The following is a 60948-nucleotide window of genomic DNA, read 5'->3' as shown; positions in this document are numbered from 1 at the left end:
CGTGAGGTGCCTGGAAGGCTCAGGCAGCTCTCCAGGGCTTCCAAACACGGGGTATGGCGGGCCTACAGCCCTGAGGGAATAAAACGGGGACGGGGGGAGGGCCGGGAGCCCGGGGCCCCGGTACCGGGGGCCCCGGGCTCCCGGCCCTCCCCCCGTCCCCACAGAGTAACGGCCGCCGCGCCCGCCCTCCCTCCTTATAAAGCCTAAGCCCCGCCCCTCCCCTAAGCCCCGCCCCCTCGGAGCGTTTCTCCCCCCGCCCCCTCTTTTCCGCGTTTCTGCCGCCGTTTCCCTTTTCTGTCCCCGCTCGGCCGCCGTCGTTCCCCGCCCCGCGTCTCTGGGCGGGCCGGGGGTGAGGCGACCCGGGGGGGGGGGGGGTGGGAAGATGGCGGAGGCTTCACCGCAACCGGGACGGTTCTTCTGCCACTGCTGCTCGGCGGAGATCGCCCCGCGACTGCCCGTGAGCGGGGACGGGGGTCAGGCGGTGGGGTTGGAGGGGGGCTGCGGGCGGCCCGGACGTGGGGGTGAGGCCTGAAGCGGGGACCGGGCCCTCAGGGCCGGGAGGAGCGGGGAGGGGGAGCGGGGTGCGGCGGTGAGGGCCCCGGGGGGGGGGGGGCGGTTCCGCGGGTGGCGGTTGGGGTTCGGGGGGGCTCCGAGTGAGGACGTGGGGCCTGGGGCGGGGAACGGGGCGGCCCCGGCCGAGGGGAAGCAGCCGGTGGAGCCAGCGCCGGGTGTGGCGGGGGCGGCGCGGCGGGAGGGGGCCCGGGGCCCTCGGCCCGGTGCGGGGGCGGCCCGGCCCGGCTGTCTGCGGGGCCGCGGTGGTTCGTGCGCCGGTGAGGAGGGGGCAGCCCCGCCTCGGAGCGGGTTTGAGGGCGGTGGTCCCGGTCCCGGCCTGCGGCAGCCCCTCCCCGGCCCAGCCCCGGGCTTTCCGCACCCCCGGCTGGGCATCCCCCCGGGCTCGGGCACCGGCACCCCGCTTCTTCGTCCGGAGCCAACTGGGATAACGAGGCCGTTTCTTTTTTGTCTCTTTCAGTAGGATTTAAATGAGCACGAGAAAAGCTTCACGGGTGATAATATCTAAGACGTAGACAAGTGCATAGATGATACGTACGCGCCGTTTCCACTCACTAATGCAGAAGTGCTTTGTAGGCTAGGTGTGGTGCGTGAGCAGATATGCTTTAATCACTGAGTAAAAGCCCTGCTCGTAAGGAGTCCTATTTTTCTGGTGTGGGTAGAAAAGGAGCGTTGGCTGTTGGAAAGGAACTGGCTAAAACATCGTGGTGGACCACAGCTAGGTTTGCTGTTGATCGCCTGCCAAACGTTGCGAGATGTTAAATGCGATTCGGAGGATCCTGCTGGTCTCTATTTGTCCTGAAACTTCTCAGAGCCTCTTGTCAGAATAAGGCATTGCTTTTTGTTAACGTTTATTGAATTTTAACAGTCACCTGATGGCGAGCATAGGTGTTTCTCTGCCACAGTTGATTACACTTCGCTGTCAGTTTGGTTTTGTGACGCGCTGTTTGTCCTTTCGCCCTCTCCGTCGGTCTTACTGGTCAGGCGAGGGTAGGCCTTGCTGGTAAATCTCACAGCTTGTATTTCAGCGTGAGGACAAAACTCTTGATAAAGCTCCTGCTAAGTACATAGACGGGCTGGAGAAAGTGGCTCGGGAGCTGGAGGTTGTAACCTAGAAATATCGGTCGTTTATTTTTGTTTAAACACCCGGTGCTGGGCTTGTGCCAGCAGAGCACATCTGGCAGTGAACGCACTGAACTGTGGTAGGGAGTGGACAGCTGCGTTTGTTGATTCAGGTCTAGTTAATTGCTAGCTAATGAACTTGTTTTGGGGGTCCAAGTTCATTCGGTTTCACTTACTGTTTGCAGACCACGCTACTGGAGGTGCTGTAGCATATGCTGCAAAAGGAGTGATTCAAACAGCTTGAGAAACAGCAAACTTTGACATTTGTGCTGTTCCAGCTGCAGAGGAATTTGCTGATCCCTGTGTTCAGAGTTGTCTGTAAGCACACAGAAAAAAAAGCCTCCCTTAACTAAGAGTTGAGAGGAGTAAGTTTCTCGCCGCTTGAGCGTGGCTACCGTAATAATTTACCCCAGTGGCGTACTGGTGGAAAGTAGAACAGTAAGGGGATATTTCCAAGGCAGAGGCAATTGATCTGATTTCCTGCGTTCAACACAGGAGTTCCCGTGTGCTGGTAACCAACTCTGCAGAGAATTTGGATGGTGTAGGAATGTTTTTGAAATCAAACGTTGTGTAAATTGCGTAGACCCAGTTATTTCACAATTGCAAATCTAGAGAGTCCTGTGCAGAAGAGGGAGCAGCAACTTCTCTGAGTCTGTTTCTAGGTCTTGGGGTTTGCTGCTTCCTTATCTTGCTGGGCAGGCAGGGGCAGCGTTTAGTGGATCGCTGGCGTTGCCGCCTCCTGCTTGGGCCTTATCAAGTTTTTCTGCAGCGGCTGGAGGAGCGATCCCAGATGTCTTATCAGAGCAGTCCCGCGTGGCTGGCATCCTCTCCTCTTTTGGGGAATCCATTGACTTTGCTTAAGGGCCTGTGCCAATTCGAACGTAGCAGTAGTAAAGGGAAGTAGCATTATTTTTAGAAGCTTTTAAATTTCTTCCATGCTGAGCCTGGCTTTGCCAGCGCGGGGTTTTGAGCGGTTGTGTTTGCCCGCGGCGGCTGTTCCGCCTCGGCCACGGTTGGGGTTCGGTACGGGGTCTGTCGCTTCCTCTTCTGACTCGGCAGCACTGCGTGGTGCTACTTCTTCTGAAGCGCTGAAAAGTGAAGTAATTTCCTTTCAGGACCTCAAGCGTTCTGGGCTGCTGCTCGCTAGGACAGTATGGTTGTGGAGCATAAGTTCTTCACTAACACCAGGAATTGTGAGGAAAAGTGACTGTCACGAACTCCTGAGGAATCCTGCTTCTGCACACACGGGCTGTTTATTCCAGCATACGCAGTCTTCAGTGTTAAAGGCTACAAGGGCGGCAGTAGCTTTCTGTAATGAGCGTTGAGCGTGGGAGTGTAAAATTCTGGTATTGTGTGTTGCAGAATGACCCTCTTGTGTCTCCTTGACCTCTGTGTGGTGTGAACCCCAGACTACGTTAGTAACAGCTTTCCATTCAGCCCTTCCTAAGCGACAGTGGCACTGCGATTAGCCCGGGCTGCCGTTCCCTCCTTGTTTCTTTCATTAGGACAGTTTGGGCCCTTCAGGGGGGCGGGGGAAGGCCCCCACAACACGCAGCTATTTAAAAGCTAGTGTTTGAGTGCTGCTGTTCTGGGAAGGCCGGTGGTTTTGCTTTCACTTCACCCAGAACTGCATCCGATGTTATCTAATGCTTTGTCTATACTGGGGATTAATTAGTGTTATCCAAGTCTTTGCTAAAGCCAAGTTCCAGGCAGACTCAAGCTTAACAGTTTGCCTCACTAGTCTGGTGAAGGCAAACATCAGTGGTTTGGGGTCTTTTTGGCTCTGTAATTGTGGTGTGCGTTTGGGACAATGGGCTGCGGGACTCTTCCACCCCATCGCACTGAAGGCACTCTGCAGCTTTTATGTACCACTTTCTTTTCTCATTCAGTATTTCTTCTCCCGTAGGACTATATTTGCCCACGGTGTGAATCTGGTTTTATTGAAGAACTTCCTGAAGAGCCAAGGTAATGTGCTGCCCCAAAGCTTGTTGCTGGAATGAACTCACTCTGCTTTGCTCTTTTCCTTTTTCTAGTTAAAAGGCAATGCTGGATGCTAAATACACCGTTTTTACTACTTCTGCCCAATATTTGGCTTATCTTTCCTCACTATGGGTAGAGCATGCTTAATTTGCATAGTTTGCATCTACAGGTAAATCAGCCATGGGAATGCTGAGTGTCACACATTGCTGGTAAAGGGCGGGGGAGGAATGGATTGATTTAAAACACACAAACAAAAAAAAGCGGCAGAGAGGCTTTCCCCATGGCATGTGGTAGCTCTGAACTAGTTTGAGTCATCAGGGTAGAGATAACCCTGTCAGAGAGGAGTCTGCGGAATGTAAAGTGTCTGTATGCTTCAGTGCATCATTTAATAACTTAGAGCAGCAACGGCAAAACATTTTGACTGAGACTTTGGACTCTGCACTGGAGCAGCCGAGATCTGCGTTCACGTGCTTTACTGCTGACTCAGTGGTGGGACTGCTCTCTGGCAGTGTCAGAACAGGCAAGAGTAGGAGAAATGTCTTAAAACGTTTCAGACACGTTTGCCGGACCTTGGCTGTGACAGGTTTCGGGGCAGGCAGCGTGTGGGCAGGCGTTCAGTGCAAGGGCACGCTGAGCTGCCTGGGGGGTGTGTGCCAGCCGCGTGTTGCTGCCTACCGAGAGAGGTGGTCTTCACAGACTGAGGTTTCTGTACTGACAAGGTGACGTTTGGTCTGACTGCACCAACCTTAGAGGCTGAAAATCCATCCTGGCTAATCCTAACTGTACTGGTGATTTCCTGTGACCTTGGGATAGTCACGTAATCGCTGAACCTTAGCTTTTTATTACCGTGAATGTCAAAGCGTAGACCTGGATACTGAGCGGTACATGTTCCTGCAACTCTCTAAAAGCAGAAGCCTAACAGTATTAAGAGTTTTCTTAATAATCTGCCCCATTTGGTCACATGCTTCTGCAACAGAGAAGTTCCTTTGATTCAAGATTAGGCTTAAGCACGTTTGGGTCATAGCGATCAGGGTTTGTACCTTAAGTCTTCTCTTCCCGGTGCTCCAGAGGATTAGCTGATTTGTTTGAGGTGGATTGTGCAGGGAATCCTTGCTTGACATCGTGGTTCAGTCACTTCTCTGTAGCTTCATGAAATCAGAATCTAAAAAGGTGGGGAAAGATGGACGAAGATGTGGGAAAATGAAGGTTGCGGGGAGGGGAAAATGAAAATTGATATGAACAATTAGAAAAACAGCAGCTGAGGGCGGACTGGTTTCTGTATGGAGCTGACCCTGCCCCGGGGCAGAAGGGAAGGTGCGCAGACCTCTGAGGTCCCGTCGAGCTCGGCACAGAAACGAACGGGTCACTTCCTGCGTGCTGTGACGTGCAGCTGCGGTGTCTGCTTTTCCTGTCAGGCTCATGTCCCTTGCTCCCCTCTGCTGGGAACATCTCTTTGTAGCACCTTTCTGAGGCTTACCAGTGCTCCTCATTCTTCACAGGAATGCTGACAATGAGACCAGCTCCTCTACGTCAACCAGCGATCAGAGCAGGCATCCGTTTGAGGTGAGAGTGTCCTCTCTCTCTCTTCCAGCACTTTCTGCTTCGCCATTGAATTGAAGTATTTTTCCATTAGTACGTTGTTTAAATGTTCCCCCGATCATGACAAAATTTAGGAAGGGAGGTATTAATATTATCCACATGCTGCTCCTGAAATCTCTGCATGTCGTATTTTTACTGTGTGTTTTTAATAGGACCATCACTTGTAGCTTATTCTTGTTGTGAGGGGGCTAAGCTGGGATTTAGTGAGCTGTCTGGGTGTGTTGCTATGCAGTAGCCTCAGCTTAAAAGGCAGCAGTTACATGCAGCAGCTAAAGAGAAACCAGGGAAGTTGTAGTTATTTCTTACCTTCGTATGTGGTTTCAGTCTGTGTCTGTTCCTCTCTAAGCTGCCTCTGCGAGTGCTCTGATCCACCCGTGTCAGCCAAGGCTTGAGTGGCTGGGGATCTGAAGAGACTAGTTTTTGTTGGAAGGCTGGTGAAATACCAGGCATGAAAGCTGAGAGCTGTTTCTCTCCTCGTTCCAATCTGTTCCCTGATTTCTCTCCCTCCCAGAATGTGGATCAGCACTTATTCACCTTGCCACAGGGCTATGGCCAATTCGCCTTTGGGATCTTTGATGACAGCTTTGAGTTTCCGTTCGGGTCCAATGTGCAGTCGGAAGACAACAGGGACTCTGAGAACCGGAGGGAGCGAGAGCATCAGTCTCGGCATCGATACGGTGCAAGGCAGCCCCGAGCCCGTCTCGCCACACGCCGTGCCGCTGGCAGGCACGAGGGAGTTCCCACGCTAGAAGGGTGAGAACAACTGCCAGGTTCTTGTGGAGGAAGCCCCGTTATTTTTCACTGATGAGAGTTTGCTAGAAATCAGCCCGTCCCTTGTTCTCATCTGAGCACAGCTGTCCAGGGCGACTCTTTGGTAGGCGCCCAGCTTTGCCCCTGTGAGCTCACGCTGCTGGATGGTCCGGATTCAGCTGGGCCTGCAGCTGTTGGCTAGCTCTTGCCTTGAATTTATAGGGGCCATTTCTGAGCACAGTGGCGTGGACAACAGCGCGGCTGGGAGTTTTGACTGTTAAACCTGCAATGAGAAAGCATTCCCTGGTCATTACCTGGTATTACGAAAATGTTGTACTCGGTGTGAGGGGAAACGAGAGAAAACACTGGACAACAAGACTAATGCTTCTTTAACTGCATCCTGGAGAGCCACTTGCCGTCTTTGCCAGAAATTATCCCCTTACGAGTAAAATATTGAAACTGCTCTTTATCAATGAATAATCAGTTCATAAGACGCAATTGCTACAGGCTATTTTTCCTTTTCCCTCTGATGATGCGACAGTGTTTAGCCAGTCCTTTCATGTCATGTTTCTGCGCGTTAGCAGGCACGAATTCTTACGTGATCCTGGTTTTCTTGTCTTTCAGAATTATCCAGCAGCTGGTCAATGGAATTATTGCACCTACAACAATACCAAACCTAGGACTGGGTCCTTGGTGAGTTGGAAGATGTACTGCTCTTTCTGACAGTGTTCTTGCTGGTACTCCCAGCCAGATTTAATTGTTGTCCTTATTCTTAAAGGGGAGTCTTGCATTCAAATCCAATGGACTACGCCTGGGGTGCCAACGGCTTGGATGCAATTATTACACAGGTAAAATTGGCATTATAATGGCGTCTCCTGTCCTCTTGCGCAGTGCCAAAAAATGGCCAGCAGCTGTTGTGATGCAGGGGGCAAACCACTGAAGGTGCAGAAATGGGAGACAAGGTGCACAGTGCAGGCGCTGCAGGGTTCCAGTGACCTGGTTCAATAAATGAACAGATTCTGTGTGCTGCTGAGCTCACGGCTTCTTTCTGCCTTCTGCGGCCTATTGTTTTTTCAGTTACTAAATCAGTTTGAAAACACTGGACCGCCGCCAGCAGACAAAGAAAAGATCCAGGCCCTCCCCACCATACAGATCACACAGGAACACGTAGGTATGTATATCTCATCCAGGGAATCGTTCAGAGAACTCTGTGAAAGTTCTGTTTAACGTTTTCTTGGGATCTTAATTTTGTTTGCTAGTACCTTCAAGGCCTAAAACATTGCAAAGAGCGGAGAAAGCTGAAGTATTGTTCTGTTATATTCACAAAAAAAAAGAGCAGCGTAGACTGGTTGGATTTGCCCTGGGGAGGCAAACTGTTCTGTAAAGTTCAGCGTGGATAGAGATGAAAAAGCGGAAGGGAAGGGAACGATGAAGCAAACGCAGGGCAGTGATGGTGGTAGGAACTGCAGAGCGGCAAGCTTTCCTCTCTGCAGGGATGAAGCAGCAGTGGGGGGACGGGGAAGAGGTGATGGGATCCCGAGTTGGGTGCTTTGAGTGTCGTTCCCTCCTTTATTGCTTAGCCGTGTTTTGCTTTCTCCTTGTGACACAGATTCTGGGTTAGAGTGTCCTGTGTGTAAAGAAGACTATACGGTGGGTGAAAATGTCCGACAGTTACCCTGCAATCACCTATTCCACAACAGCTGTATCGTCCCTTGGCTGGAACAGGTTAGTGCCGCCTGAGCGGGTGACGGGGGCTTGGGGGCACTGGGGTGTTTTTTCTGGTGGTACTGTTCTCCTCTGTAAATATTTTCATACCTCCATGATGAGGCCTAAGCATGAGCAGCCTTTGATCAGAGGAAGGAGTGTCATCCTAGCCTTTTCCTTGAGTGCTGTTCCTGTATCGTGTTTCTAATCCCGTTTCCCATATTTCTTGTTTTGTTTTTGTCTGCTCTCCAAAGCATGACACGTGTCCTGTGTGCCGGAAAAGCTTAAGTGGACAAAACACTGCCACAAACCCCCCAGGACTCACGGGGATGAACTTCTCATCATCCTCCTCCTCCTCTTCCTCCAGCTCACCAAGTAACGAAAACTCATCGAACAACTCATGAATCTTAATCCAACCCTCTGTCCCCGGGGCCCTGTCCATTGTCCTTCCTCCCTCCCCAGCCAACGAAAGGGGCTTCCAGAGCAGAGCGAGGGGAGGGTGGCGAGGGGGAAGCAGTGCCCCCAGAATTCCCTTTTGAGTTCGGAAGACACGGAGACTCTGGGTCCTTCAGAGATGAGAAGCCTCAAGTTCTGTGATGGGGGGAGAGAGCTCCGTCTATTAATAAAAACACCCATTTGCCGCGTGGACTTTTAACCGTTGCAGTGAAAGGCTGCTGCGCTCCACAGATGGGAAACCCGAGGTGCTGAGCTAGCGGTTGCAATTCTAAATGGAAAGGTTGTTTGTATGGTTTGAATTTGAGATTCCTTTCTTTATTTCTTTTGCTCCTCCTCCTCCCCTTGGATATTATTTCTTCTGCTTTGGAGATTGAAGTCTTTAAAAAGAAAGCGTAACGTTACTGCCTCCCCCCCAGGATCTCCAGCTGGGGAGGGCCAATAGTTGTCACTGAAAAAATGAACTCTTGAAATAGACCCCGTTATCCTTCCCTTCCCCCTCTCAAGTCCCATTTATTTTTCTTTACGACCTCGCCCTTCTGATACTCAACACTGAAAGGGTTTTTATAATTTTAAATTATTACTGCTGTTAAATAAATGGACGTTTCAGCTCAACGAGACGTTATGCATGATTTGAGGAAAACTTACAGGGTAAGCTCTCCGGAGACTGCTGTGCTGAGCCGTCCCGTTTCACCCCAGGGCAGGCTGGGCTTGTCCGAGCCCTCCCGTGCCGAGCGCAGGCATGCTGCGAGCTCCGGGCGCCAGGCTCCGATGTGACCAGCACCCGTACGTGCGTTGCCAGCCTGCGGATCGTTGAGCGGTTGGCTGCAGGATTGCAACTGAAAGCATCTTTGCCTGGTCTTTTGTATTTTTTACACCTTCTCCCTGTTGCAGTCCTGCCCTTCTCTCAGCCTGAGCAGACTTTCCACTGTGTCGACATCAGGACTGGGTGCGCATCAGAGGAAGGACCAGCCAAATATCATTGTGATCAAATAATACACAGGAAAAACAACATTTTGGAGAAAAATGTATTTCAAAGCTACTTAAAATACAGCTGATTAAAAAAGGAGAGAGAGAGACAAATATCCAGGTGTGTTTGTGACTCAGTTTCTGGGACAGAGCTGGAGGTTGGAGAATGAGAAGAATGTGACCGGAGCGGGCAGTGACCTACCCGCGGCCTGCGTCCGTGCTCAGCTGGGCCGGGAGGCGCGAGAGGGACAGAAACCCGGGGTCGCTTGGCGCTCTCGCCCAGGGCCTTCGCTTTTGGCCTGGTCGGGCCGAGTCCAGCGCAGCCCTGCCAGCTCCGGGAGCAGCCTGGGGCAGGGGCGCCGGGGGGAGACGCCCTCGGAGGCGTGCGCGTGGGGAGGGGGTGCGAGGAGCAAGGCGGTGGCGTGTGGCTCCGAAGCGCTGGCCCGGGTGGCGTGGGACAGCGTCAACTCGCGCCCCTTTCCGTTGCAGGGACTTCGGGCGGCCAGCGGGTCTCCCTGGGTGGCCAGCGGGTCTCCCTGGCCCGCCAGCCGGGTGTTTGTGATGGTGCCGTGCGCTCCGGCCGCCTGTCAGCACCTTGCTGTGGCAGACGCCGGAGCAGGAGATGGGGAGCCTGCCCCGGCTCTGCTGGGTGCGCTGGGCGGAGGCTTCAACGGCCTGGGAGGGTCCCCGCGTCTCCTCCGGCTCTCGGGGCCCTCCGAGCGCGCTGGGGGGCTGGGGAAGGCGCTGGCCTCCCTGGGCACTCGGGGTCCCGGCGCCAGCAGAGCTTTGGTGCCGCTTTCGAAGCAGCCTTTCCCGGGGACCGGGCCCTCCCTCCCGAGAGCTTCCTGGGAAGGGACGTGTGCCGCCCGCAGGAGGGGAAGGCAGGCGCTTGTTGGGGGTTTCTTCAGCCATTCTGGAGTAAGAGAAGCTTTGTTGGAGAAAACGTCCCAAACGCGGATGGCGAGCAGCCTTTGCCAAGCCTGCCGGGGCCACGCGGCCGGTGCTGAGCAACTCTGCTGGAATGTTTTTCCTCCTTGGCTTTGCCAGTGCAGCCAGGGCAGCCCAGCGGCGCCTTTCATCTCGGCGGGAGGATGCCTGCGGGACGAGGGTTTATCTCAGGACTGGTAGATCAGGGTTAATAGCTCATCCTCCGCCGGAGGTTGAGCCAGAAGCTTCTGCCACCGGGATCCGGGGCTTGGGAGGTGGGTGGCAGCAAGAAGGTCCCTGGCTGAGCCTGTGCGTGCCCATCGGCTGGGCCGACATGGAGGAAGGCTCTTCTGTTTAGTCACCAAAACGCAGCCCGGGAGACCTGGAAAACCTTCTCCTGCCGTATTTCAGCTGCTGGCTGCAGTGCGGGGTTCCCGCCTCCCCCGAAGCTCAGGGGGTGATTTCTCACGTGTGAGCCATGCTTGGTTTCAAGTGGGCGAAGCAAAGCCTGCGGTGGGGCCATGGCTGCTGCCGACCCGCCTGGCAGGGGCTCCCGGCCAGGGCCGGTGCCCACCGCGGTCACCACACAGTCGAGGTGGTGGCTGTTCCCTCTCGCAGACTCGTTTGGAGCTGGTTGGGTAAGAAATGGAACAAGTTTGGTGGTTTTCGCTGGGGCCATTGCTCACGTCTGACGTGACAGAGTGACCAGGCTGCGATGCCTCGCTGCGGAGGGCGGCGCAGGAACGTGCCCTGGCCGGGAGGCCGAGGCGCAGGTGCTATTTCTGGCCGTGCTCCCCTCCAGGCGAGGGGCCGGTCCTCGCCACCAGCCGCCTTCCCGGCTCCGTCTCTGCTGGGGACGATGGAGCAGAGCTGGGCTGAGGAGGGGCAGGACCAGCCTGGAGGCACTGGCTGCAGCCTGGGGAGTTGGGGCTGGCTGGGGGCCGGCTGCCCCGCTGCACCTCGGGTCTCGGTCCAGGGCGTGGGTTGGGCACCGTCCGCCCAAGCGGGGGCCTGTGGCCCAGGTGCTCCCGCTGGGGACGGGTCCCCAGCGCGGGTCTGCTCCCTTCTGCTCACGATGTCCTGGCTCGGGGTCTGCAGATGGGTGGGGAGCAGCGTCCCAGCTCCCTCCAGCCAGGGGTGGCCCCGGGGCTGGGGCTGCGTCTGCCCGAGGGTCTGGGCCGGTTCCTGCGCCGCTGCCCAGCACCTGGTCCTGCAGAGCCCGCTGCAATGCTGCAGCAGGACGTTTGGCTGCGACCGGGCTCTTGCTCCGGCACCGGGGAGCCTCTCGACCCCTTGCCCCCTGTGCCTAGTCCCTTTGGGTCTCCAGGGCCGTGTCCCTCGCACAGAGCCTGGCGCCTGCCGGGGGATGCTCCTCCCTGGAGCTGCGCCACTCTGGCTGCGGGTCACACGTGCGTGTGCTTTGCTCCGGCACTAGCGCAGGGTCTGGGCTCTCCCACGCTGGCAGCTGCTTTTTCTGCTCCCTCCTTTGTGCCACCGAACACCCACCGCTGTGTTTTCCTGCGCATTAGGTTTTGGGTTGGGTGCCTCTCTGCCCACTTGCGCGGGTGAGGGTGTGGGTCGATGAGGAGCTGGACGCGGTGGGGGACCAGCCGGGCTCCCCACTGGTGGCAGCAGGGATGACGCTGGTGGCTGCAGCCGCGACCCCGGGGGAGCCAACCCCACCCAGCCTGAGCCAAGCCCACCATCGAAGCTCCAAGACTCACTCCCCTTTCTGTACCATGAACACAGCTTTAATTGCCCCAGGCGCTTGGACACAAGACAAATACAACCCGCCGTTACGTCCCAGCCCCACAGCCTCTGTCCCAGCCCCTGCAGAGACGCCGTTAGCAGAGCGACGGCCGCCGGGTCCGGGCTGTGCGGGTGGGACACAATGTCCGCAGCCCCGGCACATGGTGGCCGTGCTCCCCGGGCTGCACCGCGCTGGCTCTGCCTCGGTGGGATGGTGGGGAGAGCCGTGTCTCTGTGCGGCCGCAGGCTGCGTCTGGAGCATCTGCCTTCCGCATCCATCCGCCGTGCATTTAAAAATAAAACAATAAATAGCAAAAAAATAGATATGTACATAAATAAAATAACCCTTTTTTCCATTTTTTTCCTACAGGACGGTCCGGAGCCGCCCGCGGGGCTCAGCTGACGAGCATGGGGAGGAAGTGGGTGGAGAGGTGCTGCCGGCGCGTCTTGCCCCCTCGCTGTGGCCTGCCCTTGCTATTGAGCGAGAGGAACATGGGGCGGCCCCGGTGCCGCCAGCGCAGCGACGCGTAGGTGTTGTAGCCGTTCTCCTCAATGCGCTCCGTGAACTTGCAGTTGGGGGTGAACTCCTTCTGGCAGGAGAGGGAAGGGGGTGAGGGGCGGCTGCGCTCAGCCAGAACCCGTCATCACCCTGCTCCAGCGGGGTCGGACCCCGAGAGCGGGGCAGGGCAGGACCCCGGCTCCTCCCCGGTCCCTGGAGGGCAGAGGGGCTCTGTGGGTGCAGTCCCCCGCTGGGGAGCAGGTCAGGGCGTGGGAAACCAGGAGCCCGCTCCTGGGCACTGGTCCCAGTGGATTTGGGACCCCCCGTTCCAGCTCTGCCCTGTGCCTCTGACCCCGGTCCGGTCCCTCCCGGGAGGCAGCGTCCGACCTACCGACCCGTAGAGCCTCCCCTGCTTGTTCATGGCCAGGTAGAAGCCAGTGTGCACCGCCCGGATGGCCACGACGCCGACACGCACCGACCGGATCTCGACGATGCCTGCAGGACAGGGAAGCGCGGTGGTGAGCCGAGGAAGGACGGGCGACCTCCCCGAGGGGCCCTGCCCCAACGCCAGGTCTGTGGCCGCAAAGTGCTGCCCCGGAGGGACGGGGCTGCTGCCCCTCGCCCAACACCGGAGCAGCCAGAGGGATGGCTGCAGGGCTGCAGCCTGAGCCAGGAGCAGGAGGGGGAATCTCTGGTCCGGGGAGGGGATTTGATCTTTACTCCTCTCCTCCCCAGGGCCCAGCCGCTTCCCAGGAGCTGGGCTGCGCAGGAGCAATGCCAAGCACAACCTCCACTTGTCTGGAACAACCTGTCAGCCTCTGCCCGGTGCCGAACCTGCCTTTATCCTACCCTCCTTGGCAGCTCTGCCCGTGCATCTGTCCTGAACCCGCCTGCGGTGCCCTGGGGACCCAACCCGCCTCTCGCGGTGCCCAGCCCCCTGCGCACTCGAGGCACCGAGGCCGGCGTGGCCCTGGAGGGGCAAAGTGTGCGCGGGGGTGGCAGCGACGGCGCACAGCTGCGTTACGGTGGACGGAGGCACCGGGGCAGAGGGCTGCAGGGGCAGGAATGCGGCCGGGACAGTGCTGCCCACGGATGCTGGTGCCGATCGCCCGGCTGGCACGAACATGGACATGCGGCCCTGCACCGGGGACTGCGACGGGAGGGACGTGGCGGTGCTGCAGGGCCTGGGGACGAGCCCAGGAGGCAGCTACAGCCGGGCTGTGAAGCCACAGCGGGGCCCAGCCGTGGCTGGGCTGGAGCGCCTGTGCCTGGCCGCCGAGCTCCCGGCACAGCCGCTAATGGGAAAGGCATGTGGTCAGACCAGCGGCTCTGACAGGGGAAACACCCAGAGCATCATCAGAGCCTCTGGATTCCTGCACTGCCTCATGCCTGCCAGCGCCCGACCAGCCCGGGGTGTCACTGCCAGTCCTGCCGCCCGCCGGGCCCGTGGTGCTGCGGGAAGGGGAGAGGGAATCTCCAGTGGGCAGAGATGCAGGCAGGGCAGCGGGCAGGGCGTGCGCCGCGGCAGGAGCTGCCCATGGGCACCGCTGCCCGGGGCTGCCCCAGCCGGACGGGGTGGGAGGATGCGCAGAGGCTTTGGCTGGCGGCGGCACGCGCAGGGCAGGGGGCTGCAGCCCCTGGGCGGGGGCTTTCGCCAGGCATCGACCCCCCCAGCTGAGCCGGCATTGCCTGGGCATCGCCCTTGCTGGGAGCAGACGGGGCGGACACAGCGCCGGGGCAGCACGAGGGCTCCTGAGCATTCGGCTCCTTGGGGGCAATGTGTAAGAGGGGATTTTCAGTCCAGCTGCCTCGGTGCTGCTGCCAGCCCCAGCACCCACTGGGACCCGCAGGGCCCGGCCCAGTGAAGCCACCGACGAGCAGCAGCCGTGGGGAAGGGCTGAGCGAATGCCTGCAAATCCATCCCACTTGATCATCGTCTGGAGCTGCTGCTATTTATAACAAAGGACTTCTGCTTTTCTAAAAATAACCCCCCGTTGCTGTTCCCAGCGCCCCGGCCATCTCTGCTGCACTTTGCTCGCAGGTGCCTGGCCAGTGCCTGGCTCTGCGCAGGGGGGACGGGTCCCTGCAGGCACGGGGCAGCAGCCCAGGGCCATGCAGCAGCTTGGAAGCAGCTCCCAGTGCTCCCAGTCTCGCACTGTCAGCCCCAGTGGGGTCCCAGGGAGGCTGGGGCAGATGCAGGGCTCGAGACGGGAGAAGCCCTGGGACAGCCCTGCCACCCTGCAGCCGCCGGCGGGGCTGGTCCCGCAGCTGCCGCAAGGGCTGAGGAGCAGAGCCCGAGCCTGGCTCAAGCGCAGGTTCTCTTCTGCGCCGATAACCAGAGCGAGCCCCATGCGACAGCCTGGAGCCGCTCCACCTGCCAGGCCCCATTGCCACACAGCCGAGGGAACGTGTTGGGGCGCTTTGTGCTGGCAGTGTGCCCCGTCGGGACTCTCGACAGCCTCTGACACCGCGAGAGGGTTCCCTGGGCTGGGCTGGGCTCCTTCAGCCGGGTGACATCCTCCTGTGCTGGCCAGGAGGGAGGGCAGCCCCCGCTGCCTCCGGGGCATGGGCCAGGGGATGCTGCTCCCATCCGCAGCATCCTTCCCACCCCAAACCCCGATGCCCTGCCAGGGCCCCCCAGGGATGCTCAGGCATCCCCCCTTCCCAAGGCCCCCAGCATCCCCACCCTGTGCAGCCGCTGCCCTGCCAGCCTGGTGCCCCCTCCCTGTCCCGGGGGCTGGGACCCAGCACCCAAAGCAGGCTGATACCACGGGTGCTGAAGCTGGGCTTGCAGCCCTGGCTCTTGCTGCAGCCGTACTGTGGGTGCCACGTCCCCTCAGGACCCACGGCGCTGTCACCTGGAGAGGGCCCGGGCGGGAGCAGGCGGCCGCGGAGCCGAGGCAGGATCCCGGTGCCGGGAGCAGCCTCTCCGCTGGCGCGGGGACCCTGGTGCGGGCCTCCGCAGCCGCCTCTTCCCACCGCCGCACGCGGCCGCTCCCGAGGGCTGCAGGGTGGAGCAGACGCAGCCCCAGCCCCAGGGGAAGGCCTAATCCTGCCTGCTCGTTCCCAAGCTCCAGATCACAGCACAGCCCGGGCAGCGCTGACATCCCGCAGCGTTTGCCCTCTCTGTCCGCCCCGGGGTGCGCTCCCCGGCCCCGTGAACCCCCGGGCCCCTCTGCGGGAGCAGCCCGCGGGGAGGCTGCAGCGAGTGCCCCCCTCCGCGTGCTGCGGCGGGGGCTGCCGGCCGTGCCCACCCGGGGCCCTGCGTGACGGGTTTCCCTGCGGTCCACACGTGCCCTCAGACTGTGCCGAGCCCCGACCCGCTCTGCGAATGCTCTGCAGCCCACCGGGGCTGCTCTGCTCTCCTGTGCCAGCCTCGCAGATGCTCGGTTCTGAGACCAGCATCACCCCGAACCTTCCTCCGTCCCTCCTCCTCCTCAGCCTTTATCCTCCCCAGTGTGTTTATGGGGAACAATCAGATCCCCCCCAGTCAGTGCTGGATGAAGGTACCCGAAACGCAGTGCAGGGGAGGCAGCCCCCCGACTGCGCCGGCAGGACGAGATGGGACGAGGGACCCCCCGGGTCACCCCCGGCGCTGGGCAGAGCTGGCAAAGCGACACCGGGTCCCCGGCCAGAGCACGCCGGTGCCTGCGCACCCCTCATCGCTCCCGCAGCGCGGCGGGCAGCAAACCCCGGGAAAGGGGCTCCCGGGGCCGAGGGCAGCAGGAGCCGTTCGTGCCCCGGCCAGCTGTCTGCGGGGCAGCGGGGACGGCGGAGCAGCGGGGCAGCGGGGACGGCGGGGACAGCGGCTCCCGCCCGGCCGGAGGAGAGGCTTTGCCGAGGTTTTTGCTGGGCGGGAGGAGCCGCGGGCGCTCCCGGGGCCGGGCACGGCGGGGTCCCGCCGCCGTCCCGGGGCGCCTCGGTCCAGCCCTCGCCCCCCGCCGTGCCCTCTGCCCCGCGCCCGGCCCCGGCGGCGCCCGCCTCTGCCGCAGCCCCGGCGCCCCGGCGGCCTTGGGCTCTCGCCCCCGTGGGTGGGAGAGCGGCGGGACCCCGGGCGGCCGCGGGGGGCGGCCCCAGGCGCCGGCTCCCCCCGGCCCCGGCCCCGGCCCCGGCCCCACTCACTGCCCGGCCGCTCCCTCCAGCGCGTCCCCTCCACGCCGCCGCCGCCGTCGATGCGCAGGAAGAAGCGGGTGGCGGAGAAGAGCCGCCGCCAGCGCACGTCGCCTTCCAGGTGGCCGTAGCTGCGGGGGGGCCGCCGGCCGCCCCAGGCGGCGCTGCCCGCCCCCGGCCCCGGCCCCGGCCCCGGCCCCGGCCCCGCCAGCACGGCGAGCGCCCCGGCGAGGCAGGCGGCGAGGGCGGCGGGGCCCCCGCGCCTCATGGCGGCGGGCGGCGGGCGGGCGGCGGGGCGCGGCGGGGCGGCGGGCGACGGGCCATGGCCGCGGCGGCGGCGACCGGCCCCGACGGCGCGGGCGGCCCGGGCGCGGGGCGAGCCGGCGGGGCGGGGCGGGGGCCGCGGCGGCCAATGGGCGGGGCGGGGCGGGGCCGCGGGGCGGGGCCTCCCATTCATAAATCGGTGCCCCGACGGCTGTCCCAGCCGCTCCCGGCCTCCGGCCGTTCACCTGCGCTCGCAGGGCGCCCGGTTGGGGGCCCGCACGCCCCGGCTCCCACGGCGGGTGGGCCGGGCCCCTCGGGGAGAGGCGGGGCCGCCGTGGCCCCCGGCCCGGTGGTGGTGGTGGTGGTGGTGGTGTCTGGCTGCGGTCCAGCCCCGGGGCACGCCGGGCTCGGGGCCGGGAGGGGCGCGGGGCAGCGCCGGCTCCCCCTCCGCCGGTCCCCCCCCGGTTCCCCCCCCCCCTCCCCGGTCCCGTCCCGTCCCGTCCCGTCGGGGCCGCCGCGGCCGCCAGGGGGCGCGGGGTGCGGCGTGCGGCCGCGCTGCATCATGGGAGCTGTAGTCCGGCGCGGCGGGCCGCCCCCTCCCGGCGCGCATCGCGCGGCGCCTGCGCAGTGCGGCGGCGCGGCGCGGCATGGCGGCGTAGCGCGGGGCCATGGCGCTGCTGCGGCTGCGGGCGGCGCTGCTGGGCCCGGCCCGGCTGCGGGGCGCCGGTGAGGGGCCGGGGGCGGGGGGCCCGGGGCCGGGGAGGGGGCCTGAGGCCGCGGGGTGCCGAGGGAGCGGAGCGGGGGCGGGCCCTGGGGTCCCGCCCCTCAGCCCCCGGGGACGGAGCTGGGGCTGGGGGGTCCCCGCGGTCCGGGGCATCGCCCCCAGGACAGAGCTGGGCGCTGGGGGGTCCCTGGTGTCCCGAACCCTCCCCTGGGAGAGAGCTGGGGGCTGTGAGGGTCGTTTAGCGTCCTGAGCCCGCCCTAGGGACAGAGGTGGCGGCTGCGGGTGCCCTGGGGCGTTGTCGTTCTCTAAGGACAGAAATGGGCGTCTCTGGGGTCCCGTCCCTGCTGCGGGCCGGGTCTGCCTGCTCTGGGGGTCGCTGGGGTCTCGTCGCCCCGTGCAGCAGAGCTGGGGTTTGTGGTGGCCCCGGGGCCGTGCTCCCTCCAAGAGGTCAGAGCCAGGGGTGAGGGGGCGTCCCTGCCACGGGGCCACGGAGCTGCCCCCCGCTGCTGCTGGGTCCTGCAGGCTGGGCTGGGGACCGCCGCTCGCCCTCTCCCCTCTGCGCCCTCCCCGCTGCCCAGCTGGGGCCCGGCCGTGGGGCAGTGAGCGCTGTAAGGGGTGAAGCCTCCTCTGACCTCCCTGTCCTGGTGTCTTTCCGCTGCAGGGATCCCATGGAGTGTTCTCAGGAGCTACTCCTCTGCCAGCACCAAGGAGAAGGCGAGGAGAAATGCCATCTGTGAGAGGACAGAGCTGCTGGAAGGTGAGTTGGGGAGAGCAGCAGGGGTTTCCCTTGTTCAGTGTCTGAGAGGTTTTCTAGGAGTCTTCTCATTCTGTGTAGCCATAAAGAAGATATTTGGGACTGGAAACACTTGTAGCCTGGACAAGGATGTGGGGCTTCCCGTGGACTTGCTGCCCTCCCTGAGCAAGTTCTGTCCTGTCCCAAGGACCTGGAGACTCACCCTGCCCACGGGGAGCGTTGAGTTGCTGTGAAATGCAAGGTGGTCCTAAGGGACAGTAGAAGAGTCCCACCAGGGTGTGCGAGGGCCCTGCAGACTGACCTGGAACATGCTCTGGCTGTGGGCTCTCTGCCCCGGTGAGCTGAGGACATGAGGTCCTTGGAGAGAGGCCCGGTGAAGTGACCAGGCAGCAGGTTAGGCAAGCACAAGCTGGTGCTTTTTCCCTTACAGTGACACTGTTGGGTTCCCCGGGATGCTGGGGTGGGCCACAGCACATGGGTGGATCCCAGAAAGACAGTGGTCAAAGCAGCTGATTGCTGGGAGGAGGGCTGGCCAGAGAGCGAAGAAGTCCTTGTGTGGACCCTCTTTTCCTGAGCATGTCCCTGGGCGCTCCCAGAGGCGAGGCCCTGGGGTAGGACACAACGTTCTGCCGTGCCTTGCATCCCTTCACCTCTCCCCGGCTGTGTGTTTCCTGGCAGTGCTGAAAGCTCGAGTGAAGCAGCTCCAAGCCAGTAATGTCCCGGAGGTGACGGTCAACAAAGCAGAGCTGGCCCCACCGGGGAATGACAAGTACCAGGACCCGCTGCGGAAAGTGGTGGTTCCCGGCCCCGCGGAGGAACAACCTGCTGCCAGGGGAAGGGATGAGAGCCCGGCCCGGCCCAGCAGCTGGGTCGAGAAGCTGAAGAAGGAGATGTACATCCGGCAGCTGAAGGTGGAGCGGAAGTTATCCATCGCCGCCTCCCAGCCGGCTCTGGAGGGCCAGGCCAAGGCCAAACCAAAGGGCAAGACCAAGACCAAGGCCAAGGCCAAAGCTAAAGCCAAGAAGAACCTGAAGAGCCCAAAGGCTAAAGTGGCTGCTGCCTGGAGCCAGAGCCACACTGGCCTCCACGGTGCCTACGCCCGCGGCAAGCCCAGGGCGGCAGTGGTGAAGGAGGGTACGAAGGCGCAGAGGCCTCAGAGGGTGCTGGAGGACAAGGACAGCAGCCAGTACAAGATCCTGCAGCAGACCATCCAGTCCAACCTCGAATGCTTCCTCTTCTTGCAGCAGCCAGAGGAGGCCGAGAGGTTCCTTCTCTTGTACCACAGCTCCCCTGCGAAGAGAAGGCTTTTGAATGTCAATGCGTACAACATTGTGATGCGTAGCTGGGCAAGAAAGGTACCGAGCCTGGGGGCCGCTGCCCTGGTCTGGCTGTCAGGTTTTCTGGGTGGGAGAGGGGGGCTGGCTCAGGAGGAAGAGCCTCACGCTTGTAGAACCAGTGGTCATGGTTTTATCTGTTTGTCACATCTGCCTTCAGCAAGTGTTTAAGGAAGTCTTGTCTTCTGCTGAGAGGGACGGAGCAGATAGGAGGCCCCTGAATCAGGCCACTGATCCTGTGAGGTGGCTTTGAGGGGAAGAAGGGGATGGGGCGGGATAGACGTGGCTAAATTTGAACAGGAGCAGAGGGGCGTGAGGCTGTGATCTGGGGCTGCTGGTGTCTGTGTCCACAGCCCCTTCCCTTCTCATCCGCAGGGCCACTTGCAGCACATCAACCGGCTGTTTTCCATGCTGGAGTCCGTCGGCCTCCGGCCCAACCTGGACTCCTACGCGGCGGCGCTGGAGTGCATGGGCCGGAACCAGTCGTCCGCCAAAGCCATCCGGAGGTAACACACTTCACCTGCCGCAGGGTGCCGCCGAGCCCTGGGCAGCATCTCCATAGCCTGCCGCTGTGCTGGGAGAACTGGGAGCTCGCTCTGGGGAGGAGATGCACTGGCCCGGGGTCAGGAAGACCTGCCCTTGCTGTGTGCACGTCTAGATGCTCTGACCTGCTTCTCGTGGCCAGATTTAGGGGCGGGCGGAGCTCCTGCAGTGGGCCCTCCTCGCCACCCCCAGCTGCTAGGGAGTTTCTCCGAGATCTTGCAGAGAAAGGAGATGTAGGAGGTGAGAACAACCTTGCTTCTGGCCAGAGCTGTGTCTGCTCCCCCAGAGCTCACAGAGCAGCTCCCTGGGCTGGGAGCAGCCTCTCTCCAGTCTCCCTGGTTCTGCACCCATCCCGGGCATCTCTCTCCCACTGGTCCCTCCATCACTGCCCAATAGGAATGGCTTCTCCGTTTGTTTTTACAGCACCTCCATGGAGTTTGCCCTTCCTGGCAGGCTCAGCCAACAGCTGGTTTTGCGGGGTGCCAGCTCTCTGGAGGAGCACGATCAGGAGATTGGGATGGATTTTGTGGAGCGTAATGGGCAAAATAAGTGTCAGACCCGAAGTGAGGAGCTGAAGGAGCCTTGTGAGATCCCAGCAGGTTGGGTCTAGGGGCAGCGCTTGGGTCTGGTAGCACAGCCAGCTGCCTTGCCAGAGGATGGAGAAGGCTTTCTTGTGATCTGCTATGGCTGCACCAACACCCTTGGGTGGTTCAGGGATTTATCACTGGCTAACAAGTTCTAGGTGCCTCTGAGTGAATGTCTTCCAGTCAGCTGATTTAGGAGTGACTGGCATTGACTTTGCTGCCTGGGTGTGTGGGTGTTGCGTCAGTACAGCAGTACACCTGTAGGGCTGTCTATAAGCAAATGTTTAGAGCACACCTGCACGGATTTGTCAACCCCAAGCCTCGCCAGGGCATGTGTGTGTTTCCCCACAACTGTTTCTGTTTGCTGGCGCTCTGTGTGGGTACGAGCTCTTGTTTCCCGTGCTCTCCCAGTTGGACATGGCAGCAGCTGGCCTGGAGCGCTGAGCCTGTGCTGGGAGCAGGCGAGATGGGGGTTGTTTCTCGCTCTGCTCCCAGACTGCAGGGTCCCTTTGAAGGTGTAAGGTGGGAGTTGCTTGTTTTAACTGGGCTGCTGTGGGGTAGTTTTTGGGGAGAGTGGCTCTGCAGAGATGTAGAGCTGTTCCTCACCAAAACCCCTGCCTGCTCCCAAACGTACCGAAACGCAGCTGGGGCACACGCAGCAGCAGGATTCACAGCGTGTTGCAGTTCTGGCTCAGGGCACTGTGTGTCACCTCTTGGGCTCTTAATGCTTTCCCAAAGCTGCCAGGGGCTCCCTCCTGCCCGTTTTGCTTTCTGTGACTGATGGGGGCCTGGGCTGGGGCCTGGCTGGTGCTGCTGTCACCCGGGTCTGCCTGTCCTCCCGCCCGTGTCACCCGGCGTGGGCCAGGCCAGTCGGCAGGTGGGGCTCTGGGCTCTGCTGCGCCCCAGATCCCAGCTCTGGCCCGGCAGAGCCAGGAGGATGCAGTCCTGCAGCCTCCTTGGTGAGGCTGGGGAGTGGGAGATCTTGGCAAGTGCAGGGGATTTTCGTCCCTGGCAGCAATGGGGGCTGCAGGGAAGAGAGCTTCCTCGCTGGCGCTGCAGCCGCTCCTGGTGCTCAGGCTGTTCCTGCTGCAGCCCTGCGAGCCGTGCTCCTGTGCCCTGGCTCCCAGGCTCAGTGCATGAACCGCAGCCCCCTGTCCCTTTGCCCAAGCTGTGACCAGCCCGTGGGTTCCCTTCTGCTGCCATGGGCTGGAGGGGAGAGCAGGGTTATTTGGGGGTGAAGGAACCCGCATCTTTTTGCTCGGTCTCACAAGGGCAGCGGAGCTCAGTTTCCCCACCCGAGTGTGAAGGTGAAAGCCGCCTGCTCAGCAGTGGTGCGGGCTGGAGGGGTGGATAATTGATTGCTGTAACCCGAGGCGGGTGACCTTGTCGGGACGGGCTGTGCTCCAGAGGCAGCTCCCACCCCAGCAGCTCCGGCAGCCCTGAGAGCTGTCTCCTGGCTGTGTGCGGAGGGCAGGGAGAGCTCCCGTGTTCCCGCAGGACAGCGTCCTGCTGCTAGCCTGCCTGGCAGTCACGCTCTTGGTGGACTGAGGCATCTGCCTCCTGTGGGTTTCCCAGTTATGCCCATTTCTGTGCCGTTCTTCCCCGTCTGGGGCTGGGCAGACATCAGCGCGGCCAGGCACAAGTTGCTGCAAGGCTTTCAGCGGTTGCTGCGTGCTCTGAGGAGGATGCATGAGAAAGGAAGAGGCATCCCAGGGCAAGTGCATGGGGCACATCCCGCTCCCCGGGGCTGTCAGAGCCTTTCCAAGGAGTGTGAGAGGTTGCACCCTTCCTGCAGCTGCCCTGGCATGAACGGTGGCACAGAGGAAAGCTGCTGGGAACCACCTGGCATGAGGAGGCCCCGCCAGCCCTCCTGGAACGGCCTGGAGCCGTGTATCAGTCTCCTGCCCTATGCTCACAGCTAGTTCTTGGTGGGTGCCAGCCCCCAAGCCCTGCTTTGGGAGAGGGTTTTGCTTCTGTGGCTGCCAGGGATTTGGGAGGGGCGGCTCTTTGTCCTGTGGTGTGTCTCGCGTGGGTCTGGGTGATGCTGTTGAGGGCACAAGTGAGGATGGAAAAGCCTGACACAGTCAAGGCTCTTGGATCCTCAAAAGGGGTCACCCCCATCTGACTCCTCCATGCTTAGTCTTCTGTTTAAAAACTTTGTTCCCTGCCTCATTATGTCCTGATTTCTGTCCAACACACACAGTCCCCTGTGAAAGATTAAGCCTATCTTATCTGCCCCTCTTCAGATGTGTGCAGCAGCTGAAGAGCGATGGCTTCCACGTGGATGAGCTCTTCCAAAAGTGCCTGTTTGAGGAAGATGAGAAGGAGAAGGTGCTGAGGGCCATCAGGATTGTCCAGCCCAACTACCGGCTGCCCCCTCCACCCAAGCCCCAGACCTGCAAGTCTTCTCTGCTCCAGGGCTTCTACTCCAAAGTAAGCCACAGAGCTCGGGGATGTCTCTGCAGCTCGGAGAGGTGTTGGAGCTGGCCAGATGGTGTTCACAGGTGTCCTCAGGTCCAGCCCAGGACTGTGATATGGGGAGAACTTTTTAGCCGAACTCTGTTCACTAGCCCACGCAAATCATCAGGCAGCTCCTTGTTCCGAGGAAGTGAATAGCCTTACCAACAGCCCTACAGAGGAACAGAGAAGCCGAGGGCTGGTGGGGGGGTGGAAATGACCTTCATGTGCTGGAGGGTGTGCCTGGGGGGGATGCTTGACCATGAGATGGGAACAGAGCAGCCTCTGGAGGGGCCTGTTATTCCAGACTCCCTGGGGTTTGCCAGGCAGAGACTTCAGACCTCAGATGTCCCAGAAAGGTGCCTTCAGCAGGGACTCGTACCACATGCCTCTTGCAGGGAAGCTGGGAGAACGAGCACGTCTTCTCTTCCTCTGGCTTTTGGCGCTTAATGTCTCTCTCTTCTTGCAGAAGAAGACGGTGTCATACCCCAAGCTGGATTTCTCTGTGCAGGAGCTGCAGGAGCGCTTTCAGCAGCAGCTGGAGATGGAGCTGGACAACACTGTAACCATCGAGTCGGTGGAGTCAACCAAACCTCTGACCCCGCAAGCCATTAAAGCGGTAAAGCTCAGGGAGTCTGGGGCTGCATGTCCGGAGGGAAGGGGGGCCGTTCAGCCCTCAGGACCTGGATGCAGGGGTCGGTGGCCTAAAGAGGGGAGCAGCTCCCTGGTGACACACTCTCACGACAGCATTACTGTCTTGCTTCCATTTCTGTGTAGCGCAAACTGCTGGCCACCCTTCGTTCCCACTGGCACGATTCCATCCTCCAGGCCCTGCAGAAGTCAAAGCACAACATGTCCAAGCCCAAGACAGCGTCGGGGTACAACATTCTCTACCCCTACCTGTGCCTGCTGCCGGATGAGGAGTACGTGGGGATCATGCTGCAGGTAGGACCCTGCCCTGCCCTCGCAGCGCCACAGGAACAGGACCGCCCGGACGGCCATAGGGCTGCCACAAAGCACCGATGTCCTGCTCGGGCCAGCAGAATCAGACCATGAGCTTCAAAGTTGGTGCAGGCTCTGTCTGCTCCCTGTGCTGAGCAGTCAGAGAAGCCCTGCTCTGTCCTGGCCATGTTTCCTTCCTCCTCATTTGCTCAGCATCACGGGAATCAGCGTCTTTCTATGCTCCCCACACAGGGGCTTTAACTCCCACTTTGTCTCTCTGTTCCGTCTTTCTGTTCCTCCCTCCTTAAGACCCTCTTTGCCTTCCCCTTTCTCAGATCCTCAACACCCTCTCTCCACAAGGAGAATCCCTGGCTGTCTTGGCCAGGGAGCTGGGCGCCAAAGTCTACAACAGATACATCACCCAGAGGAAGCTGCGCAGCCGCCAGCTGGAGAAGGTGCAGGAGATCTACGAGGACTATATCCACCTGCTGGCAAAGGACAGCCAGGTAGGTACACCTGAGAGAGGGCGGGCCTGGGGCCTGCGGGTTACAGAGCAGAGATGGGGCGAGGCAGTTTGTCCACCTCCTCGCAAGCACGAGGTCCAGGTTCTGGGAATCTGCTGCTGCAGAGGCCACCAGAACCAGTAGAGCCCCATCTAGTGCTCGGCAGGCCCCCTGCCCCATGGCAACAGACGGGTCGGTTCTGGCATAGCCATGGGTATTTCTGAGCCTGAAGGTTTTAAATCAGCAGAACTGATCCTTTGGAGCCAGGCATCCCATGCAGGAGAGCTCTGGGGCTTGAGGAGGGTGCGCTTTGCAGGGCAGGACAGGAGGGGAGAAAGGGGCCAAGGCCACCAATCTGGGCAGCTCGAGGGTGAGCAGGTTGTTCCCAGAGCTGTGTGCGCGTGGCGTGGCGGGGGAGGCAGATCTGCAGTCTGGGAAGGAGGGTCAGGATGGCGTGGGGAGAGGGTGTCAGCACAGGGATGTGGCGAGAGGAAGGGATTTGCAGTGCCGCTCTCCTGGCCTGCAGCAGAAGCAGGTTCTCGCTGTTGGGCTTGCCCCAGCCACATCAGCAGTCCTTCCCCCAACTACCCCTGTCAGGGAGGACCTCACAGGGACACAGAGACAGCAGGGTCCTTCTCAGAGCCGTGTTCCAGGTACATGGATCCCATCCAGCAAACTCCCTGGGAGCAGCGTGGCTGGCCCCTCCAGCTGACCCGATTTTTCTCCTTCCACCTCCCAGCCTGACGAGTACTTGCCACGCGAATATTGGGAGAAGCTGGTGGCAGAAGCAGGCTTTGGGCCTTCCCTGAACTTGAAGGACTGCAGCTGGCCGTACATGCTCCTCCTGCGCCTGGGCATGCACATGCTGGAACTCCTGGTGCAGGCTGTCAAGGTGCCCAGGAACATCCTCAATCCTCGCCTGGAGCCCAGGCTTATCCCTGTCCTCTACCACATCTACTCCTTCCGCAGCAGCTGGCAGGTGAGCCTTGTCCTGGGGGCTCTGGGGCTGTGCAGGTCACCTCTTCATCGGAACTGGGCCTTTGCAAGGCCCTTTTCCCTCCCTGCTACCTTTCCTGCTCGGGGACACTTGGAGGGGCCTCTGGTTCTGTGCAGACAGCGTCAGTACTTAGCATGATCATCATGTAGTGGCTGACTGACCACATGCTCTTCCAGGCTCCAGCCCTAATCCTCTACTGCTGACCTTCACCTCTCTGGTTCTCCTCTCCAGGTTGGGCTGATAAAGCCCCATCCCATCTTCTCCCAGATTGTGTCAGACGCTGCAGAGACCTTGCTGACCTTCAACTCCTCTGCCATACCTATGCTGTGCCCCCCGGTACCCTGGACTTCCCCCCACTTTGGTGCCTTTGTCCTGAATGACACCAAGTTGATGCGCTTTGTGGATGGGGTCATCCAGCACCAGCTGCTCCTGGAGCAGTGTCCTCCGGTGAACCTCCACCCCGTGCTGGATGCCCTGAACCAGCTGGGCAACTGTGCCTGGAAGATTAACCAGCCAGTGCTGGATATCATCATCTCCATCTTCAATGACAAAGGCAATGAGAAGCTGGACATCCCACCGCCCATCTCTGAGGCCCCCAGGCCTTCTGCTGCTCCCAGCAATTCCTCTGCCTGGAACAAGTCCCAGAAGCACGAGTTGCTGCTGTGCAAGAAGAAGGCAGCTGAAATGCACAGCTTGCGCATGGATGCGCTCTATAAGCTCTCCATCGCCAACTACGTCAGGGACAAGGTGTTCTGGTTTCCTCACAACATGGACTTCCGAGGCAGGACTTACCCTTGCCCACCTTATTTCAACCACCTCGGTAACGATGTCACCCGGGCCATCCTGCTGTTCGCAGAGGGAAGGCCACTGGGGCCCAAGGGCCTTGACTGGCTGAAGATCCACCTCATTAACCTCACGGGGCTGAAGAAGAAGAGCGCCTTGCAGGAGCGGCTGGAATATGCCAATGAAATCATGGAGGAGATCCTGGACTCGGCTGACCACCCGCTCACGGTAGGTGGGGAACGGCTGGCAGGGCTCTGCTCGCTCTTGGGGTGGAGTGGTGGGACCCTGAGCCACAGGGGCATGGCGTGGGCTCCGGGAGCCTGCAGCTAGCCCCAGGCGGGTTGGGAGGTTCCCCTGCAGTGACCGAACTGAAAGGCAAGGAAGTTCCTCTGTGTTGGAGTCCAAATAGGAATTGTCCAAATGAGCTAAGCGAAAAAGGGATTGGTGTTAATTTCAGAGGAGACTTAACCATTCCTCTTATTTAGCATATCTTCTAGAGAGTAAAATAAAATGGAAATCAGATGAATTTTGAAACAAAAACATTTTGAAAGATAACACTTTGAGAGGAAAAAGGGAAACAAAGCATTGCAGAGTTTCCTAAATAACATATTTCTATCTGAAAACACGATGAAATATTAGGGAAATGGAGGCACGGCGGGAGGAGGTGCCTTGCCCAGCATATCCCGAGGGCGCAAGGGCTCCTGTCTTGGCTTTGGGGTGCCGCCGGAGCGCTGCCTGCTCCTACCAGTGTGTGCTTTTGTTTTCCCAGGGCAGGAAGTGGTGGATGAACACCGACGAACCCTGGCAAGTCTTGGCATGCTGTATGGAAATCGCCAAAGCCTCACGGTCCCCGGATCCGGCAGCCTACATCTCTCACTTCCCGGTTCACCAGGTGGGAGCCCAGCGGATCCGCATGGCCTGTGTGGCTGAGCCGGGGGAGGAAAATGGGCAGAGCAGAAAGCTCAGGGCAGGGCAGAAGCGCCCAGGCCTCCAGTGCCGCATTTACTATGCCATGCAACCAGGCTTTCTTAAGCATGGGAGTGCAGTCTACAGGCATCTTGGCTTGAGAGCTCCAGTAATTTGCTGCTCCGTGCAGCTGTTAATGAGCCAGTACAGTTAAGTGCTGCTTTGCTTCCTTTCGCTGGAGCAGAGCCTGTCTGGGAGATTGCCGTCAGCTGCCCGCAGGGTGACACCCGGGCCAGTCTTACCTTCTCTAGCCACAGGATCAGGACTGGAAATCAGCCCGACCCTGGCTGGGTGGGATGTGGGGTGGTGCGTGGCAGCACCTGCCCATCTGCAGTGCTTGGGGCTGTACGGAGGCTTTGGGGGCCTTTGCTCTGCTCCTGTTCTGAGGCTGGAGCCAAGCAGCTCCGCAGGAGCAAAAGATGGGAGGTCTGGAGCTCTGAAGAAGGGGAGGAGGACAGAGGTGATCTGTTCCCTGCATTCAGTGACATGGCTGTCATTCACCATGTGCCCTGTCCCTGCTTGGTCCCAGATGTGCCCGCGCTCTGAGCGGGGCAAGTGCAACCGCTCGAGTGCTGCGCAGCTCTCTGAAGGCGTCTGCCCTTCCCGGTCGGGGAGAGGAGCCAGGCAGCCGCTCCCGGTAGCCAGCACTCAGCCCTTTCTCCCTGCTGCGTCCCAGCAGATCTGCAGCACTCTCTGCAGCCGCTGCCGAGCCAGCTATCTGTCTGCACTGATAAATCCCCTTGCTGCATGGGAGACAATGATTAATTGTTTTCATGGTGAGAGGGGTTTGCTCATTTATCTCATTAGAAGATCAGATGGCCCTAATGAAGTGGGGGGGAGAATGGGGTGTATTCTGCCAGTAGCGATGGTCTGGAATCTGTATGAGACCATTGAAACTGATACAGTTATGACAACAAAAGATCAAGAGAGCAGTCGGGGGTGTGTGGAGGGTGCCGTTAATGAAATTCAAGCAAGGACTTCTTCTGGAGGGCACCCCAGTCTCTTTCCACCTGAGTCATCAGCGCTCGGTTAATAGAGGTAGCTCTTCTGCCGCGGCAGGGCTGCCGGAGCCCTGTCAAATCTCGACTCTGCAACTTGCTGCACTGCAGGGTGTGGGGAGGAGGCGGAGAGGAGAGGAGGGTTGATCCTGCCGGCAGCTGCAGGCTCCCTTTGACCAGGCAGAGCCCAAGCACAGGAGGAGCAGGGATGGTCCAAAGCAGCAGCACGTCTTCTGTGAGAAGCGTTTCTGGTGGTGCTGTTTGGGGAACAGCAGGACCTTCCCACGCCATCGTTCAGGTCCTGCCTATCTCATCCGAGCTGGTCTCGGTCCCAGGAGGGCTGTCAGGGCAGCTGCTGTGACAGATTGGTTGGCCTGCCTCTGTAACTGCAGCTTTGGGATAGGCTGGGTCGGAGCTGGTTTCTGTCAGAAGGTTTTCATCACCCACGGAGCAGAGGTAGCACAGCTAGCTGGAGCCTCGGAGTCAGCTGTGGCTTGCTGAGTGATCTTTGGCTCGGCCTGCCTCTGATCCCGCTCCTGGGCTTTCTGAGGTTGTTTTGACTGCCGGCTCTTGGGGCTTCTTTTAGCATCCCAGACAGATTTGTTGTTTTCCAAATTTTCTGTTTTTCAGTGTTTCCACAGAGCTCTGTCTTTGCAAATTCATGGAGGGGGCAGTGTGATGTGAGGTTTTCTTTTTTTAAACCTCATAGGCAGCAGTATTTAGTGATGAGACCCAGACAGGAAAGCTGGCCAGAAGGAAGATGGAAACTGGTGCGGCCCTGGCCACTACTGGGAGATCAGCTGCAAACCTGTCCGAAGAGAGGGGGGGAAAATGGCAATAACCTTCTGAGCCAAGTGTATCTGTGCTGTTGAATGGGGGGTGGATGAGCAGGGCTCCATCCACACACTGACACCTTGTTTTCCCACACGCAGGACGGCTCTTGCAATGGTCTACAGCACTACGCAGCTCTTGGCCGGGACCTTATTGGTGCCATCTCTGTCAATCTGATGCCCTGCAATGTCCCCCAGGATGTCTACAGTGCGGTGGCCCAGCAGGTGAGGCACAGTGGGGACAGGGGGAGGTGTCCTCTTGGAACTGCCTCCCCCCCTTGCCAGTGTGTTGCACAGGGTCACTCTAGCTCCCAAGGAGAAGCGTCGAGGTACGACCAGCGTACAGAGGGCTGGGAAAGCAAGAGCTGGCCGCAGGCAGGGAGTCTCTCCCTCCCTGAATGAGAACCACTGCAACAACCGCAGTGGGGATCTGGCTGGAGATCTGTCCTGACAGAGGTAGCTGTGAGGAATCCACTGGGATTTCTGCTGTCCTCACTTCTGAATGAAGTCTGGGAGAAGCAGGGTAGAGAGGTAGAAGAGAGCAGAGAGTGTTCTTCATCTCTTGGTCACAGCTGGGTGGCCTGCAGGTTATGGGATTTTCTTCGTTTGAGCTGGGTAGGAGGGACTGGGGAGAGATTCAGCCTTTGGCACAGCTGCTAAGTCTTCAGTTTTCTTGGCAAGACATGATGTGAAATGAGCCTGCTGGGAAGTGTGCTGCGATCTACCAGACTCAATTGGCATTGAACCCCTGGCTCTCCCTTCTAGGTCTCAGCACATTTTATCCAGGCAGCACCGCACCGGAGGGCGGGAGGAGCACACGGAGGGTGCATGGTTTGCTCAGAGTTATCATTGGGGGTGGCAGAGGTGGGAGAACCTGAGTCGTGAGCCACAGTCCTAGTGCCGTGTCCTTGTGATGTCTGGCACCGCCCCGCTGCCAGGGGACACTGCTCTGCTGAGGCAGCAGTCGAAGGCTCTGGTCCCCGTGGGCACAGTTATCTGGGAGATGCGGATGCCTCTTGATTCCTTCAGCAGATGATCTCTGCTAACCAGGGCTGGTGAAGATGGACTGCACGGTTTCTGATGGGAGGTCAGGCCAGGCAGCGCACAGCTGGGAGGGTCTCGTGTGGCCCCCCTGACTCTCCCCCAGCCATGGAGGGGGCTTGGGCCAGCATGGCTCGCGGTGGGGCTGACCTCCTGGGGCTCTCTCCTCCTCAGGTGGAGGAGTTTCGAAAGAAGGATGCTGAACAGGGGCTGAAGGTTGCCCAGGTGCTGCAAGGCTTCGTGAGCCGCAAGGTGGTGAAGCAGACGGTGATGACGGTGGTGTACGGTGTCACACGCTATGGCGGGCGGCTGCAGATGGAGAAGCGTCTCAAGGAGATTGACGAGTTCCCTGAGGTAGCGTGCCTGCCCCGGCCTCCCCCAGCAGTGTTTTGCTCAGCTCTCAGTCCCTGCTGGCAGAGGTACCTGCACTGCCCTTCCTGGGGGTTTCCTGCTGCCCTGCTCTCTCCTTACCCCCTAAATCTCAGCTAGCAGAGGGATGTGCAGGACCGCGTCCCCTGTGCCTGTGCCAGGCTTGTCCATCCTGCGGGAGAGCTGTCTGCCAGCACTTGTGGGTGGGGAGGGATTCTTCAGCTGGGGCTGCTCCTCATCCTTCCTGGGCCCAGCTTGGTGGCATGACAGCTTCAGCTGGTGCTTCAGATGCAAAACAAGGTTTGTGGCTGTGCTCTTGCCTCTGGAAGAGGCCCTTGTCTCTCACAGAGCTCTTGGAGGCTTGCTCCTCCTGGCGCCTGTTTCTCGTTCTGTGACCCCACTGTGAGACAGCCCTTGCTGAGTGGGTGGTTTGCTGTGGCAGGTTGGTGCTGGGATGTGTTACATTCCTGGGGCAGATGAGGCAGCGAGAGCCTCGTTTGTCCAGGGACGTTACGCAGAGATCAGCGTGTCCTCGGACAAGGAGCTGTCTGAAATGCTGATCTAGGCCTCCCTCCATCACAACCCACAGCCATCTGCAACAGCTCAAGACTTAGCACAGTCTGTGATGGAGGCCATTTTGAGGCACCGGAGAGCAGGCAGATGCTCTTTTAGCTTACCCTAGGTCCCATCACTTTGCTTCGCATCTTTTGCTGCCCCTTGGCCTGACCCCTTGCTCTGCCTTCGGTCTGTGCAGGAATACTTGTGGGAAGCATCTCACTACCTCGTAAAGCAGGTGTTCAATGGCATCAAGGAGATGTTCTCAGCAACTCGAGATATCCAGGTAAGGTGCCTGTTTCCTCTTATCTCTCTCTGCCTTTTCTCCTTCCCTGGCCCACCCGTACATAGACCAGGGAATGCTCCATGGGGATGGTTATTCTGGGTCCTGGCCCGGAGAGGATCCTCCTGTCCCAGCCCAGAGGTGTGGGGTTGTGCCTGTTGCAGGGCCAAACTCCCCCGAAAGTGCTGGGCTGTCACAGTCGGTGGCAGGAGTCGGGCTCACCTGTGCTGGTTGGGGATGGGGTCTCCCAGCTGCCCATGCTAACTCCAGCCGTTTTCTTCCCCACTTCCCTCTGCTAAAGAACTGGCTGACGGAGAGTGCCAAGCTCATTGCCCAGTCGGGACGGACGGTGGAGTGGGTCACGCCGCTGGGTCTCCCCATCGTGCAGCCCTACTATCGGTCCAGGCCCACTGTGGTGAGTATCTCGTGTGCAGGACCCATCTACCCCTCCCACTGCCATGGTGGGGAGCAGGGAGAGGGCAGCCGGGCTTCGAGGCAGCCAGCTAAAGCCTGGCAGGCCGGCATCACCTGCGGGTGAGCCTGCAGAGTAGGTGGGATTTGTGTGTGCAGGCACATCCTCCAACCTTGTCGCTCCCTGCAGACTGGAGCGTGTGGGTGGGCTGGTGAGGAAGCTCTGCCGCTCCCGTCCCACTCAGGCAGCTGGGGCACGGGCCCGTTCCCCGCACCGAGGAGCCTTCCTCAGGGCTCCTGTGATTCAGTCTCGCTGCTCTTGCCTCCCACACGCTGCCGCACTGACTCACGTCTCCCCAGCCTGTCTCGTCCTCACAGCCGCTCACCTCCAGGAGCCCTTCTCTTAGCCCTCGCAGGGGTGAATCAGTGCATTGCTGGGAAGGGGTGAAGGATGCCTGCCAGCATCCGCAGGAGGGGGAGCAGGCAAGGTGTCACTGAGGAGTGACAGCTGCCATGGTGACTGGGATGCCCTGGAAAGGTCCCTGCCCAGGCCCCTTGTTGCAGCCAGGGACGTTTGCTGCAGGGCAGAGTAGCTCGTGCTCGGCGCGAGCCCCTCTCCAGAAGGACAGGGCAGTGCTGAGTGCCTTGTGCTGGCTGGGCAGGGCACTCTGACAGCTGATCCCCTTTCTCTCTCCCTGCAGCTGAATTGCAGCATGCAGAACTTGAGTGTGAAAAACTCCAACAGCAACCAGTAAGTATGAAACCACAGTCTTTACTGAGCCCCTGCTGTCCCCAGCCTGTGCTTTGGGGACAAAACCTTCCCATCAGTGGAACCTGCCAGTGAGTGCCAAAGCTCCTGGTATCCCCCTGAGCTGCAGAAAGCCAGCCAGAGCAGGGCCCTGTGCTTCAGTGGGTCTTGGGGCCCTCCAGGGCTGCCCCCATCAATCCCTAGTTTTGGCTGGCACTGGCTCTGTGCTGGCACGCTCATCTTTCGTCCTGGAAGTGCCCCAGCTCCTCCTGTCTCCCGCTCTGTGCTGCAGGAAGCCTGATACAGTGAAGCAGAAGAACGCCTTCCCGCCCAACTTCATCCACTCCCTGGACTCCACGCACATGATGCTCACGGCTCTGCACTGCCTCAGGTAGGGAGCAGGCAGCCGGGGCTCTTCCCTGGCTCCGGGACTCGGCGTCTGCTGGGAGAGCATTGCCAGGGCGAGGCGTGCGATGTGGGAAAGAGTTTCCCTGGTGGGTGGGTGTTTGGGCCTTCTGGCAGAGAAGGGTTGAGAGGAGGCAGCAGGGCAGGGACAGGGAGATGGTGGGGTTAGCCATCTCTCTCTGAAGATCTGCAGGCGCTGTGTGGGGAGGTCCCCTCCTTGCATGGTCCCTGCTCATGTCCCAGCAAGAGGGCCTACATGGGACAGGGGACATCGCAAAGAGGGGGCTCTCAGCACTATTTCATGGCACCTTCTGCTGCCTCCCAGGCAGGGCCTGACCTTCGTCTCGGTCCACGATTGCTACTGGACTCACGCGCTCACTGTGGATGTCATGAACCAGGTAAAAGTGTCCTCCCGGGTCCCTTGTGAGCAGGGATCTTGCTGATCTGTCCTCTGGGTGCTCGCCAGCCCTTGCTTCCCCTGGGCTTTGCTCCATTGGCTGATTTATTTAACCAGGCAAGGTGAACCTGGGGTGCTTGCTGGCGATTGCAGCTGATTTCCTGGTGCCGTAGCCCCATCTCCTCCCGCCCTTCAGGGAGGGTGTGCGGGAGAACCTGTGCCTGTAAATCGGTGCTAGACACAGCGCCTAGCAGTCAGTGCCTCTGTCTTGCCATGGGCTCTTTCCCCTGGAGTCCTACGAGGGCTGTTGTGCAGTGGATTGATAAATGGGGGTCAGCCTCTGCTTCCCGCCTCCCCAGGCTGATTCCCTTCACCCTTGTCTGGCAGCCCCCCCTTCCCACTCTTGCCTGCTGCCTTCCCTGCCCCTCACCTCTGACCTGTCTTGGCTGAGAAGCACTGAGGGGAAGGAGGGGAAAACGCCTGTTAACCTGCGACTCACCATTGCTCCCCGGATCAGATCTGTCGGCAGCAATTTGTGGCTCTGCACAGCGAGAAGATCCTGCAGGATCTGTCCAAGTTCATGCTGGAGAAGTACTGCAGGTATTCCTCGCCTGTTGGGGAACCCCCACCGCTCTCCTTCCCGCCCACACCGATTCCCTCTCCCAGCAGTTGTTGTGCCCAGATGCTCACGGGTTGGGTCATCTGCCTGGGGGTTGCTCTGGAGGGAAGTTGTGCTTCCTTCTTGACCGATGCCCAAATTGCCTGAGACCTTGGTGTGAAAAACAAGGTGTCTGCATCCTTTTGCTGCAGAACTGAAGCAGGGTTTGGTGCTTGAATCCCTCAGTGGGCCTGGGGCGGGCCATAATGTTTGTGCCTTGGTTCCCCGCCGTGAATGAGGCAGTAAGGAGCAGCGAAGACGCGTGTTGGGTTGGCCCAGCGTGCGGCCCTCTGTTGCCACCACAGAGCCAGCCAGATGGCATGGACTGACCCAGTCCTGGGCAGGGTCTGTAGATGCCTCAGCACCTGCCTAGGGCTGCTGTGGCAGGGGCTGGGCTCCCGCTCCTGCTGCAGGGTGTCTCGTGTTTTGGAAGAGCTGAATCCTGTTGTCAGGGGCCTGCACTGGGGAGCAGAGGAGGGTGCGCCTTCTCCCAGAGCTCCCACGTTGATTTGCTTTCTTTCTGGTTCATCCAGCCCCGGCAGAGAGACTAGAGCCCTCTGGCAGAAGAAACTGATGGAGCAGCTGTCGAATGTCCCCAAGACAGGTAGGAGCACAGGACAGGAACTGCAAAGCTCAGGAGCAGTTTGGAGACAAAGGGAGCGAGATGGGGAGTGGCCCCCGAAGTCACTGAGCCCATGTGGTGTCTGAAGCTGGACGTAGTGAGGGTCTGGCCAGCCGTGCTAAAGCTGTGCCCTAAGGTCAGGTTGTCCTGCCTGTGGGGGACTGCAGAGCCATGGGGCAGCGCCTTAAGACGTTCCCCTGTAGCATCTCTGTGAGCGGTCCCTGCCTTCCCCGGAGCTGAGCCCCTGGGATTTTCCCCAGGCTCATCCCGTCCCCGTCTTGTTGTTCCTCTCCCATCTGTTTCCAACCACGAGGTATTTGCCTGGAGATGGGATTGAGGCACTCAGCATGGTAATTGCCAGGATCTAGATGATACACAAGCAATGGGATTAAGGCAATTAGTTTAACTCCTCCTAATCTCTGGGCCCTGCCTCTGCCAGACCATCTGGCTAACCTTTGTTCTGCCTTTGCAAAACGGAACAGGCCAGTGCTCCGTTGCTGTTGAGCAGCTGCCGTGGTCAGCCCCAGAGGCAGCACAATCCGTCTGTACCATGAGGCTGTGCGCTCCGCTCTTCCTTCCCTGCCTTGCTGCTGTTACGCTCTTCTGTCCTGCTCTTCCTACCACTGTCCTAGATAAATTTGGAGGGACATCAGTTCCTGGAAGACGTCTAAGATCCCTGCTGTCGTGACCTACCCTGCAGCAGGGGCTGAGCTGAAGTAGTTTTCTGCAGGAAGCTGAAACAGGGCTCGGAGAAGCTTCTCCCCCAGTTGCCCCATTCCCACCCTGCCCTGACCTCTCCTCTCCCTCGCTTCCCCCAGGTGAATTCAACCTGAAGAAGGTGATGGATTCCACCTATTTCTTCAGCTGAGTCCCGGCAGCCAGCGGGGCCCTGGACTACCTCTGGACTGCCGGCTGCCTCAGAGGCTGCGGTAGGCACTTGCCTGCGAGGCTCCTCTGTCCTGCCTCTCATGGGGAATGTGGGTACGGCTGCCCAGCAAGAGATACCTGCCCAACACTGGGATGCTGGGGCAAACTGGGGCTCCTTGAGGAGCGCAGGAGCAGCCACGAGGGGCCGGTGGGGGACAGGGTGTCTGCACTGTTTGCTGTTACTGCCTGCTTCCTAGGCAAGGGGAGAGGGCATCGAGCCCTGGGCAAGGCTGCGTCTCTGGTGGGGGGTCAGAGGGGTGATGGTAGATGGGGCTGGCTCCCCTCAGTCCTCACCCTGGCACCATGTGCCTGCCACTGCCGAGACCTCCAGAGCTTGCCTGGCTGGCGCCTGTCCTGGGGTGCCATCCCTCTCCGTCCCTCTCCTCCAGCCGGGCTGGAGGGGCAGGCAGGCGGCCGTGGCTGCAGCAGGAGCCTCCCGCTCTCAGCTGTGGGGTGGGTGCTGCTCTCCGTGCCCTGCTCCAGCTGCTGGGCACTGTCACTGCTCTCCCGTACCGCAGCCTCTGTGGCTCCTGACTCTCATTTCCAGGGATCGGTTTCAATTCTGCTCACTGGGTCTCAGGCAGGGAAAACCACTAACACAGGGGTGGAGGTGTACGATACTGTAAATAAAATGTTTTTTTGAAATACTAGATGGGAACTGTGTCCTTCTCGGCATCTTTGCCTGAAGTCTGCGGGGTGTCCGGGGAGGGGGGACTGATGCCTCCCTAGACTGCCACTGTTTTGCTCCTTGGTTGGGTTTCAGTTATGCACAGGGGTGTCACATTCTGGAAATGCTTTTGTAGCAGAAACAGAGACAAAACTTTCCCTCAGCAGAGAGTGGCCGGCGCAGCTGCAGGGGGAGCAGGGCTCTCGCCGGGGCTGGCTACAGCCACTCGGCCCTTGTGTTTCTAGCCAGGAGCTCCTGTCTTACAGACTGGGGCCTTCTGCGGTCTGCGGGGCTGCGTGCTTGTGTCCCAGCTCCTGCAGCAGTTGGTGCTTGGAGATCTTGCAGCTGGAGCTCTGTGTTTGGCCCAGCTCTTGGCTGAGCCCTGCACCTTCCAGCTCCAGTTCACAGCCTGCTCCCAGCTCCTTCCCCACTGCAGCCCCGTGGTGTCCAGCTGACACTGGACGGGGCAGGACATGGCCCTGCCAGCGAGGGGAAAGGTGGTGGGAGGAGGCTTTTTGCCTTGTCATGTTTCTGGCAAGGAAGCAGCTCTTCAAAGGACAAAGCTGCCTCCTGCAGCCCGGCCTGGGGCTGTGCCCAGTGGCAGGGCTCCCAGGGCTGGGCGAGGGGAGCGGGAGCAGCCGGAGCCGCGGCAGGGAGGGGTAGTGGCGAAGGAGAACAGAGACGGAGTCGTGCGTAGCTGTGTCAGTTACTGACGTTTATTGCACAGGATGGGCTGGATGGAAAGGTGGATGCTTGGAGCGGGGCCCTGTCCCGCTGGCTGCGCAGCTACAGGGCGTCGGGCTGGCACGCGGCCCCTCGCTCACGGTCGCTGCATACATTCAATGTGGAAGGCTCCAGAGTGGCAGGCGGAGAGGCATACGTGCACCCACACACACGCACACACCCCTGCACACGCGGCTGTAGGCGCACACGCACACACACGGGCACGCTGGTACACGCAGCGTGTGCCTTTCCCAGCCTTAAGGGGGGATTGCCCGGGGGGCAGCCCCAGGGCTCGGGGCCCCAGGCTCCGGCGTCCGCCTCTGTCCTAACGCTGACTAGGAGGGAGTCGGGCCGTGTTTACCCCCCAGCCCCAGGGGCGGCGTGTGCGTGGGTGCTCGCGAGCCTCAGGGTGACCGTCCCTCAGACCCGCCAACTTACCTGCAGTCCTGGACCATCACCCCTCGCCTCGGGCCTGCGGGAGGGGAGGCAGGGACGCGCGCAGGTGCTGGGGCTGGCCGGCGTGCCTAAAGCCCCAGGGAGGTGTCCTGCAGATGCACACACACAGGTATGTATTCAGGTCATATATATCATGTACAGAGTTATCGGGGGGGTGATGCAGCTGTGGCTTCTATGGGGCAGCCGGGGAGGCTGGGGGCAGCAGGGCTTTGCCGTGGGGAGCGGGAGATGGGGCCAGACTTTGGTCGGAGGCGATGCAGCCGGGGGGCTCAGCCCGGCCCCCCGCCGTGCCCCTGCGGCGGGTGGGGGGCACAGAGGCCCCGTGCCCACCCCCGGCAGCTGCCCCACTCTGCAGCGTTGGCGGGAGGAAGCCGGGGAGCGGGGCTGGTGCCGCGGCAGGGGGAGGCAGCCGGCGGGGCGGCCGTGGCCCTCACCCAGCGCTCCTCGGTGGGGTGGTGCAGGATGGGCACGGGGCGAGACGGGACTCACTGCCGCAGCCCCCTCCGGTGCGCTTGTCCCTGTGCCCGGCACGGCACGGAGGTCACAAGTTGGAAGACAGCCTGGACTTGGCCGGGTCCGTGTCGGGTGTGCTGGCTGCCGAATCCTTGCGGGCCGCCGCCGAGTCCTGCGGCAGGGCGGGCGGCCCCGCGTGCACCGAGCCCGTGGACGCCGGGTGGGCCAGGGTCCCCCGTGAGGGTGCCTGGCCCCGCAGCCCAGCCGGGGGCCCGGGGCCTGGCGAGGCGGCAGCCGGGCCCCCGCCGATGGAGGCGCAGGACTCGCGGGCTGAGGCCGGGGGGCTCTGGGTGCTGCCGGCCGCCAGCCCGTGGGGCAGGGAGGGCTGCGAGGCCGACAGGGGCCGCGAATCCTGGCTGAGGCTGCTGGTGTGCAGCGCCTGTGTGCTTTTGTGGGCGGCCAGGCGCTGGGGCGAGCCGGGCGCCTGCTGCTGGCTGAGGGAGAGCTGGGAGCCCAGCTGCCCCGGGGCGCCTCCGTAGGCGAACGTCCGGCTGGCCAGGGGGCTTTGGGACGGCGGGCTGGCCGCTGCCGTGGCGAAGGCGCTGGTGGAGGTGGGCAGGGCTGCGGGCTGCGCCTGGTCCTGTGAGGGCGAGGGGTTGGCGTGGGGCACGGGGGGCTGCGACTGCTGCGGGGGGCTCTGCTGCAGCAAGACGGGGGAGACGGCGAAGGGGCTGGGCATGGCCTGGGCGTACTGCAAGCGGCGCATCATGCGGGGCGAGCCCAGGGCCATGGAGCCCACCAGCGGGCTGGCCATCTGCGGGCAGAAGCTCATGGCGACAGCTTGCTGGAGGGTGGCGATGGCGGAGGTGACCTGGGGCTGGACAGGGCTGTACATGGCCGTGTGCTGCTGCAGCTCCGCCTGCTGCACCATCTCCCGGTCGTACTTGACGATCTCCTGGATGATCTCGTTCTCCTGGTTGTTGAAGACGCCTGAGTTGAGGTCGTGCTGCACTTTGTGGAGCAGGATCGAATTCTTCTTCCCTGCAGGGAGGGGGCCGGGATGGGGAGCACCGTGAGACCCTGTGCTGGGGCTACGCTGGGCCCCCCCCCCCCGCCATGGCTGCCCCACGCTGCCAGCACACCCCCCGGCCTCCCCAACAGCCCCCTGTGCCCTACCGATGCGGTCGAGGCGGTCAATGGCCACGGTCTCAAAGGCCCGTCTCATCATGGGGTACTCCTCCAGCACCTCGTTGAAGTTGTCCACCGAGAGCGAGTAGAGGCGGCAGTAGGTGTCTGCCCGGACACTGGCCGTGCGCCGGCCACGGGTCAGCAGGCAGATTTCTATGGGGGATACAATGGTGCCAAAGTCACACCACCACCAGCAAGGACTGGAAATTGGACAGGCCAGGAGCGAGGGGCGAGAACCATTGAGCGGTGGGTGCCCCGGGACACCACGGCGGTGCCCCGGGACAGCACGGCAGTCCCAGTGCCTCTCGCAGACCCCAGGAGGGGACCCGGGCTCAGCCCCCCCCAGCACTCACCTCCGAAATAGGAGCCGTCAGAGAGTTTCATCTCCTTGTTGCCCTTGGTGAGAATGCTGACCACCCCGTGCTGGATGAAGTACATCTTCTTGCCGATGGTGCCCTCGCGGATGATGTAGTCGCCCGGCTGAAACACCTCAAACTTCAGCTTGGTGAGCATCGCTGTGACGAAGTTGGGATCCGCATTGGCAAAGAGCGGCATCGAGGCCACCAGCTTGCGGCAGTTGAAGTTCACGATTTCCTGCAGGGGAAGGAGGTGAGGGAGCAGGAGGCAGGGACATGGCTTCCCCCAGGGCAGGCTCACAAAAACAGAGGCGTCAGCACACAGACACGGTTGTGCATGGACACGCTCACACTTGGAGCTGCAAAGCTGGCGCAAGAGGTGCTTGACCCCATGCACACGCGCTGCAGGAGCCGGTGGGACCCGCAGCCTCCCCTGCAGCAGGGCGCAGAGGGCCCCCGCCGTCGGTGGGGCGGTCGCCGTCCTCACCGCAGCATCCCCGGCCGGCTCTGCAGCCCCCAGGGCCCTTACCTCGCGCAGGGGCTCGTTGAGCTCCCCCAGGATGCTATCCTCGTCGAACATTTTGCCCTGGTAGCGGTGCTCGTAGTAGTCGTGGATCTTCTGGCGGAAGTCGGCAGGCAGCTTGTGGAAGGACATGTACTGCTCCACCTGCTTGTACTGTGGGGAGAGGCGGCGTCAGCGCCCAGAGGGGCCGGGGCTGCGGGGCCAGGACCCCCCCCACCTCCCCGCTCCATGGGGTGGGTCCTGGGCCCCTCCTGGCTGGCAGATCCCCCTCACCGCCCCGTCCCTGCCCTGCGGATGGTATCGATACGGAACCCTCGCCCCGCCTGGCTGCACCCGCAGGCGCCGCTGCAGCTCCAGGAGGGGATGCGACGGCCGGGTGCAGGACAGGAACCATGGCCCCCATCCAGCCCAGTCCTACCTTCTCCTGGTACTGGCGCCGGGAGGAGTCCAGAGACTGGATGAGGGCGGTGGCGTGGCCGATGAACATGGCGTAGCAGGTGGCCCCCACAATCATGCTCAGCATCGTCAGCCAGATGTCCGTCATGCTCTCGGGTGCCTGCTTCCCATAGCCGATGCAGAGCATGTGGCTCATCGACTTGAAGAGGGCAAAGGAGTACAGCTCGCTCCAGGAGTCGTTCTGCAGAGACAGGGACGGTGGCGGCGCTCAGCCCGCGCTGGTGCACAGCTGCTCGCACATGTGTGTGCACGGCCACGCGTGTGTACAACGCTCTGACTCAGGCCTGGCAGACGATCCAGGTTCTCTGCCTGCATCTCCCAACAGCGCTCAGCAATGGCATTTCTTTTCTTTGTTTGGTTTTGACGGTCTCACCCTGCAGGTGAGATCCAAGCAAACCCAAACCCCAGGCACGGCCCGGGCTGCGGCGATCCCACAGCACTCCGCTCCTTCCCGGCAGGTTTCCGCACCTCACCACCCGCCTGGCTTCGCTTTAGGTAGGCAGTCATTTTTTTTTTTTTTTTTTTTTAAGCTGATATACAAAAGCGCAGCGAGCTCCTGTGAAATGCTGTGATGGGAACAAGCTCCGAGTTTGTGGAAGCCACCAAGTTATCGCACCACTCGTGCTTGGGAGCCTGCGGACCTGGCTGGGACAGCAGGCAGCTGCAGGCAGGGATGGGCTGGCGGCTCCTAGGGCAGGAACCCCCCGGCCCAGGCTCACGCGAAGCCCCGGGTCCCCCCAGGAGCGAAGCAGCCGGGGAAGGAGAGGCGTGAGATGGGGAGGAGAGGCCGAGGATGAAGCCAGGCGGGGGGAACAGAGCAAAGATGGAAACACTGGCAGAACAGGACGAGACGGACAGAGGGAGAAGAGCCATTTGTAGCAGGCTGCAGGGCTGAGAGGGAGCAATTAGAAACATGGCCCATTATTTATTAATAGCAGCTTTGTTGCTAATTAGCAGGAGGAGGCAGCAGGGGATGGGGCAGAGCGCTGTGTCAGCATCTCCCTCCCGCCCGGATCGATCCGCTGCCCCGAGTCCTGCGAGACCGCAGCAGGCGCGGGGCGCCCTGCGCACCCTCTGCGCTCGCTCTGTCGGGGCACCGCGGCACCGGCCGGCGCGGGGATGGCATCTTCTGGGGTCAGAGGAGAGAGGCCAGGCGACACAGGGATGGATGGGGGCCTGGGGGGAGCAGGGCAGGGAGCGTGACGGGGTCAGGGTAGGGGCCGGCACTCACCACCATCCCGTTGATGGAGACCCAGCAGTTCTGGGGGAAATCCTGCAGCATGGGCACGAGGAACTGGAGGCAGCCGTCCCAGTGGCAGAGCAGCAGCATCATGCCGATGAGGTTGATGATCCTCATCACTGCGCTGGCCAGGTCATAGGTCATGTGGAAGATCTGCGGGTGGAGGGGCCGGGGTGGGATGGCAGAGGGTGAGCGCAGGGACCGTCCCCCCACTGCCCGGCCCCGCTCAGGGCACCGACCCACACGGCCTCAGCTGAAACAGGCACTCGCGGCTGGCTCGACCCCAGCCCTCCACCTGCCTATTTATAGCCGGCGGGATGCCGCCACGCTGCCGCCCTCGAAAGCGCTAATGGCTGCGAGCTTTGATGCGGATAAGCCAGTGCTGGCGGATGCCCAGGCGGAGCCAAGTACTCCGGGCGCTGGGGAGAGAGCGGGGCAGCCCCCGGGGCAGCCGGTGCGGGGGGCCGGGCTCAGCCACGGGGCGGCTTTTGGTAAAGAGGGTCCGAGGTGCCCACGTCAGGGTGGGGCTGAAGGGAGACCCCGATCTGGGGAGAGTGGCCAGGGCAGCTCCTCTGCTCTGCTGAAGATCCCACCCTGACGGGGATGTGCCTGCGTCCCCCTCCCAGGGCCGGTGGCTATAGGAGCATCAAATGCTGAGACCCGTCAGCGACACCCTGGGAGAGCCCCCAGCCCGGGGTGGGTGTGGGAGAGAGCCGTGACCGTGGGGACCCACCACGGTGCTCCCAGGCCAGAGTCCTGGCCGTGGAGGGGTGTGCGAAGGGCATGCCTCCAGGAGCGGCTGCTCGGTGCTCCGAGCGCACCCCTCGCTCCCGGCACCAGCCCGCAGCGCCCGTGAGAGCAGGGCTTCCCCCCCGGCCGCATCCCCGGTCCCAGCTTGGCCTTAGCACCTCTCGCCCCGGGGCACCCGCACAGGCAAACTCAGGGGGTAGAGACGTGTGCTCCTGGTTGAAACTGAGCCATGGGCTGAGGACTTGCTCCTTTTCCTTTAATATACTTAATAGAAAAGGTGAATTCAAGGAGGGAAAAAAGAAAGACAATGAGAAATTAACCCCCCAGCAGTGACATCTCCAGTCTCCCCCCACTGCAGATCCAAGGCTGGAGCCCTACAGCATCACATGGAGCAGCCGCGCGGCAAGGGCACGGCAAAGGCAGGGCAAGGGCATGGCATCCCCTTCTTCCTCTGTGCCCAGCCCTGGGCTCTCAGGCTGCCTGCCCAGGGAGGGCAGGGCAGAGCTGGTGTGGTGTGATGGGGAGTGTGAGGGGCTGGGGAAGGGGCAGCCCGGGGCGAGGACAGGCAGGAGCACCCCCAGCCCCATCTCTGCCAGCCCCTTCCTCCCTCCGGCCAGCGGCAATCGCCCCCCGGGGCAGCCCCTCGCTTCCCCTCTCCCCGCTGCCACCGAGGCTGCTGGGGGCAAAATCAGGCGCATGGAGATGCTCCTGCAGCATCCGCCAGCCCCGACCGCGGCGCCTCCGAGAGCACCTGCACAGCCTCAGCCAGCGGAGCTGCCGCGAGGCGCCAGCCCACGCACCGGAGCCACGTGGCGAAGCCGAGCACGCCGCATCCCGACACAAAGGCACGTCGCCTCGCAGCCCACGCAGCCCTGGATGCGCCAAGCCCGGGCAGCACCCTGCCTCCTGCCCGGGGGACCCAGGGGTCCAGCCGCCCCCGAGGCGCTGGGGCTCCTGCAGCCCTCCCCAGCGCTCCCTGAGGTCCTGGTGGAGCAGGGAGCCGGAGGCGACCGGAGGCGAGGAGTGTCGCCTGCCCTGGCATGCGGGGAGCTGAGCAGGGGGACGTGGTCGAGCTGCCAGCGGAGCACAGGGCGGCACGCCTGCTTGTGCTGGCCATGCTGTCACCCGTGGGTGGTGCTGTACCGTGGCACCAGGACCAGCTGCGCAAACCCCAGCACCCGGGTGCGCACACACACAGGGCACGGCTCGGCTGCGGCGCTCGGCGGGCCCCGAGGAGCCGGAGGGACTGCCCTTGCGCGGAAGCAGACCAGGAGTGCTCTCATGTCCCAGAGCAGAGGGGAAGGTGGGGGATGCCCAGGGACATCCAGAGCCTCCCCCTTCCAGGGAGGGTCACAGTTGCCCACCGGCCCCACACACAGCCCCGCAGACCCCGTCCAACCCGCCAGCTCCTCGGGCAGCCCCCAGCTCTGCCGCCCTTGCGGGGGCCCCTCCCGGCTCCCGCTCCCTTGGGCTGGTCCTGCCGCTGCCGGAGGAGGGACCCGCTGCCAGGCTGCGTCCCCAGGACCCCTACCTCCTCCCACTGGTGGATGTAGCGGATGAGCCGGGAGAGGCGGAGGAGCCGCAGGAGGCTGAGGATCTTGGTGAAGCGGACGATGCGGAGGGCACGGGCTGTCTTGTACACCTCCGAGTCTATGCCCTTCTCCACAATGAGGAAGACGTAGTCCACGGGGATGGAGGAGACAAAGTCCACCACAAACCAGGTCTTGAGGTACTTCTTCTTGATCCTCTCGGGGTCCAGGATGATTTCCGTGTTGTCCTCAATGACAATCCCCGTCCGGAAGTTCAGCACCAGGTCCATCAGGAAGAAGGTGTCGGAGACCACGTTGAACACGATCCAGGGCGCCGTGGTCTCCTCCTTGAAGAAGGTGATGCCCACGGGAATGATGATCAGGTTGCCCACCATGAAGAGCAGCATCGTGAAGTCCCAGTAAAACCTGGGGAGCGAGAGGAGGGAGGAGGGTGTCACCAGTGCCCCGCAGCCACCCCCGCATCGAGGGGACCCAGCCATCGTGCCCTGCCCTAAGGGACCCGTGCTACCAGGTGCTGCCCCTCTGATGCCACCACGGCCACAGGCACCCCTCTGCTCTCCCCAGGGGCCACATCCTGCTCCCCCCACTCCAAACTGCCCCCAGGCCTGATCCTGCAGGCCAGCACAGTCCCACTGGGTGAGGTGGGGCTGTGCAGAGGGGGGTGCAGGACGAGGCCGGGGGCTGTCCGCTGCAGAGGGCTCTTCCCGCCGTGCTGGTTGGGCCGGAGGGCTGCCCTGAGCACCAAACCCAGGCAGGACCTGGCACGAGGGGAGAACGATGAGGCAGGCGCCAGACCTGGGGGAGACCCTGGGGCAGCCTGCGGGCTGGGGACCACCCTCATCCCCAAACCGCCCGCCGCGGCGGGGCCATCGCCCCCGCAGGCACGCAGAGGCAGGACGGGGGAGCCCGGCCTCCCCCCCGCTGCCCCGGGAGCAGCCCCCACCCCTCCCTGCTCCCAGAGGGGGGACCGAGGACAGGGAACCCGGGGACAGGCAGGGCCACCCACCCCAGCGCCTGCCCGGACCGGGCTGTGGTCCTGCTTTTGGGGGTGCGCAGGCGGGGGCTTCACGTCCCACCCCAGCAATGCAGCCGCAGCCCCTGGTGCAGCAGATCACGTACGGCTGCAGCTGGCGCCGGCATCGCCCGCAGCCCCGGTCAGACGGCGGAGGGGCGGGCGGCCGCCTGTGCCTTTGCCTGGGCTGCACGGCTCCTCCACCGCCTCCACCCTCTCCTGCCTCACCCGTCCCCCTCTCCTTTCTCCTTGTCACCATCTTCTGGGCCACCGACGACCTTTCCGAGCGCCTGCAAGGTCACAGCAGCCCTGTCCTGGCAGGACGGTGCAGAGGGGACCCCGGCCCCTCGCTCCCCACCTGCCCCACGCCCCGGTGCTCGCCTGGGGGGGGCAGGAGGGGAGATGCCCCCCAGTGCCATGCACACGGACACGCAGGACCCTTGCCCACGCCTCGGCTCAGCCCACCCTGGGCAGGAGCCCCCGGGAGCTGCAGGCTGAGGGGCAGGAGGTGCCCTGGCCCCGCTGTGCCCTGGCCCCGCCGCCGGGGACGGAGGGGACGAGGGGGACGAGGGGGGGCCCTCCCGCACACAGGAACGGGAAACGGGCTGGATCCACCCCCCCGTACAGATTAGCACAGGACCAGAAGGAGCCGAGCATCCCAGCTCCTGACCTTTCTCCAATGACACCTTCCCCATGTGAGACGTTGCCGTGGCAACCGTGAGTGATGTCACTGCTGCACAACGATGACTTCACAGCCAGGGCCATCTCCAGGGTACCCCTGTCAGCTGCCAGCCGGAGGAGCGGGCTGTGCTCCCCCTGCACCCCCACGGATGAGCTCTGGCCGCCGGCACCGAGCGGCTCCAGTGCCCTGCGACCCCCCCGTGGGCAGCGAGGCCATGGCTGTGGTGGGCCCTGCCGGACCCCCCCGGGCTCCAGCCGCACGGCACAACTCCCCAGAGACGCCGGCATCGGCAGAGCTGCTGCTGGGGCCGGGGCAGCCCATGGTGGCGGCACCGGGCTGTATCTGTCCTGCAAACCCCCCAGCAGCTCACGCTGCAAACTGACCCTGCTGCACAAAGCCAGTCCCATGGGGGCATTAGCCATGCAAAGCTGTGAAGAACAAAGATTAAATAACCATGCCAGCTGGCAAAACTCTTCTGGCTCAAACCCCTTTGCAATCTGGCTGAGCCAGGGCAGAATTCGGCCTGCTGAGAAAGACAAACTGCTCCTGCTCCCCCCCAACACACGCGACTGACTCTGTGCGATCTCTTCGGGGACCTGGGTGCAACGCCAACGCTTTCTTCCTCGGAGGGCAGTGTGTGCATAGGAAAAAAGATCCAATCCAGGCTACTAAAAATATCTGAAAACAAATTAATTAGGATCCTCGGCACCCCCTCCCTTGCTCCTGACCCAATTGAACGACAGCGATGGTGACAGAAGATGCCGAAAGCCTCTGCGAGCGGGGGCTGCTGTGTTCCTCCTCCATCGTCTGCCCAAAGCCTGGCACAGTGGTGCTGCCCCGCAGATCCTGGCCAGGAGCCGAATTGGAGCCGAGCCTCCACACTGCCCCGCAGCAAGTCCCGGGGCCCTACCACGCTCCTGCCCCCGAGACCCCAGAGCACATCCCTCCGCAGAGCTGCCACCGCCCCGGCATCTCCGACGGAGACCCCGAGGCCGCAGAGGCGCAGGGCAATCCCAACCGCCGCACCAGCAAAGCCTCCCCGTCCACCTGCTGTTAGTGCCTGGGAGGGGGCCAGGAGAAGCCCCCCGAGCCATCCGGGGGACACGGCCGCGGGACACCAGGGACGCTGCCGCTCAGCTCCACTGCCGGCACACAGAGCTCCAGGGGGCTGCCGGGGACGATCCAGCTGCCTCAGCAAGCCCAGTGCAACACATCGCTCCCCTCCGTGGTGATCCCATCAACTGGGCACTGAGCTGCCTGGGCGGACAAAGCTCCCCGAGCCCCCGCTCTGCAGGAGGTGCCCCGAGGGCTGAGCCCCTCGGCCTGGGCTGGGGCCCTGGCTGCAAACAGCCAGGCTGCCCGGCGGACGGGAGCAGCACGGGATCGGTGCAGGAGCAGCGCAGGATCGGTGCGGGATCGGCACTTCGCAAACTCACGCTAAATACTCATATTCTAAAAATGAGGTCGCTCTTAGAAGTGGGTTAAGAAGCCAATGGCAGAAGTTTGCCCGAGCTGAGTGAGCAGTGAGGTACAGCGCCCAATGCACCATCTGTGCTCCTGCGTCCCAGTACAACCAGTTGTGACGAATGACTGGTGCTGCTCTCCCCTGGAAAAGCCTTTTACCCTGGGGGTCCCCGGGGAGGGAAGGGGGGGGGATAAAGGCTTTGCAAACTGCTCAAGGACCCCAACCTTCACAATTCCCCCAGGGAGTTGGTCACAGCCTTTCTTCCCTGATGACCCAGCGGTGGCTCTCAGCACCCCCAGGTCCGACTGCCCCACGCTGAGGCTGCAGCAGGGGAGAGCAGCTCCCTGACACCTTCACCAGAGGGAACGGTAACACCGGGACCAGCAGCAGCTCGCAGCGCTGGCATGCACATTGGGAGCGACAGCAGCTGGCAAGCCTGGTCCCTCTGCTTAGGAGCCCCGACAGTGGCACCAACAGGTCGGTGGCACCATCCAGGCAGCAGCAAAGCCCCAGAAACCATTCTAAGCCCAGAAGAAGACGACGACTCCAGCCAAGCAGCACCAGGGACACATGCTCTGGATGCGGCTTCGCCCCCGAATCAGGTGCGGGAGCGGCTCTTGCAACAGAAATTCACCAGCAGCGAAAACCCACAGCTCAGCCCCACGCCTCGTGGAAGGCTGCGAGCGCGGGGCTGGCGGGAGGGGACGCCGGCGTAGCCGCATCAGGCGGCCCCGCGGTGGTCATGGGAGGCAGGCACCGCCACCACCACTGAATCACCGGCTGCGTGCAGCTCGCAGCATTACTGCTGCATCCAGCAAGGCGCCTGGGCTAAATTCTCCACCCGGGCTTATGCAAGCCTCTCACCGCGCGAGAAGGGGAAGGGATCGACCGTGGAGCTGGAGCACCCACTCCCCAGTGCCCAGGCTCCTGCGCCCCAGGAAGCACCCGCTCCCCCGGGAATGCCACCGGCCTCCTCGGCCCTGGCCCCACGTACACCTCTGCCCCCGAGGCCTCGCAGCACCCCCGGGCCCGCGCACGCCCCTGCCTGGCTCCCGGGTGCGTACGGGGTGTAAAGATGGGAGCCAGAGCAGCAACGTGCCCAGGTCACTGCGAAACGAGGGCTGGATGTGGCCCCTCGGCTCCCAGTCCCGCTCCAGAGCGATACCTCAGTTGCAGAAACACCAACAGAAATAATGAAAAAGTCAATCCTAGCCGGGTTTTTTCCTCCCATCGCTAAAGACCAGAAGCGGCAAAGACAGAGAAGACAACTGAGCACCCCACCCAAAAGGAGGTGGCTCTGCTTGACACTGTCTACTTCAGCGCACAATTTACAAGGTCTCTTTTATCAGATTTGCAGCTCATGATCTCAACCAGCCACCCAGGCTGCTTCCTAATAATTCAATATTTATGTAAATAGCAACTTTCATTCCTGGAGCAAGTCTGCCCCTGAATTTTGCATGAATAGTTGCAGCGCCGTGTCCATGAGGAGACAGGATCTCTAAATGACTCCGATTATGAAATGATGTCACATATGCAGATGGGTAATGATTTTATCTTAAGATGGGAAAATGGGCTTTGCGGGGCAAACATGGCTGGGTTCATGCTCCATTATCATTACTAGATAAACAAACATAATTGTTTTGTTTTTTTTTTTAAGGCAGGACAATGTGGAATAGATGGAGACATGTCCTCAACGTGCACAAGCAGAGTGGGCTCCTCACGACCGGGCTTTCAGCCCTGCGTTGGGCCGATCCTGTTTATGTGCACGTTTGTAGACCCAGCCGATGCCGTGGCTCTGCCTGCAGCTCCTCCCCGCTGGGCAGGGAACTCTCCTACGCCACTTGCAGCATCAAAACACAGGCAGCGGCTCTTCCCCAATGGGTTTCAAGACTTGATAGCGACTCCGGGAGGGATGGAGCCACCGCAGGGCAGGCCAGCCAGGGTGACTCTCCAAGGTCACCCCAGCACGGACTGGTGCCCGCCCGCCCGCCGCTAGCGCCAGCCCAGGGAGCGACGCTGCTGCGCCCTGGGGAACCCTCCGAGGCCTCGCTCCCGCCGCGGGCTCACCGCAGGGAGACCCTGCTCTCGGCAGCACCGCGGGCTCTGCCACCAGGACCGCGGCTCTGCTGGCTCGGAGTCGGCCACAGGAGCGGGGCAGGTTCTGGCCCTGTGCAGTCGTGGCGGGGGACAGCGGGGCCAGGCCATCGTCCTGCCCCCAGCCTCCCCCTACAGCCCGCAGCTGCTGAGGGCGAAGCGGAGCACGGGCAGCGTGGAGGGGCAGAGTCCCCCAGCTCGCCAGCCCCCGGGTGCCCGAGATCCGCCTGGCACTGCCACACCTGCCCGGTCACAGCAGGGGTGGCAGAGCTCCCTCCGCCACAGGACTGGCGATGGCCACGCGGTGCAACCGCTCCTCATCCTGGCTCTGCAGCAGAGCTGGTACCCAGCTGGCGAGCCAAGGAGGGGGCTCCGATGGATACCTTCAGCAGGTTCCCAATGGGAACATCTGCTGCAAGGGTGCAAGACCCCTGTGTGGGAGGTCAGCCCCGAAAGGAGGCTGAGGGCCTCCATCTGCTCCTCTGGAAGATGCCAGATCAGCCCAGGAGAAGCACATGAAAGCAGGAGCAGGAGGTGCAAGCACTGGTCCCTGCTCCGAGCCCGCCTGGCAGGGCAGACCCCACTGCCCACGGCCACCTCCACCTGCCCCGGGGACCCCTGCGCCAGTGGGGACCCATCAGCACCAGCGGTGAACAGAGCTCAGGATCTGGCTTGGTGGCATCCCTCACACCGGCACCGGCACCGGCTCCCTCCAGCCTCCCCAAACCACGCACCAGAACAGCAGCAGAATGACTCAGAGCGGAGCCCCTCGCTCCCCCCAGCCCCTTCGAGGTCGCTGGACCAGGGGCCCCTGATGGCTGGCTTGCCAGCGAGGTCTCGGCCACCCATCCCTGCGAGGTGTCGCACCGCCTGCCCCAGCCGGCCGAGCCGCACATCCCTCTGGTAGCCTGCACACGACCCAGGAAGCATCTGCCACTTCTGAGCTCCCCGGGGGCTCAAGGGCTGGAAAGGAGAGGGAGCTGCAGCCTCTCTCCCCGGGTTTGCCATTGCTCAGATGGAAGCCACACGGGCTGGATCTTGAGGGCTCTGGTCCTCTTGGGAGCGAGATGAATCCCTCCTCAAAATCCCTGAATCTCAGGCCTCCTTGGGGGAGGGGGAAGCCTTTGCAAGGAGAGAGCAGCGCGTCCTCCAGCCCAGACCCCCGGCCCCGAGGGGAGGGGGACGCCTTCCCCCAGGGCGGTTCGGGGGCAGAGCCGAAGCCCGGTGGGGCTCCAGAGGGTCCGTGCCGGGCCGAGCCGCCCGAGGCCCCGGGAAGGACGAGGGGACGCCCTTGCCCGGGCACCCCCCGTCAAAGCAGAAGGCTCTTGGCATCCCCGGGCCGACTGCTGCTCCGCTGGGGAGGGGGACGCCCAGCCGCCAGCCCCTCCCCGCACACAGGCCAGCAGCATCCGCGCTGCCACCTCCAGCACAGCTCAAGGTGCCCTCTCCCAGGGCACGGCACGGCCTCCCCCTCCCCGGCCGGCGGGGCCGGCCCCGGGCTCCGCTCGCCCCCCGTCCCCACCCGCGGTCCCCAGGCTGGGATGCAGCGGCCCGGCCCGGCGCTCCGTCCCCGCGGGATCGCGGACCCCGCGGGGTCCCGGGCGCCGCGCTCGCCCCCCGCCCGGCCGGGCGCGCACCTGAAGTCGCTGTAGGGGTGGATGATCCAGGCCCCCGCCGACTTGACGCGCTCCTGCTCCCGCTCCACCGCCTTCTGGGAGCCGAACATCCGCAGCGAGAACTTGTTGACGCCGGGCTGGAGCATCGCCCCGAACTGCCGCTGCATGAAGCTGGCCTGGCTGCCGCGGGCCTCCTCGCCCGCATCCTCGCCCGCGCCCTCCTCGGCCGCCTTGGCCCCGCCGGGGGACGCGCCGCCGCCGCCGCAGGAGAAGGAGACCTTGGGCTCCCGGGGCGGCTCCGGGCCGGGGCTCCGCGGCGGCTCCCCGCGCCGGCACTCGCCGTTCGGGGACCCCTTCCCGCCGCGGCCCCGCGCCCGCCCCGCCGCCGCCGCCGCCCCGCCGCGCTTGGCCGCCTCGGCCGCCTCCTCCTCGGCCGCCGCCTCCCCGCCCGCCGCGCCGCGGCCCGCCCGCATCCTGCCGCTGCCGCCGCCGAGGCCACCGGCGGCCGAGTGGCGCCCGCCGCCGCGGCGGGGGCGGGCCGGGGCGGGCCGGGGGCGGGCGGCGGGGCCGGGCCGGGGGCGGGCGGCGGGGCCGGGCCGGGGACCGGGCGGCTCCGCAGCTCCCCCCGCCGGCACAGCCCTCGCCGGCGGGAGCGGCCGGCGGGCCGCCGCCGCTCCGCCCGACGGCCCCGGCCCCTCGCGGGGGTACCGGCACCCCGGCCCTCGGCAGCGCGGCCCCCCGCGGGGCGCCGGGGCCCGGCGGCCCCTCCGCCCCGCCGGGGAGGGAGCGCTGCGGGCGCTGCGCCCCGAAACGCCCCTTGGCCTCCGGGGCCCCGCTGCCGGGCGGCCCGAGCCCAGCGCCGGGCCGGGGCCGGACCCCGCAGTCCCCCGGGCGGCAGAGGGGCTCCGTGCAGACCGGCAAGACGTGGTTTCGCCCTGCCGCAGCCCGAGGCGCTGCCGCCCACCGAGCCCCCAGGGCCGAGCCCCCTGCACCGAGGAGGAGGAGCCGCCCGGGGTGGGCGCAGGGACGGGACCCGGGGCTGACGCCCGCGGCCAGGGCGGCTCCTGCGCGTCGCAGCAAACCGCAGCCGGACGCCGCCGGAGGGGACGCCCGCACCCACGCCAGGCGCAGCAGGGTCCGATTCCCCGGGTGCCGGGAACAGGTCAGCGGGACCAGCACCCCCTGCCCCGCCGCCCCAGGAACGTGCCCGTCCCGCTGCGGCTTCCCCGGGCTGCGCGGCGTCGGAGCCCACCGGGGCGAGGAGGCCGGGGGAGCCCCGGGCACCCTCGAACGGCCGGACCCCGGACCGCGGCGGGCGCGGCTCCGGCAGCCCCGGCTCCACCGGGCCGCAGGCCCAGGGCAGGGCGAGACCCGACGGGGTCGCGGTGCCGCTCGGGCGACGAGGCCGCAGCGGGTGGCACCATCTGCTGCCCACGGAACAGAAACACAGCGGACAGCGTGCGTGTCCGGCTCCCACGCTGGCCACGGCCGGAGCCAGCTCTGCTCCGTGCCCGCGGTGGGGAGCGGGCAGCCGCAGCCCCTCCGCTGAGCCCCACGGGAGAGGACGCCCCGAAAGCCGCGCTCCAGGCCACAGCAGGCTGGCTCCGCAGCAAACGACACCCTTGGCTTCGCATTGCTGTCTGCAAGCAACGGCCCATTTCTCCAAACCGCCCCCGAGCGCGGCGCTGCCCGCCAGCCCCCGGCCCGCGGAGGAGCCCCCGGCCCGCGGAGGAGCCCCCGGCGAGCCGACACCGCAGCTTAACCCGAGCGGGAGGCTGGAGCCATTGGAGCGAACAACAAGGCCGCAGCTCGGCGGCAGCTCGGGGCTCGCCCCGCGGCGTCGGGGGGCAGAGGGGGATCCCCGCGGCTGGTGGTGCCCGGAGCACCCACGCTCTCCCCGGGAGGGAGCGGGGCACCGCGGGAGAGGCCTGTTCACGCCGTCCCTGCGCAGAGCTCGACGCAGCGGGGCTCTGCCTCGGCTCGCTGTGGCAGCTGCCGCAGGGGAGCGGGCCCTGCAGAGAGCAGCACGATGCCGCTGCATTCCCCCCCTGCACCAGCCCTGCCGAACAAAAGGCACAAGCAGTGCTTTGTGCTGCGGCCGGGTCAGGCAGGACCCATAATCCTCATCAAGGAAATTAAGCCATGCATTGATTTTTTTTTTTTCACCAGGACGGCACCCGCAAGCACGAGGCCGGCTGTGAAAGGCTTGCATAACCCACTTACGTGCTGCAGAGCCACGCTGCCCGGGCAGCCCCGGGGCCGGCCCAGCTGATGACAAACCGAGGCAGCAGAAACGCTATCGAGAGTGACCAGGCCACCGCGGCTCCATACCTGCCTGCCACGCCGCAGCCAGCAGCTCTCTGGGCACAGCCCTGCAATCAGAGCCACACTCCCTAGTTACCCCTTTTTTGGCAGAGAGAAGCGTTTGGCTACAGGGCAAGGCCACGGCTCACACGCTCGCTGGGACCAGGCGGGGCTCGGGCAGGCAGAGGCACCTTGGGCCAGCTGGGAGCACGCGGGGGCTCCTCTCCAGCCCACGGCCTCACTCCAAGGGCAGGAGCGCTGGCAGAGCCCACCGAGCTCAGGGCTGGCAGTAGGAAAGGGACCCCCCCGCCCCATCCTCGGTGCTCTCCAGAGGCACAACGCTGTGCACAAAGGCAGCAAAGGCCTCACACCTTCGCTCTCCCCCCCAGGAAAGAGCAGGGAGAAGGAAAGATAACTTAGAGAAGCACGAGACATGCAAGCAGCATGTCCTACAAGGACTCCTGTAGGTTGGGGCTGATCCTTGACCCCAGAGCCACAAGAGACCGAGGAACTGCGCAGCAGGGTGAGGTGACGCCTGTCCCCAAAGAGGCGAGCGTGCCCCAGCCACCAGTGCTGCTCCGGGCTCTGCGGAGCGGGGAGCACCGCTCGCCTCCCTTTGCAAAGTCTTGAACACCTCTCGAGCTGCAAATATTTGGTGATTAGAGCACAGTCAGAGCTGGCACCAAACTGTGAGACACAGCATCGTGTTCTACAGCCAGAGGAGCCAGAAATGAGTCAGCAGGTTGGGCAACCCAGGGGGCCAGCCAGCAGGGAAGAAAGACCAGAGTCCAAACAAAGATGGAAAAAAAAAAAGAGAGGAATCATCTTTATTTGTGAAGTGTGTTAACATTTCAATGCTACCCAGCAATAAAGGTATTAGACTCCACTGCGCATTTGTCTGCTCTCAGGCTCCTATGTCACACAAACATCACGGTGGCTCATGCACAAGAACACATGCTGTTAAACTGCCCCCCCCAGCACCGCAGCCCCTGTTCATTCTGCCCCTATCCCCCACTGCAGCAACTTGAGAAGAGATACTAACAATCCATGAAATAAATTAACAGCAATCATTTATCCAGTGTCCTGCCCTAACACTGCCTCCTGGTTGTCTAAGAGGGTAACTAAAGCAGCTCTGGAGGAGCTGACCGGGAATCTGCCGGACACGGTACGGCACCGCGTGCGGGTCTGGCTGGTGTGGCACACGCCGAAGAACGAGCCCTTCGCCTGCTCCTCCCCAGGAGCCGCACCAGCAGATGTGCCCAAGGGGCTTACAAGGACAGATGCCACTGCCACGCTAGGGAAGGGTGCAGCCTTGCTCCAGGTGATGCACTGGGAAAGACACAGAGCTACCTTCCTAAACCCTTCGGTCAGATCGGGTCATCTCCAGACAGTCACCAAAGCAGCTTCTCCCTGACCCACGCAAACAGGGCAGAACAGACCCGCTGGGAAGAGGCCACGGCAGCCACGTCCCGTGGAGCAGCACACAAGGAACTGCGCACATTTCACTGCGCGTTCAGGTCTGTTATCCGCAGCTCCTTGAGTGGCCACAAACACAGAGGTGGGCCCAGATTCAGAACGGCCCCACCTAACACACCCTGCTCTTCCCAGCGGTGAGGAAGAAATAGGTTGTACTCCCACCCACCCACTCTGTACCAACACGAAGAAACCTAGGACAGAAACAGCCAGTGACCTAGACTACCAGAAACAAGGGATTTACATTTACAGGTAGAAAAACCCTCCCACAACTCTTTTTTTTTTAAAAAAGTGTATTTTAGACTCTACAACTTAAGTTTCTTAGAAAGTGAAGTAACTGAATCGCAAGGATGCACTAGAATATTTCATGGTGCTATTTCACCAAAAAAATTAGAAGAAAACAAAATTGTCCAGACGAGTTCTTCATCTGCACGTCACCTGGCAGGAGAGAAAGAAAGGCCCGTTAGATAACCCAGCTGTACCAGTACGGCTGCACTGTGCTAGAGGGGGTTGACGGAGCAGTGCAGGACAAAGGCTGCCCTTCAGGAAAGCTGTGGGCTAGGACGCATCTCCTGCTTGAGTCCAGGGCGGGTGGTATCAGGCAGTCCCGACTCTCCCATGCTTCAGAGCCCCACGGTACAGTCCAACACTTTCTTCTCCCTCTCCCCTTGCCTGTCCGGGCCGAGGCCAGCCACACTGCTGCTCCCCACACGCAGTCCCAGCGGCTTTGGCAGGTTCCCACCAGGCTACGAATGGCCCGTGTATGAACTTCACAGTAACATGCATTCCCCACCCCGAGATCCCGCCGTACAACGTTGCACCAGAAGAGCCTATGCCTGCATGGGTGCTCCTGCTTCTTCCAGAGACCCTTTGCAGATGCAGATACTGCAGCCGGGCCAGACCTCTGAGCAGCTGATAAAGAGCTCCAGCTACATTACAGCTAGAGCCGGGCAGCTCAGGTCGCGGGAGAAGCCCTTCGCTGTGAGGAGCCTGGCCCAGCAGCTGTTCTCAGCTGCAACTCTGCCCTCAGGAATGGCACTTACCTGGCCCCCACTCTTAGTTAGCATTTCTCTGGCGGACATTCTTGTCCTTGTGGTTTGTGGCATTGCTTTTCCTGGAAAGAAAAAAGGGGCAGTGAGGAAAGAAAAAGCACAAAGCCCCACCCTACCCACTAACATAATTCAGGTCCAAATAGATGGTCAAGAAAAGGCAAGACGAGATTAGTTACCAGAACAGTGTCAGTTTGAGACACTGGTGCCATCCCCAGTTCTACGTGGTTTAGACACAGGCCACATTAAGTGAACCATGGTGGGGAAAGTCTCTCGCCCAGCAAGCTAGCGTGTTATTCCCACACCAGCTAGCTTTTATATTCAGAGCAGATTCCCTGGATGAATGTGATCTGCCAGTACAAATCTGGCTAAATAGGAAAAAGCAAGGTACTTACAGTGGCGCAGAACCTCCATCATCATCTTCGCATTCAGGACAGCATAGAAAGAAAGAAAGCAAGCACAAACAGCGTCAGGGAAGAGCATGTAAGAAGTAATCCCTGCACCTCTTAAAACTCTTAAAACTCTGGGACTGCATTCCAGACAGGTTACTGGATACTACTGCCTTCACAGGACTGAACCCAAAAGGTCATCTCGCCCACAGGGCTCCTGTTTCGCCAGAGCCTGGCAGAGCAGGGGGCTACTTCTTACCAGAACGCTACCACCCCCGGCGTGAGTTTTAAGCTGCTTCTTGTCTAAGCTTAGACAAGGCACAAACTTAAGACATAAGCTCCTGTTACGCAGTTGCTTCTGTTGGCACAGGGTAGGCTTGGCTCACAGGATAACCAAGTCACCACCGCCACCCCGGCACTCCGCAGGTCAGGCCCGGCACCTCGGTAGCCCCGAGGCACACCTGAGCACCCCAGGAGGCCACAGAGGTAGAATGACACAGGGGAGCACCGGGCAGTCTCTGAAGCAGCACTGCTGACTGGTAACATCTGTTTAACATCTGCACCCTGTGTATCCCCAGCATACCAGCCAGTCTTCCCACCACCAGCACTTAAAACTGGAAAAGAGCCACAGATCCACCCAGCGAGACAGCACTGCTGCCGCTGATCTACCTGCTGCTCTCACCCCTGCAGCACCACTAATTCAGATGGCTCGCAGATCTGAGCACAGACTTCAACAGCAAGTAAAGGGAAATCCAAACAGGACGTTTCAGGAATGAGGCTTTAAGCATCGGCAGCAGTACGCCCTTCTTCCTCCCCACACACTTTGTGAAATCCAAATAAACACACCGCACACCACATTCTTGCTACGCTGAGAAGCACACCTAAGAAAACATCTCTGCCAACACGTGCCAAGCCCTGTGGCCTTTCACCAGCTCTTTGCAATCTGCCACCTTCCAACAGAAGGCTCCCCATCATCTCTTCTGCAGTCCAGGCTCCCCTCCAACGGCACCGAGCGGAGCAGCAAGGCCCACGCTCTAAGCACTGGGACTGCCTTGGGCACCGAGATCTGCATACAGCTGGTGAGAGGACGGATGCAGAAACATGGCTGGAACCATCTTCTACTTACCATTTGAGGTGGCACCCAGCAGCAGAGAAGGGAAGAGTAGAAAGATAACACCGGCAAGGATATCACACCATACACAAGCCAGACTCTCCCCATCGCAGGTAACAGGGAGCAGCCAGCTCACAACCACATATCGTGAGGAACAGCATTGGTCTGAGCTGGCTCGGCAATGCCTTACTGTTACCTCCTCTTCGAGAGGGGCAAAGCTACAAAGACTTCGGGGGAGAGATAACCACTTTACACCAGGAAAGCGTAAAGCTGTGTATGTTTGTCAAACAGGTATGATGCTGTATCCTCATCCGCAAGCACCTGAAAACCTGAGCTTAAGAGCTCTGGCTGAGGAGCATCGAGACACTCCAGTATTCACGCCCTGTCTTCATCTGTCAAAGCATCTGCTACAGCTCTGACATGATCTTGACCAGGCTGATGTCACCAGAAGCCAGATCACTCAACACAACCAGGCCAGCTTTTTTGCTGGAAGATGCAGCTACAACATCCTTAAGACAACATCTGCCCTCCAGCCAAGAGCATCAGAGGGCAAAGCATCCGCTTGTAAAACTGCCTTGAGTAGAATTCCCCAAGCCCTGTAGTTAGGGGAGGGACATTCAGTTTCGGTCCCTCTGCTGCACCTCACACCGCTCAGCCTGCCCCCAGCAGAAGGCTAAGGGGCCTGACCCAGCAAGCAGGAAGGATACCAAGCATTTACACTTCATTGTTAACTGGATCAGATAAGGGAGAGGCAGCTGGGCTAACACAATGCGCATTCTTACTGATAAGGAAAGGGAGGAGCTGATACTTCCAGAACAGATTAAAGATAGTACTAGGCTTTGAGGAAGTCTCCGGAGAGTCAGGATATATGGATCTGAGGACCCAAAACAGATCCATGAAGTGAACCTGAATTAAGCTAAGCCTGGTCTTATGGAATCACTGACACAGTCCTCTGAGTCTGCAGCACCAGAAAAGCCCTACTACTTATTCAGAAATCAGCTTCTCCAGAATGTCAGCTGCCCCAGAAAACCCGGTCCTGCAGACACTCACGTGAAGCACTTGAGCAAAGTGCAGAGGAACTGGCGAGACAAAGGGTCAGGCTGACCTGCACTGAATCTTATCTCGCTCCAGATCCAAAGCGCAGCTTGCTGAAGGGCTGTCACAAACAGTGCAATTACTTGCAACTTGACAGCTAAAGTAGCCTGGTAAAGACTACCATGGTTTTACAAGAAGTGCCCCGAGAAGCAGCCCTCAAGTTAATGCCCATCTGACAAAGGGAACGCCAAGTTCTCTAGGAGAACATTTTGCCTGCACCCTACAAGTTACTTGATCTTCCCAGAAAGATTTAACCCCAGGCACCTCTTACCATCAAGAACTTCATCTGGCTTCCTCCTCTTCTCATAGATGAAGATGATGGTGACAAGAACGAGGACTTCTGCCACAATACCCAGGAAGGGCCAGAGTGCAGCCAGGCGGCTGCGTACACGCAGGTTTACCGTAGCACCACCAAAACCATAAGAGTTACTGCCATTGCAGTGGTAATCACCTGCATCCTCCTCAATATTCAGTTTAAGAATGCGTAACTCTGTCTTGTTGCCACTGGACTTGATAATGTATCGACCAGAACCATTGACGATGGGCTGGAGGGAGGGAGAAAGAGAAACAGCTCTCAGGGTAGTGCTGACATGAGGGGAGCTGCTCACTTACCACGCATGGTCCTACCACTACAGAAATCCTCCTCGCCATGGCACTGAGGAGGCTACTCTTAAAGAGCCAATTCTGATGGGACGAGGTCCTCCACCTCTTTGCTGGGAAGTAGGGTAGGCAGAAGGGGAGAAAGAGCAAACCACAGCACTTACCTCTTGACCATTTTTGTACCAGAGCCAAGAGCTGACAGGGGGGAAAGAGGGATTCTTGCAGGTCAGCACACCTGTGTCCCCCTCATTGCCATGCTCAGATTTCTTGTACGCCATCACTTGGGGTGCAACTACGGCAAAAGAAAAGAAAACCAGACACCTCATTATAGAGAACAGGTAGAAGATTCATACTTCCTGCAGTCCACCTTCCCAGAATCCAAGTTACCCATAAAGCTCGACTTCCGTTTAAGAAACGTGTTAGTGGGTCTATTCCCCTCACTTGCACATTGTTTGGCATGTTCAGAGAGGAAAGCACGTCGAGCTGCTTCGAGAAAGGCCCCAACAGATTTGTCCACCAGGTATTATCCCTCTCCCATTATCCTTGTGGGAACATGCCAACAGCAGAAGGCTGATTTAATGTAAAGTCTAAGAGCTGACTCTACGGACACTTCAGCTGCCTGATAAAATGGAGCTGTCTCACAGAGCAAGTCTGGCAGTACGCACATAGAGTCCTGCAGCCTTATTAGTAAGGGCTAGATGCAGCTTTTCAAGAAGCTGAAAAGATACCAAAGCAAAGTGTTCAGGAGATCACAGCTTCCCCACTCCCCTCCTCAGACCCAGAAGCAAACATATGAAGTTACCTGAAATATTCACTTGTCCTTTTATCACCGGGATTGTTTCGTAGACACATTCATAGACACCAGAGTGCTCTTCCTTCTTCCCCTCAATTCTACCAAAAACCAGGATGTCAGATAAGCATTCAGCATGACTCATCCACAAACAGATACCAAACTCCAGACCCACAGAAACAGACATCTATAAGGCTCGGCAATCTCCTCCATAGGCAATTTCTCCCATTCCGGTGCCAGTATTCATGCTGCACCATGTACCTACAGCAACCCAACTCTCCACCTCTCTCTCCCCGCACATTGAGGATGGCAGAAGAGGATTTCACGTACACCAAGTCTGACATGGGTATGTCAAGTCAGTGATCATTGATCCTATGTCCTGAATCTTGAAAACCAGCAGCTTTCACTCCCTAATCCCAAGCACTCTTGCCGTCAGGACCTCTACAAAGGGAAAAAATGTAAGACCTAGACTGTTAGCTAGTATAGATGAAGAAAACCAGGAGCACCAGGACAACATTACACCATCACCAGGTGCAGGGCCATGTGTACACTTCAGAAGTAGCCAACCCCATGCTTCTCCCTCTTCCATACAGACCCCAGGCTCATTAAAAAAAAATTAAACCCTACTGAGCAAAGCCAACAGAACCTGGAGTGCAGCAAGAGAGTCCTCTAGTTAGCACAACCCAGGACACGGCCACACACCTCATGTAAGACGTCAGCCCTGCAGTTCACCTCTAAAGGAGACAGGCAAGGAGCTCAGGACAGCAGATTCAGAGGAAGGCTATTCTTCCCATGCAGAAAAGCCCACTGAAACACACGGCAAAGCAGGGGCGAAGAAACACCCAGGCTGGGTTACTCTGGATTGACAGGGAGAACTCTCACATTTTTCTTTTTGTAAAGCTGCTGCAATGAGATTTAGTGGATTATGCTGCACTGCAACAAACATCTCATTCTGCAGCTTAGCAATACCCACTTGAGGGAAGGGGCAGGCAAAGTTTCAGTCCCGTGGCTGCACTGGGACAACAGGCTGTTTGTTAGTTGTGCTGTGCACGGCGCTTCCCACTTCCAGAGACCACTCGGCTAAGGAATTGAGGTCACGGGAGGGAGGCTGGGTTATAAATACTTTAATCCTTGTTCAGCTCCCTGTTGCTATGGGGAGACAGGCACGTCGGCACTGCCATACAAAAGGACATGATGCCTCTACAGCTGCTGGGTCAGTGCCAGCCAGGCCTGACTGTAATCAAAAAGGAAAGCTCGCTGCACTGTCACAATAAGGCTGGTATTCCCGCTTCTGCTCAGCTACACCCTGCAAACAGTTTGAGCATTGACCATAACTTGCAAGCAGCTTCCCAGCTTCTTCTGTAAGAACGGCTGGAAAG

The 60948-nt window shown here is 61.2% G+C and overlaps 5 protein-coding genes across 9 annotated transcripts in view; 2 read left to right on the top strand and 3 right to left on the bottom strand.

Annotated features, from left to right (window-relative positions):
• Nucleotides 1-369: 369 nt before the first annotated feature.
• On the top strand, nucleotides 370-9258 carry RNF126 (ring finger protein 126). Its single transcript, XM_082331261.1, has 9 exons — nucleotides 370-457; nucleotides 3599-3657; nucleotides 5172-5235; nucleotides 5783-6024; nucleotides 6646-6714; nucleotides 6800-6869; nucleotides 7099-7192; nucleotides 7631-7746; nucleotides 7980-9258. The coding sequence occupies exons 1-9, from the start codon at nucleotides 383-385 to the stop codon at nucleotides 8127-8129; spliced, it is 939 nt and encodes a 312-aa protein (XP_082187387.1). The 5' UTR covers nucleotides 370-382; the 3' UTR covers nucleotides 8130-9258.
• A 2561-nt stretch (nucleotides 9259-11819) lies between these two features.
• Nucleotides 11820-16658, bottom strand: FGF22 (fibroblast growth factor 22; the record flags this gene model as incomplete). The annotated part of the gene is made up of 3 exons (XM_082331114.1): nucleotides 11820-12413; nucleotides 12714-12817; nucleotides 16445-16658. Coding segments are annotated over 3 exons (513 nt in total), but the record flags the coding sequence as incomplete, so codon positions are not given.
• Nucleotides 16659-17340: 682 nt separating this feature from the next.
• On the top strand, nucleotides 17341-36145 carry POLRMT (RNA polymerase mitochondrial). 4 transcript variants are annotated; one of them, XM_082331215.1, is made up of 21 exons: nucleotides 17341-17422; nucleotides 18082-18177; nucleotides 18853-19529; nucleotides 19884-20014; nucleotides 22882-23068; nucleotides 23604-23711; nucleotides 23870-24037; nucleotides 24370-24540; nucleotides 25277-25516; nucleotides 25766-26545; nucleotides 27087-27209; nucleotides 29214-29336; nucleotides 30327-30506; nucleotides 31276-31362; nucleotides 31661-31774; nucleotides 32472-32521; nucleotides 32811-32909; nucleotides 33249-33321; nucleotides 33838-33920; nucleotides 34512-34582; nucleotides 35419-36145. In XM_082331215.1, exons 1-21 carry the CDS (start codon nucleotides 17365-17367, stop codon nucleotides 35466-35468), a joined length of 3669 nt encoding a protein of 1222 aa, XP_082187341.1. In that variant the 5' UTR covers nucleotides 17341-17364; the 3' UTR covers nucleotides 35469-36145. The 4 variants fall into 4 exon arrangements, 3 of the variants coding, with proteins under 3 accessions (XP_082187341.1, XP_082187340.1, XP_082187342.1); XM_082331214.1 differs by having other exon boundaries at nucleotides 23562-23711; XM_082331216.1 differs by lacking the exons at nucleotides 34512-34582; nucleotides 35419-36145 and having other exon boundaries at nucleotides 23562-23711; nucleotides 33708-33905.
• A 775-nt stretch (nucleotides 36146-36920) lies between these two features.
• On the bottom strand, nucleotides 36921-51246 carry HCN2 (hyperpolarization activated cyclic nucleotide gated potassium and sodium channel 2). 2 transcript variants are annotated; one of them, XR_014230305.1, is made up of 9 exons: nucleotides 50780-51231; nucleotides 43871-44294; nucleotides 41581-41742; nucleotides 40312-40530; nucleotides 39900-40046; nucleotides 39368-39608; nucleotides 39003-39167; nucleotides 37808-38867; nucleotides 36921-37462 (listed from the first exon to the last, which is right to left on the bottom strand). XR_014230305.1 is itself a non-coding variant. In XM_082331220.1 (8 exons), exons 1-8 carry the CDS (start codon nucleotides 51229-51231, stop codon nucleotides 37915-37917), a joined length of 2763 nt encoding a protein of 920 aa, XP_082187346.1. In that variant the 5' UTR covers nucleotides 51232-51246; the 3' UTR covers nucleotides 36921-37914. The 2 variants fall into 2 exon arrangements, 1 of the variants encoding a protein (XP_082187346.1); XM_082331220.1 differs by having other exon boundaries at nucleotides 36921-38867; nucleotides 50780-51246.
• Nucleotides 51247-53861: 2615 nt separating this feature from the next.
• BSG (basigin (Ok blood group)) overlaps nucleotides 53862-60948 on the bottom strand; it is a gene marked incomplete at its 5' end in the record, with an annotated part of 9716 nt that continues 2629 nt past the window's right edge. The window contains 6 exons of the mRNA XM_082331113.1: nucleotides 53862-54973; nucleotides 55579-55649; nucleotides 55980-56004; nucleotides 58451-58724; nucleotides 58944-59071; nucleotides 59582-59670. Coding sequence (XP_082187239.1) covers nucleotides 55592-55649; nucleotides 55980-56004; nucleotides 58451-58724; nucleotides 58944-59071; nucleotides 59582-59670 — 574 coding nt within the window. The remainder of the gene's footprint in view (nucleotides 54974-55578; nucleotides 55650-55979; nucleotides 56005-58450; nucleotides 58725-58943; nucleotides 59072-59581; nucleotides 59671-60948) is intronic.

This window comes from Platalea leucorodia (assembly GCF_965183815.1).
Source record: "Platalea leucorodia genome assembly, chromosome: 21".
Taxonomy (NCBI): Eukaryota; Metazoa; Chordata; class Aves; order Pelecaniformes; family Threskiornithidae; genus Platalea; species Platalea leucorodia.
This window is presented reverse-complemented; position numbering and strand designations above follow the sequence as displayed.

Excerpts from the sequence above, each read along its gene's own strand:
- RNF126 (XM_082331261.1), top strand. The coding sequence starts at position 383 with ATGGCGGAGGCTTCACCGCAACCGGGACGGTTCTTCTGCCACTGCTGC. Across the intron at positions 458-3,598 it reads AGATCGCCCCGCGACTGCCC|GACTATATTTGCCCACGGTG; the intron begins GTGAGCGGGGAC and ends CTTCTCCCGTAG. Across the intron at positions 6,715-6,799 it reads AACCTAGGACTGGGTCCTTG|GGGAGTCTTGCATTCAAATC; the intron begins GTGAGTTGGAAG and ends TTATTCTTAAAG.
- POLRMT (XM_082331214.1), top strand. The coding sequence starts at position 17,365 with ATGGCGCTGCTGCGGCTGCGGGCGGCGCTGCTGGGCCCGGCCCGGCTG. Across the intron at positions 24,038-24,369 it reads ACGTGGGGATCATGCTGCAG|ATCCTCAACACCCTCTCTCC; the intron begins GTAGGACCCTGC and ends CCCCTTTCTCAG. Across the intron at positions 31,775-32,471 it reads ATCGGTCCAGGCCCACTGTG|CTGAATTGCAGCATGCAGAA; the intron begins GTGAGTATCTCG and ends CTCTCCCTGCAG.
- HCN2 (XM_082331220.1), bottom strand. The coding sequence starts at position 51,231 with ATGCGGGCGGGCCGCGGCGCGGCGGGCGGGGAGGCGGCGGCCGAGGAG. Across the intron at positions 44,295-50,779 it reads CACCCCTACAGCGACTTCAG|GTTTTACTGGGACTTCACGA; the intron begins GTGCGCGCCCGG and ends CTCGCTCCCCAG. Across the intron at positions 39,609-39,899 it reads TCAACGAGCCCCTGCGCGAG|GAAATCGTGAACTTCAACTG; the intron begins GTAAGGGCCCTG and ends CTTCCCCTGCAG.